This window comes from Triticum dicoccoides, chromosome 3B, assembly GCF_002162155.2.
Source record: "Triticum dicoccoides isolate Atlit2015 ecotype Zavitan chromosome 3B, WEW_v2.0, whole genome shotgun sequence".
Lineage (NCBI taxonomy): Eukaryota > Viridiplantae > Streptophyta > Magnoliopsida > Poales > Poaceae > Triticum > Triticum dicoccoides.
Window position 1 is genome coordinate 785,350,728 of NC_041385.1, and position 55,856 is coordinate 785,406,583.

Genomic DNA, 55,856 nt, shown 5'->3' on the forward strand with positions numbered 1-55,856 from the left:
GGAGGAGAGCGAAGCGGGGGCAGCTTTGGTGCCTAGAACTTAGAGTGTACCATTGTGCTCCTGGGGTAGTTGCTTCTTCTGTGCATGTACAGTTGTACACATAACACACGCGCGCACAATGTCTCCCTCCCTCTCTCTCCTATGAATGCATTGATACATACTAATGTTTCTGCGTCTTCTCGAAGAATAATATCCTGCAAAAGAAACATACCGTGTAATTGGTAAAAGTTCACAATACGTTTCAGTTCTCAGAAGATAATCATGCCCACTCATTTTTGTCTTGCATAAAGTACGGTTCAGTTCTCATTATTTACTAGATGGAGGCTATCTAGTGAGGCCGACCGTTAGCTAGACGATCTGGAAAGAAGAAAAATGTTGAATGATCTGTGTCATCATACGATTGACATATAGTTCATCATACGATTGACATATAGTATCTATGAGTTTGTGTTTCGTATTAGTGGTCTTCTATTTTTTTTATGTATTTTGTTTGATTTAAGATTTCTGATTTAGTTCGGTTGTTGTATTTAGTGTTGGCTACTCCGATCATGGAACGTGCTGATATTTTACTTAACCGACGAAAGCGGAGTTTGATAAGAGGATATCGGTCTGGGAGGAGAAAAGGTTCGGCTTCCATAATTTTTTTCCTTTTCATTTTATGGTTGTCTGCACATGTGGTTTCTATTGTTGTTATTATTGTTATTATTATAAATGCATTGATTGATGCTATTTAATATGTAGTGCGTGGAATGGAGCCTCCTATTCCAAAAGATTATATTCTTTTGCTTAAGTTAAAGGTATGGTTGTACCTGTTTTTAAATGCATAACCAAATGCAGCGGAATTTGGAAGATACACAGGAAAACTTTGGATAACTAAATTTCGGGGTACCGTAAAAGAGCTCCGGCTTAAATATCAGCAATTCCGCATAAGCAAATATCTACCTACAGAAGTGGCTTAAATATCTATCTACAGAACGGCTTAAATTAACAAACAAACAAAATTAGTTCAGCCAGACATGTAAAACTTGGGACTTATAGATTTTTATTCAGACCAACAATATAAATGAATAGTTTAAGTTGTCTCAAAGCTGCAAAATACAAACAACAGTTGTAGGGACCCGAAAGACAACAACTGATCGATGCTCCTACATGGGAAAAACACTCCCTTGTGAGTTCCCCAGTCCAACACCCAACTCTCGCTAACAAAGCAACTATAAATTTCAATCGCAGGTGGATATATAGTTCTTTTTTGTTCGATGGTAAAATCGGGGGTAGATAGATAGGAAATAGAGGGATATTTGTTTCACCATGGGAGCACTTGCCGCCAACGCGGTGGGCGGCCAATGGCCATGAAGGCAGCAGTGACGACACCGAGCATGCCAAACGCTAGAGCGCGACGGCAAAGGCGATCTCCTTGACCGGCATGCCAAACGGCCCGCCGCTGCCCAGCAGGTCGTCCTTATCAGTGAAGGAGAAGGCGTGTCCAATTACGCCATCCTTGATTCAGTTCACCAGGCATTTCTTCGCGACGGCATGTATCACAGTGAATGTATCCTCAGAGGCTGTAAGAGCATCGATTGGGCTACCATGGATCAAGGGAGGGAATCTTCGCGACAGAGGTAGAGAGTCCGATGAAAATATCTAGAAACCACCGTCCAACAAAAAATTGACCCACAACAAAATTAAGCGGCATGAGAAATCAACGCTACACGCGTCAACAACAGATAGCACATGCTGTAGATTTACCGATTAAAGCTGTGAAAAAAAGTCAAAGAAACCATAAAATTTAGACGGGTCTAGATTTAGGATATGTAGTATTTTATTTTTAGATTTGTGGGCACTCAGTTCTCAAAAGTGGCCGTGCAAACAAAAGCTGGGCTAAGCCCAGCCCAGCCCAGCTGAAATCAGACTTCCATTTCTTCTGTTCTGCCAAAAGACCTACGCTCCGAAGCCGCCGCCACCTACTACCACAACTCGCAGCCGCAGCCGGCGACCATGGCGGAGGAGGCCGCGGCAGAAGGAGCTACTCCTCTCCTCACCGGCCTCCCGGATGAGGTTGTCATCTGGGAGATTCTCGTCCGCCTCGACCCCAAATCCCTCCTCCGCTGCCGCGCCGTCCTCCGCGCCTGGCGCGGCGCCACCTCCACCCGCCGCTTCCTCCTCGCCAACCAACGCCCGCCAGCCCACCCTCCCCATTTTCTCCAGCGGCGGATGCCGTAACTTCCTCGCCTTTGACCACCGTGCCGCCCAGCTCCACACCGTCGCCCGGCACGAGGAGCCCTTCTTTCTGGAGGCTTCCTGCGATGGCATCCTCCTCTCCAGATCTTATTCTGGCCGCCGCCTCGCCGTCTACAACCCGGCCACGCGTTTGCATGCCTCCATCAGGTGTCCACCGTGGGGCTTCAACATCGTGGGGATGTACCCACACCGACCTACCGGCGAGTACCGGCTGCTGCTGACCAATTTCATGGCTCCTCAAAGCCAAACTGGATGCTATGTCCTTCCGCTTGGTTCAGACCAGCCACCGAGGTACATTGGGTGGCTGGAGATGGTGAAAGTGCTGTGCGTAGAGGTATCAGCCCTCATCCGTGATAGCCTGCATTGGTTCCTACTTGAGGATAGAAAACATGTATTGGTATTTGACACCACCACCGAGTCGTTCCGGCACATGCGTGCTCCAGTTGTTCCTGGCGGCAGTGACCCTGGCCTGTTTGAGATGGATAGCACGCTCGGCATTGATTGCCATAATGATGCCATGGAAATCGTCACTATATGGGTGTTGCAGGATTACGAAAGTGAGGTTTGGGACATAAAGTACCGAATCAAATTGCCGGTTGGTGAAATCAGGGACAAGTTTGGAGACGATGGTGAAAGCTGGGGTTTCGGTGTTGGTGTTGTTTCAGGGGGTGGTGACGTGCTCTTGCTGCTCAATTTTCGTGGGTGACTGCTTCAAGTTGACAGTGACGGCAAATTGATTGAAAGTTTTGATTGTGGTCATAGAGACCTGCGGATATATGAATATCGGCTCAAACAAAGTCTTGTCCAGCATACCTTCTTCTCGGCTCTAAAAAGTTATGCTGGTAGTGCCTCCCCTTTGATCTGATGGCAGTTGAGTGAGATGGTGCTTCTTTCTGCCTAGTTGTCATATCCTCATGATCTGCAATATCTATGGATTCGACCAAACTATGAGCCTACTGGACTCCTCTTTGCTTTGCTTTGCTTTGCATTGATGTATATAAGTTACTAACAAAAGCTCTGGCTGTAATGTGGTTGCATAAAATTTATTCTTGTCTTCATAACCTTCTGGGCTGAAGTGACTACTGTGTGCGTTGATGCTGAAATAAAAATGTCATTTTGCTCTGCTTTGGAAATATTTGCCTTTGAGCTGACCGATTTGGCTTTGCTTTATGTTAATTATCTAGTGGTCTTAGTGCTGAATTGTTGGCTTTCTATATTCCTCATGTGACTGTTTCTTGAATTGAGGAATTTATTTTACCTTTTCACCTAGTGGGTCTTCTTAATAGTCTATATTTAGGGGTTTTCCTGTTTCTATCTTTTGTTGAAGCTGACGATGAAACAGAGTCAAAAAAATATCACTTGTTGACTTGCAAACATCATCTGATTTTAGTAGAGCTTGGAATACTAGCAGTTCTATTAAATGGTTGCATCATAGTGAATGAAATATTCTGCCATAATTCATTTTTCTCCGTGAATCAATTGCATCTTGGTAGGTATAGGTCTTATGGAGACTTTAAGCTTGTCATTATAGAGAACTTAACATGGTTATAATTGTCTCTTTCCAGTGAGCTGTAATATTTTCTAGGATAGACTGATGCTGCAACCTGAAAATCTATGAATACCTTTTTGTGCCTCCTTGGTGACACCGTTTTTACATTGCATTGTCTGGAATAATCTCTTACTGTTTTACTTTTCCTGCTAAACATTTTGAGTATAAGTGCTTAATGTTTATGTTTAATATGAATATAAGTTGAGGAAACAAAATTTGTAGTAATAAGCACAAGAAAGGTCTGCTATTGTCATGCCCTGGTCCCATATTGTGTTCATGTCTCAAGGAGGACAGAACCAGGCCTGTTGTGTGACAACACAATTGGAGAAGTAAAGGTAAAGTTACTGATCATTTGCTTCCGAATTTTGAAATAAGGTGTAAAAGTACGTTCATTATCCAGATTAGTCGATCCAGTATGTGTGTTTGTCATATGAAACTGGAGACTGATTAAGGCTTTTCACTGTAAACTGTATTTGGTGCGCTTTGGTTGCACTAGAGCAAACTGAACGATTGTTGCCACGGGGCTGCAGGCATGTGCTTGTAGGCAGTGTGTATGCTGATGCTGACATGCTCTGTTTTCCCATGATTAGCATTATCCTTCAACTGAGATACATTTGTTGATTGGGTCATCCTTTGGAACAAAGCTTTTCAGAATGAACATGATCACGGAGATATAACCAATCACCTTAAACTCAAATGTGTCCTTGTAAGCTGAGGGTTCGGAGTATTAGTTGGAATATTGACCAGTGGGTGAGAGTAGTTGCAGGTTTTTCATGGAATGGCAGGTGAGTGCACAGCTACTAGTTACATTCATCTCTTTGAGGTCATTGTCTGCAGTCTTACCTTGAGATCATCGTTTACCAGTGGGTGATCATTGGCAGAATATTGTCTTACCTTATTTCAGTAGCTGAATGCAATTATCAGGATCGTACTCTACTTTGTAGCTGAATGCAATTAACACGAATTGATACAAGCCAGGTAAAAAAAAGCAGAATACTGCTGATCTGCTTATCAGCGTCTCCATCATCTGCATTGTCAGCTGGACAGGAACTCTCACGTTGTGAATCTGGCAGCAATATTCTGCCAAGGGATGAGTTACATTGGAAAAACACCGATTCATAGTTGGCACCGTTTAGCTATGGCGAACTAGCAAACCAAAAAAACACTTTTCACTATTATTCATTTCCCATTCTTTTGAGTAATTTTGAGATGTGAAATTCAAGCAGTGATATTTTAGGGTTTCACTGAATTTTGTGGAAGTTGCAGTTAATATCTACTGAACAGTGCAAAGATTCCACAATATCTTAGGGGTTTTGTCACCAAATATATATATATATATATATATATATATATATATATATATATATATATATATATATATCATACTTGTTTTTAATTATTGAGCCAACAATGTATATGGTGAATGCTGAGACAAAGCCCTTGCAAATAATCTTCAGTCGCCCACATTCTTTGTTAACCCTTTTCCAACATTAACTTGTGATGATAGTTTGCATTTGTTCCAGTGTTTCCACTTCCGGGCATTGCTCGATGGCTGTGCTGATACTGATAGTCTGCATGTTTCTGATAGATAAGAAACAGCACTGAAACTAATTGGTGCTCTGAACCGTTAAACCCTCTCTACATTTTCATCTGCAACTCAGCACATCACCAAAACTAACCGGTGCTTTGTAACGTTAAGCCCTCTACATTTTCATCTGTGACACTCATTTTCCTGCCTCATCTGTCATCACCTACCAATCTTTTAGTTGGAATTATATAGATGTTATATCGATTCTTAAGCATCGGAAATTTGAGTTTCGAAGCCATAGAACAGGAGCGCAGTAGGTCACACGAAGTAGTTGCCTCTCCTTGTTAGTTTCAGTTTCAAATTTGGGTCTTTGTTTGGTCACAAGATACATATGTCAGATTAATATCTACATCCTCATGTTGCTAACTGACTACTTCATGCAAATTCTGTGACCCGTTCGGACTGTAGTTATTTGTTGCTCATGCTTTAGGTGTTCATGAACATCAGCTTTAATTGACCACATTGATCTGAATTTAATTTTCTGTCTAATTTTGAGCAACATGAAATTGGTTCCTTAGTTCTCTTAGCAATGAAAGAAAGTTTGTTTGTTCAGAAAACACCCAAAAACTACAGAATCCAAATAACAGATGACAAATTTCTATTGTCTGCAGAATCACCGGGAAAACAATAAAAGCTTTGGCAAGAATCTTGAAAGAGCGTTCACCAACCTTAGATTTGATAACGATTCTAGTAAATGATCACCAACTAATCCAATTATAGCTAGCTAGAACTTGGTCCGGTAATGGCACGACGAGCTCTGTGCGCCGGGGCGCCGCACGCTGACAACGACGTCGCACACCGTGAGCACGACGGCGTGGTGCCTGAGCAGGCCGACCACCGTGACCGTCCCCGGCACGGTCGTCCGCACGGTGAGCGACACGTCCCCAGCGCTGCCGAACACGTTGCCGTACATTTGAGGTGCGTACCCGGCGAGACGGTCAGCGAGCACCGTGAGCCTGACGGTCACCACGTTGGTGCTTCCTGCGCTGATGCGTCCGGGCGGCACGTTCGCGTCCGCGGCAAGCGCACCGTGGTAGTAGACCTCAGCGCGGCCGGCGCCATGAGCGAAGGACGCGACGGGGCTGGGGTTGCGGATGGAGAGGACGACGTCGAGCGTCACGTTGAGGGAGAGTCCAGGGGAGAGAGACATGGAGGTGAGCCGGATCGTAGAGATGGTGGTGTTGGTCGGGTGCGGGCGGAGCGCCGTGATGGCCAGCACCACGACGGCCACAGCGAGGAGGAGTACGGCGAGGGAGACGAGGAAGCAGACGCGGAATCGGCGGCGTGACGCGGCGCTGCGGTGGTCACAGGCGGCAGTGGGCATGCTTGCTTGCTGGTTGCTCTCTTGACAAGAGGTGGTGCTAGCTACCAGTCTGATGTTGGAGTACCGGACTTGATCTGCTTGACCCGTTTTTGTACTACCTTTTTTTCCTCAATCTAGGTTTCTGAATGGGTCAGTCGGTTATTTCGGCCGCTGATTTCTGATTCTAGATTTGTGCTCCTTGATATTTTGTTCTGTTGTGACCGTTGTCGATTTCTTATTGTGCTAAAGCCCATTTCGTGTTACTCCCTCCGTTTAGGTGTATAAGTCACTTCACAAAAAATCAGGTATTCCCAAAAATCTTAGGCGCAATAAAGGATGACAATTTTACCCATAGGTACGGGTACCCGTGGATACCGTACCTGCATGGGTAGGATATGGGCACAATTTTATACCCATAAATAGTACTCATACCCTACCTGTTAAGTCATGGGTTGGGTATGGATATACCCCTGTACCCATGGACATACACATACCCAACCCATTTATACTACATGTTATTTGGTGAAGTGTGTCGTGAGCTTGTGAATATATATTGAAGTTGTCACCCAGTGTCAATCTGAACTGAGATAATTGTCATGTCTCACCTATCTGCTATTGAGTTGAGAAAAATGTTTTTTTCTTCAGATATGCTATCGATGATTGTAAAAATATCAAGAACTTGTGTACCATTTGATCTACCCGTTGGCTGCCCAATGGGTACAGGTACCGTCAGGTATGGGTATGGGTAGAGTTTCCAACCCATGGGTACGGGTATGGGTAGAATTTTGTACCCATTGACTACACAGGTATGGATATGGTATTGTTCTACCCCTCATACCCTACCCATTGTCATCCTTGCCAATACATTAAATTTCTTCCTCGTTTCCCTCTTAGTTTCGTACTAATGCCCACAAAAATCAGGAAGACGAGGCGCCCGCAAGGAAAGGACCACTGCATGCATCGTGGCTGGGTGTTGATTAGGCAAGAGATTGAAACGGTTTTGCATGCAATTATATACGCTGGCCTACATGGACAGCTCAAACGGCATCTAATAACTAGCGAATCAATTTTGATTTTCCTTCCGTTTAAAACAACACTGTGATTGGAAGTTTCCTGGTCGAGGGGCTCCTCCTCGTCCAATCTCCAACCACCTAGGTCGCACTGCTATTCCTAATATGACTTACACACCTAGACAAAGGGAGTACCTGTTTATAGACCAATAGTGCCTCAATATTTTATGTTTGTATGCATTTTTTGCATGAACTAAAAAAAATTGTATTTTTTTGCTTGTCTTTTTTTCTTTTTTTAGTTGGTTTTATGGGTATTTTTTTGAAGTTGGGCAAATGCAAAATGAATACATGTAAGTATAATACATGTATAAATTGTGCAAAAAGTATACTTATGTGATTATTTTTTACATATTGAAAAATTGCAAAGTTGTGTGTTATGGTTTCTATCTTAAAGGGTAATACCAATGTTACTAATTCATTCTATCTTAGGTAATTTATATTTTATTTTATTTTAGTTTTCTTTCATTTTCTTCCTTCTTTCATGGTAAAAGTTTGTCACTAATTCATTCTTACTTAGTAGTCTTTTTCTTCCAAATTTCCACTATGATATCCTTATTCTTGCATAGTATAAAATACTGCAATTTTCTGTATAAGTTATATGCAAATTGGGAATATGTTTTAATATTTATTTTCATTTTATTCCTTCCTAAAGGGTAATACCAATGTTACTAATTCATTCTTCCATGGAAAATTTAATTATTTCAACTTTGTTTTAGTATTTGTTTCATTTCCTTTTTTCTTTAAGGGCAATATATATAGCACTAATTCATTCTTTGTTGAACTTCTGTTTTGCGAAATTCTACTATTATATGTTTATTCTCGCATATCATAAAAAACGAAATTGCTGTCTAAATTGTGCAAAAATGTTGTCATTATTATATTTATTCATTTTCACTTTCTTTACTCTTAAAGAAAATGCTAACGCCACTAATTCATTCTTTTTCTTCTATTCTTCCTGAAGGGTGATACCAATGCCATGGAAAACTTCATTATTTTGATTTTAGTTTAGTTTTTCTTTTATTATTTTTTTCTTCCTGAAGGGTGTTACCAATGCCACTATTACATTTTTTATTTTGATATTTTGTTTTAGCTTTTGTTTCATTTTCTTTGTTCTTAAAGGGTAATACCAATGCCACTAATTTATTATTCCTTAAAGTACTATATTATTTTGATTTATAATTGTGTTTCCTTTGTAAGGGTAATACCAATGCCACTAATTCATTCCATTTTAGAAAACTTTTTTTTGTGTGAAATTCCACTACTATATGCTTATTCTTGTATATTATTCAAGAAATGCAATTTCTATGTAAATTGTGCTGCACAATTTGTCATTTATTTATATTTTATTTTAGTTTATATTTCATTTCCTTTCTTCTTTAATGGTAATACCAGTGCCACTAATTCATTCCTTTTTAGGAATTTGTTTTTGCAAAAATTCCATCATTATATGCTTATACTTGCATATTATATGTAAAAAAAATGGTGTAAATTATGTGCAATTTTTTGACTATTTTTTTGCTTGTTAAAGGCTAATACCAAGGCTCCTAATTCATTATTTCATAGAAAACTCTATTGTTTTGAATTTTCTTAAGTTCTTGTTTTATTAGTTTATATTTCATTTTGTTTCTTTTTAAGGGTAATACGAATGCCTAATTCATTCCTTCTTAGGAAACTTTTTTGTGAAAATTCCACTATGATATGCTTATTATTGCATATTACAAAAAGCGTGATTTTTATGTCAATTGTTTGCATGTTTTGTCAAAAAAAAATTATTTATTCTTAAAGAGTAAAATCAATACCACTAATCCATTATTTTTTGGAAAAAACTCCATTGCATTTAATTTATTTGGTTTTAGTTTCATTTCTTTCTTCTTTAAGGATAATTCCAATGCGACTAATTCTTATCTTCTTAGAAAACTTCTTTGTTTTCCAAAAAAAATCCTCTTACTATTTCATATTATAAAAATATAGAATTTATGTGTAAATTACCTGAACTTTTTCCATATTTTTCTTTTTTCACTTTAAAAGGTAATACCTATGCCACTAATTCATTCTTTCTTAGGAAACTTTATAATTTTTCTTTACTTTTTTTTTGTTCATTATTATCGTTATTGTCTTATATCCTACGAGGCTTCATGTCATTTTTGATATGTTTTAGACCAAGCCCAAGTATGTGATGGGCTTTTGTTTATGCATTGCATAGGGCCAGTGTTCGTCTAAAAAAGTCGACTGATAGCAAAAAAAAATTGTTTTAATGTATATCCTTATTTACACACATATCTTGGCCATCACCGAGGAGTAGATCCAACAAATCTTGGCCATTAAATCAGGTCAACAATGACATAGGTGGCTCCAGTGGTGAGCGCTCACATGTTTAGCATGCAGTTAACATCATACCAAATATCAATTCCAACACTAATCAAATAATTAACATGTAGATAATATTCTATCTAATATATGGGTGCAACTACATACGGATTTACTATTAAGGAAAAGTAATTGATACAAATAAAATCCTTTTTTTATCTCCCATGTGCTATGTTTCTCGCTCCAATTTTAATTTTACCCCTTTGTAGTTTTATGTTACGAAGAACAAAAAATATGGAGCTTTGTATATGCCTGTCATGTTGGAAATTTGTTTTTAGTCAAACTCAAGCAGTACAATCATAAATCCGAAGCCATGTAGCATCACCGAAGAGCTTGCATGCGTCTGCATGCAAGCATCACCTGTTAGCGACGGAGAATAGAAAGAAGAAGGCACTGATGTTTCATCTAAATGCATGGCGTGGTAGTGAAGGAGAATAAAGAGGGTGTGTTTGAAATGCATGCCAAAAGGTGGGCTAACCTGCTGCAGGGCAGGACCTCGCCGTAATCAAGCAGGATAAAAAAAGTGATTGACCCAAAATTAGTTTTCAATTGCTTGCTCGTTAGTTGGTCCCTTTTTTTCAGGGAGCCCACTTTTGCACTTAGTGCTGAAACATGGTATACAAGTAAATAGCAATATATAACTTCTTCATTTTTCATTAAAAGACAATTTTATTGATTCATAATGATATATCAAAAGGTACTTATATGAGGATACATATGTCAAAATACAACCATAAGCACTCTAAAAGACGGTGGTAAAAACAGTCAAACAAGACCAAGATAATACATAAGGCGAACGGGGAGGGGTCTCGATCCATAGACTACGCCACAACTTTAGGCTTGATCCTTGGATGGTGGTGATGTGGGGTTATTGATGGCTTGGTGTACTTTTTGCTAGGTCGCCATACGAAACGTTTTCTGGTCACCGATGGACTCTCTTTTAGGAGGTGGTGCTATTGTAGGGTAGCTCGGTCCCATAGAAATGCATAGAACAATAATAAGGGCTTTCGGTTTCCTCACCGGTGCACATGACGCTAGTTGATGTCTCGGCTGATGTCTTCCATGCTATGGAGATTTTCACGGTAGTGTTCATCACCTTTGAGAGTTGCAGATCACTTGCACACCGAGTAACTGATGCACCGGGTCCCTTCAAGTGCTTGTTGTCTTGTTCCCCATCTTGAGGATCTGAAGCCACCAAACTCCCGACAAATCCCCATTCTTGTCTTAATGAACACCTTCCAAACGACACCATATATCCCACAAATTACGGGTTGACATCTCTGTCGTGCTAGATTCTTTGCTCATTTTTGCAGAGCTGAGTGTAGATGATGTAAAACTCTGGCAACATGAACCGTGTGTAGATGATGTGAAACTCTGGCAACATGATCTGGGTGTTGAGCCTTTTTTGCTTGTTGTTGCTGAATACTAGTACTAGAAATACTTGAGGAAATTCCCAACTTGCAGGCTGCAGCAGATGGAAGGCCCCTTCCCATTGCTTGTGCATGATCTGGGGAGCTGTACCGATGGCTGCCAGACGCTGTTCAACATCTCCAACCAGGCGATGAACACTGCAGCCATCCATGAACTCAGGGACTACAGGTGCTTCGAGTCTCCACAGGGCTGGGTGCTCGAGAGCTCGACCCTGCTTCCCTGCACACGTTCCTGTGACATCCTCAGGACAACCAGAGGGTCAGCCTTCCATCCCCCAACCACGAATTTCCTAGGAGGTGCAAGTGCCTGCTCTCTGACAAGCCTAGCTCGACATCGTCTTGCACTGTTCTAGTCCTCGATCTTGACCAGCCTAATTTGTTGGCATGCCGAATCAGAGGAAGCCAATGTGACCCTTACAACTACGAGCTCACCATGTTCCTCACAGACGACAAGCCTCAGGAGATACATATGGCCAAACTTGAAAGGCATTGCTGCTGTGGGGGCAAGATCTACTACACATTCACGGGACACGCCCTCGGAGTAGTGGAGTTCAGCCTTGAGCTCAGCCTCACCAAGTTTGAAGTTGATATGGTTGACCTGCCCGACACCATGCGCCATTTTCTTCCACTTACTTGGTTGAATCATGTGGTGACCTCTTTATGGAGGTCGTTGTCTTTCTTGGACACAACAACATGCACAAAATTGACAAGGTCAACGTGTATAAGATGGATTTCTCAAGGCCAGAATGGTGCAAGGTGGGCAAGATTGGTGATAGGGTCTTCCTCTTGAGCAGAGACAGAATCGGAGCTTCCGACTTTGGAGCATCATTTTCGGCCAGTGAACATGGTTTGTCTAGCAACTGTATCTACTTTCTGAACAAACATCGTTGCCGAGGAGAATTACCTGCACGTTTTCAACCTGGAGAAAGGGGATGAAGAAGTGCAACGTCCTTTTAGACACAAAAATGGTTGCGCACTGCCACCGCCACGTCCACCAATGTGGTTGTTACCCACAAATGAATGACTTCGTATAGAGAAAAATCACCACTGTACTTTGTTTGTTTGTTTGGATACCTGCAATAAAGTGGTGCCTAGCACCTCAGTTCAAGGTTTTAGTGTACTCTCAGTTAGGGTGTTTAATATGTGTCATATTTGTTCTTATTGTCTTTGATCATTTATTGATGATGGAAACTATTATTAGAACTCTGAAGTGAGCTGGTGCTGGGGTTGGATAGAAATCTGAAGTTAAGCGTGCTTGGGCTGGAGTAGTGTGAGGATGGGTGACCTTTTGGGAAGTTTGACCATGGAGTGTGATTTGACGTGAGATTAAGCATATTGACCCGAGATTAAGAAAAAAATAAAAAAAATTGAAAAAAAATTGAAAATTTTTTGTTACTAATGGCGCACTCCTATGTGGTGCGCCATTACTAAGTGAGATAGTAATGGCGCACCTCTAGGCATACTAATGGTGCACTACAGGTGCGCCATTAGTATTTGGTATACTAATGGCGCACCAGTGGTGCGCCATTAGTAAAAAATACTAGTGGCGTGGTACTAGTGGCGCACCAGTAGTGGCGCACTAGTAGTGCGCCATTAGTAGGCAAAACTGGTGCACCACTAGTAGGCCTTTTCCTAGTAGTGCTACCTAGTTTTGTATGTCATCTCTGTCAAACTCGACTGAGATAAAAAGTTTTATGAACTGGCAGTAACCATACATCTCTTATTTTTACACAAGTAGTAGCCATACAACTTCATTTGAGAGAATCCACCATAAATACAGATCATGAGGTTCTTTGTTTAGTATCCCACCATCTAGACCACTTGGGCAAACCAGTAAACTTAATTTCTTTGTTTAGCATCCCACTATCTTGTCAAACACATATTAACGTAGCCTATGTAAGATAGTCTACATGTAGGAATATTGGTTCGGTTAGGTTGTTGGAGATAGATCTCTCTCTTCTGTAAACCATAGCCTTATATCTACCTTTCCTTGATCTTCAAGTTGTAATCTGAACAACCATGTATGCGCTATCCAGGGAGGTGCGCCCCTGTTATATAAACATGCAGCGCTTCCCTTCAACGAGGTAAGACACTTAAGCCAATCTTCACATGGTATACAGAGCCTCCCTCTTCCAATTCATCTAGCCTCCATCGCTTTACATCCATCCATGAGCTCGCCATGTCTTCCTCCACCAGCGCTCCTCTGGCCGTCCTCAATGGTCAGGTTACAGAGAAGCTCATTCGGACGAACTACATCCTCTGGCGCGCGCAAGTCATGCCATAGCGGATTGGGGCTGGTGTCTTCGGCTATGCCAAAGCAGCAATCAAAGAACCAGAGAAGTTCATCGTCGCCAAGGACAAAGACGGCAAGGAAGAAGCCTCACCGAACCCTCTTCATCAAGTCTGGGTGCGGGAAGATCAGCAGGTATTGGCATATTTGTTGGTTAATCTTTCCAGAGAAGTTCTTGTCCAGGTGACCAACATCCACAAGGCGCACGAACTCTGGACTGCGGTGGCAAACATGTTTTCCTCCCAGTCCAGATTGCGCGTGAACAACATCCGTGTCGCCCTCTCCAACGCAGAGAAGGGCACGCAGACTGTGGGCGCCTACTTCACCTACTTGCGCGGCCTCGCCGATGAACTAGAGGCCGTCGGCAAGCCTCTAGATGAGAATGAGGAGATCTCCTACATCATCGCCGGGCTGGGTATGGAGTACCAGCCACTGGTGTTGGCCCTCGACGCACACACCAAACCCGTTACGCTCGAGGATCTGTTCACTCAGATGATCAACTTTGATCAGCACGTGGCGATGTTCCAAGGCAGCAACAACACTGGGTTCAAGTCCTCTGCCCATGCCGCCATTTGTGGTGGCCGTGGTGGCTTCAGTCATCATGGTCCGCCGCGCGGCAAGAACAAGGGCAACAACAGTGGCAACTTCAACAACAGCAACGGTGGTGGTGCCTCTCGCACAGGTGCCGGCGGACGGCCCTCCTCCAACAACAACAGGGACCGCCGCTCCTCCTCCAAAAACCGTCCCGACGCCATCCGATGTCAGATCTGCGGGAAGCCGGGCCACTCTGCCAAAGATTGTTGGTACAGGTTCGAGGAAGATGATGGCGACTCCTCGCAGGACAAGAAGGTTGTTTGTGCTGCCGAAGCCTCATATGGAGTAGATACAAACTGGTAAGTGTACAGTGGTGGTACAAACCACATTACCGGTGAGTTGGAGAAAGTAACTATGCGGGAGAAGTGCCGTGGCCAATATCAGATTCATACCGCCAGTGGAGCAGGTATGAGGACTAAACATGTTGGTCATTCAGTTGTGAAAACCCCTTTCCGTCCAATTCAAGTTAGAAAATTTTTGCATGTCCCTAATGCCTCTAAAAATCTTATTTCCGTTCATCACATTGCTATTGATAATCATGTATTCCTTGAGTTTCACCCCTTTTTCTTTTTGATCAAGGATCAGGCAACGAAGAAGGTTTTGTACTGAGGTAGATGCGTTCGAGGGCTTTACCCATTGATTCCAGAGTTTAGAAGATCCAATAAGCAAGCATATGGTGTCACCAAACTCTCATCGACGAGGTGGCACGATAGACTAGGGCATGCATCTCTTTCTTTAGTTGAACGATTGCTTAGGAAGAATAAGCTCCCATATGTTGGAGAGCATGATGTTGAAACTATTTGTGATTCTTGTCAAAGGGCTAAAAGTCATCAACTACCTTATCCAATTTCCACTAGTATTTCTACCAAACCCTTACAACTCATATTTTCTGATGTGTGGGGTCCTGCTCCAAGTTCTGTTGGTAGACATACATACTATGTTAGTTTTATTGATGACTACGACAAATACTCTTGGATCTATCTTAAGAAACGATCCGATGTCTTTCAAGTATTTCAGAACTTCCAAGCACTCGTTGAACAAAAGTTTGATAACAAAATTGTTGATGTCCAATCTGTTGGGGAGGGGAATACCAAAAATTAAATTCCTTTTTCCAAGCCCTTGGTGTTTCTCATCAAGTGTCATGTCCACATGCCCATCAACAGAATGGGTCTGCTGAACACAAGCACATACACATTGTTGAGGTTGGCCTTGCTCTTTTAGCTGGCGCCTCCATGCCCCTCAAGTTTTGGGATGAAGCTTTTTTAGCTGTTGTCCACATCATCAACATGTTACCTAGTCAACTTATCAACAATGAAACACCAGTCGAAAGACTCCTTCATATAAAACCAGACGATACATCACTTCGCATCTTTGGTTGTGCATGTTGGCCAAACCTTCGGCCGTACAACCCTCGTAAACTCATGTTTCGATCAAAACAATGTCTCTTCCTAGGTTATAGCCCTGAGCATAAAGGTGTCAAATGCCTAGATGTTCCCACAGGACGCGTCTACATTTCTCGAGATGTCGTATTTGATGAAACTAAATTTCCCTTCGATGATCTACATCCCAATGTCGGCGCCCTACTTCGACAAGAAATCCTACTTTTACCTCCAAGTCTTGTTGGTACACGGGGAACACAACTGCAATGATCACATTACTAATCCTCCTAATGATCTACATGAGTTGTGTGCTGATGCTGGAAACAGATCTGAAAATGATAAAGAATCTGCCCAAACAGGGCAATATTTCATGTGTAGGGATCTAGGGAGGGAATGCGCCTCAGGATTGCCTCCTCGTTAGGGTAGCAGGCCATCCTCCTTGGGATCGTCACTGCCTGCAGCCGAGCGTGTCGTGGGCCACAGTGACCCGCACACTAGCGACCGCCCCAGCTGCTCTGGCTCGGTCACGCGGTGCGGTTCCACTCGCCCGGAACCCTCCGCCGAGCCGCTCCAATCACGCACCGATACATGGCGCTCTCCAAGTCGCTTCCTGAAATTGGTCCGCTGCTATACACGTCGCTTGCGTCAGCCGACCGGTGCGGGATCCCGCGAGCCGACAGACGAGGGGTCTGGGCCCCTGACGCAAACTACCGGCCCATGCTCCTGTGCAGATTCGCCTGCTCCTCGAGGCGGCACGATGCCTGGATCCTGTGTGCTGCCCCAGGCTGCTTTGTCACGACCAACAGCCGCAGAAAATCCTGATCCAGCAGCGCCTGCTACACCATCCGCCTCAGGATCACCCGGGGAAACTGCTGCAACTGCTGGTGCGAGTTCTTCAGGAACCTCGGCGGTTGCCACTACTACAGTAAATGCTACACCACCTCATACACATCTTCAAAAAGGGGTAATTTAGCTTGTCAATTATAACAAGCTTGTACTTAAGTTTGGTTTAGCATGTTCCATAGGTGAACCACAAACTCTTGAAGAGGCCCTTGGTGACACACTATGGAAGCAAGCTATGGATGAGGAATACAAGGCACTTCAGGAAAACAGGACCTGGCATCTAGTTCCCCCGCAGCAAGGTAAAAATCTCATTGACTGCAAGTGGGTCTTCAGAATCAAAAGAAGGTCTGATGGAACTATTGATCGCTATAAATCCAGACTTGTCACAAAAGGTTTCAAACAAAGATATGGCTTATATTATGAGGACACCTTTAGTCATGTTGTAAAAGTTGCAATCATTCACCTTGTTTTATCTATTGTTGTTTCCAGGGGATGGACTCTCAGACAGCTAGTTGTTCAGAACGTGTTTCTCCATGGTGTTTTGGAAGAGGAAGTGTATATGAATCAACCTCCTGGTTTTGAAAACAAGAATGTTCCCTCTCATGTGTGCAAGCTTGACAAAGCTTTGTATGGGCTCAAGCAAGCACCTAGGACATGGTACTCACAGCTTAGTCAGAAAATGCAATCACTTGACTTTGTTCCTTCCAAGTCTGATACATCCTTGTTCATCTACAATAAGTCAAACACATCCATATTTGTGCTTATCTATCTTGATGACATTATTGTTACCAGCTCATCTGATGATGCAGTGACAGGATTGTTGAAGGACTTGAGTGCAGAATTTGCACTTAAAGATTTAGGAGACTTGCATTTCTTTCTATGTATTGAAGTTAAGAAGCTTGGAGATGGTCTTCATCTCTCTCAAGAGAAATATGCCAATGATCTTGTAAAGAGAGTTAGATTACAAGGATGTAAGTCATCACCAACTCCTTTGTCTAGCAGAGAAAAAATATCTCTTGAGGGAGAACTCCTGAATCAGGAAGATAACACCAAATACAAAATTCTGGCAGGTGCACTTCAGTACTTGACCATCACAATACCAGATATCTCTTTCTGTTAATAAAGTATGTCAGTTTTTTCATGCACCCACTACAAGTCACTGGACTGCAGCAAAGCGTACAGTAAGATATGTGAAGGCCACTGTCAGTGTTGGTCTTAGCTTTAACAAGTCATCATCTACCCTTGTTAGTGCCTTCTCAGATTCTGATTGGGCAGGAGATATTTATGATAGACGCTCCACTGGTGTCTTTGCGATATTCTTTGGGCCTAATCTCATATTTTGATGTGCAAAGAAACAAGCTACAATGTCAAGGTCAAGAACAGAGGCAGAATACAAGGTACTGGCAAATGCAACAGCTGAAATAATCTGGGTACAGTCCATGCTAAAGGAACTTGGTGTAAAAAAGAGTAAAATTCCATGTCTTTGGTGTGACAATCGTGGTGCTACATATCTAGCAGCTAATCCAGTTTTCATGCAAGGACAAAACACATTGAAATAGATTTCCGCTTTGTTCGAGAAAGAGTTGCTAACAAAAGATTGGAGATCTATTTTGTTCATTCCAGAGACCAAGTTGCAGATTGGTTCACCAAGGCGTTACCTACAAAGAATTTCGAAGAGTTCAAGCGTAATCTCAACTTGACCAAGTTGTGATTAAGGGAGGGTGTCAAACACATTGTAACGTAGCCTATGTAACGTAGTCTACGTGTAGGAATATTGGTTCGGTTAGGTTGTTGGAGATAGATCTCTCTCTTTTGTAAACCGTAGCCTTATCTCTACCTTTCCTTGATCTTCAAGTTGTAATGTAAACAACCATGTATGCGCTATCCAGGGAGGTGCGCCCATGTTATATAAACACGCAACGCGTCCCTCCAACGAGGTAAGACGCTTAAGCCAATCTTCACATATCTATCTGAATAGAAAGACCACGTGAGAAAAGTAGTAAACTTAATTTCTATTCAGTCGATCCAATCAATGTTTAATGGATTATTTGTGAAGAAATAGAAAGTCAATGTCCAGATTATCAATATTAGGCTACCAAGATAAATTAGACTTGAGCAGATGAACAATCATCTTGCACACGCATTTGACAATGAGGCCCATTCGCTAGCCTCTTTGTCAACCTTGAATGGCAGTCCAACTAATGCAAATATGAAAGATCACACATTCAACAACTTCTTTTGAGTTCTTATAGGATTATTTTCTCTCACTATGTACTTAAATAAATTATGGAGGCCCCAAAATTTTTGGGGCCCTGCTTCGTCACCGACGTTGAACCTGCTCATCAATGGCCCCGAGTCCCGATACCTTAGGAAGGATTTATACTCCAGAGGCCCTCTACAGTAGGGCTATGGTAGCAACGGTGGGTGTGGCACAACAACAAGAGAAGGAAGATGCTCGAGGTGGCCTTCAGTGCAAGGAATTTTTTGCCGCGCGGGGAAAGCACACTGTGCAGAGGTGTAGAGGAGCGATGGAGAAATAATATTGCTATATTTTTTTCACTTGCACACATAATCATATTTAGGTACGACAATGGAGTGATTACCAATGGGTAGCTCCATTTTCATGGCCACCAACATCAAGAATCCACCATGTTGTTCGCACACTCACATGCAATGGAAAAAAAATTGCAACAGATATTTAACTGTCGAAATATGGGTAAAGAATCAGGCCAATAGTTCCATTATGCACTTGAAGTTTCTACAAATATGCTTAGCTAATCATACACTAAAAATCGATATTAAGATATTTGTTAGACCATATACTTTAGAGATATCTACCAATTAGTTTTAGTATTCAAAAAGTAAGGATGGAATTTTGTTACAAAATGTAGATTAAATTTTGCAAATCAGACTGTATTTTGAAATGGTATAATTATAAAGGTAAAATGAAGAACACAAAAATAATATAATAGATTAGGAATTTTTGTTATGTAGTTAATTATGTCAGATAAATAATACTAGAAAGTTATACTTGTTACCACTACAACAATTTTAAATAAGTTTTGAAAACATTAAATTTTAGTATAAAATAAATTTATTTCAACTTCCCCATGGGCTAAAATTGGTTTAGACGAGCCCTTTTATAATAATAAGATATTAACAAAAAAGTAAGATGAAATCGGGAGGATGTATGTTGTTAGAATTAATTAACTAATGTATTTAAGGGATAATCCGTTCTTGTAACTAGACGATACCCTGCACGTTGCTGCCGAATTGGTTGCAATATATTTTAGTGAGATTTGATTGTGTGAATATAACCAATAATTAGCCTTTCATGTCGCCGCCTAAGATTAGGCTGAGAGGTTTCAATTTTGTATATCATCTGTTTAGATATCACATAAGTTGTTACAATCTAGACCACATTTATATACAACACATTTACACATTTTCTCCATTAAATAACAACAAAATGAGTATTTTACAGCTGTCGATATTCTGTACATGCATATGTATAATTTGACATTCGCTAAATGCTCTTTCTGAATTACAATCAAAAAGCACCAAATATGAATAACAGGCATGTTACCTGAAGTTATCAAATAACAAAAAAAAACTGGTGTACCATGAGTTTTTTTCCCTTCAATTATTTTTTTCAATCCAAATGTTGCCATGATGGATGCCATATAAAACAAAACAAAATGCCGTCAGTAACTATTTTGGAAAAGGGAATTTCTCTTGTAAATATAACTTCCTTTTGGCTACCTGTCTATTATTGCTCCTTATATCTGCTATAATATAACACTGCAATACGGGTGCTATTACTCGAGTTCCTGTCAATAAAAAAGAGCCATCCTTATCTGAAAATTGCATAATCTAGTTGACAAACTAAGATAGGGGGAACTAACTCGCCCAATCATTGCAGAAATGTAATTGGATACATTAAGTAAAGACAGTGAAAACTAACTGAAATATTCTAACTACTACAAAAGAGAGCACATCTTTACGTTGTCTAGAATTCTAAATTTGTAGATGTAGACGTTCTGCCACACATCATCCGTCAATAGCAAGCTTGAACCAACCGTTTCAAATAAAAATGTAGAGCATAAAGCCATCGTTACTAAATTTATAAGAATATAAAATGGAAGTACATTGCCTCTGTCCAAACACACCTTTGTGTATCATGAGAAGGAACACAAATAAATTTTCAGATTATAAACTCACTGAAGAAGAAAGACCTATCGTCCGATCAGGTAGGCATACCATCGATGCCATGCTTGAGGGAGAAAAGACAGCAGCCGCAAGTAAAATAAAGTATGTTGTGCAGCTTGTACATTGGAGAAAGATAAACTAAGAATGCTAGTACATAGTTCAGCAGGCGAATAACTACAGCAGTGATAAATCAAGATGAGAAATAAATTAGTGGTCAACTGACCTAAGTAATCAGTGCACACAGATGTCAGAAACACATAATTAGCTCTGAAATAAAACCTCAAACAGAGAGACGTTGGGATTCTACTTTGATTCAATGTACGATCCAATCAGTCAACATGGGAACTACCAAACCTTGGTCCCTCACCTCAAATGAGCTCCTCCTCGTAGAGGTGTTCGACTGGTGTAGCAACCATCACGACATTGATGCGCCCATCCTGTAGCCGTTCATCAATGGAGGAATCAGGCATGATGAAAGAAATTATGTAAAGAAAAATTACTGAAAATTGATGGAAAGGTGCGATCTGAAGTCGTGCAAAAAAATCCAGACAAAGACCATTATTGAGATGCAAACTAATGTGTAAATTTCCAGCATCAAAGAAAAACTGGACGGAGGAAAAAAATTATATATGTGCCCAATGTAACTTTCGAGCTTCAATATGTGATGATTGGGATCTTCAACCTGTAAAAGAGGATGAATAGTAAGTTAGCAACAAAAATACTAAATATTGAGCAAAAGAAGACGCCCACATATGAGATCGCAATTGCCATGGTGATTGGCTCGATGACACACAGCTGAGGACACCGGTGGTGCTAAGAGAATTCGTGCAGGTGCCAAATATGGGACTTGGTGGCCATATGCGTATCAAGGAGGATAATATAAAGTGCCTCACGAGTCATTGGAGAAGAAGGAAAGCCATGCCGTTTGGCCATAGAAAGTAGTCAGTCGGTGTCTGCCACCAGTCATACGTGGTTAGCGACATGCCATTCTTCTGTGGTGCAGGTGGGCAGATCCGTAGGCACGGAGGCGGTGAGGCCGGTGGTGACGCGTGAGTAGTCCTGACTCATGTGATGCTCCTCTGTTCGGTGGACCCAAGCCCCAGCCTGGTTTTGCACCAGCGAGGTGACAAAGAAAGCCAGCTTGGGTCCAAATCACCGGCGATCAGGCTGATTCCGGTGGAATCGACCGGAACTATCGGGCCCCGCAGCAATGGAGATGCCTTGGCCAGAATAGAGACACAGACGGGAGGCGAGGACCAGGGCGCCGCAGCCTCCGTCTCGAAGATCGATGGCACCACACCAGCGAGGGGAACGTGCTAGAGATAATCAGGAGAGCCGAGGAGGCAAGCCGGACTAGCGTCGCTTCGGAGGAGAACTGATCGTCTCCCAGCCGCCGCGATCTGGTGTAGCCAGAGGAGAAAATTGGTGTTCCTTTTTCTTGGGGGGAGAGGGGTCGCGCAATTTGTTTTATTTTCGAAAGGGAGAGGGGGTTCGTGGAAACAGAGAGAGACCGTTGGTTTATGATCGGTTCGGTACATGGTAACGCACGCATATGCACGTTAGAGCTGCTGATGTGGCACCTGATGTGGATGGGCTGCATGTCAAGAGAAATATGGTAGTGAGGATGAACTATTTAAGTATTAAAGATAACCGCATGCAGTTGCCTTATAACAACCACTGTGTCGGTTCCCATCCCTAACTGCCATCTCTTCTTGAGTAGATATTTCCCCAAAGCGTTTGTTTTGCCTGTATAAATAACATCGTCATCTAATAAAGAGATACACTGGAATCATTTTACTTGATCTCTCGTTGTCTCTTGATTTAACTTTAACATGTTATCAGCACACTCTACAAACGAAAGTGGAGAGACCGCTGGTTTATGATCGGTTCGGTACATGGTAATGCACGCATATGCACGTTAGAGCTGCTGATGTGGCACCTGATGTGGATGGGCTGCATGTCAAAAGAAATATGGTAGTGGGGATGAACTATTTAGGTATTAAAGATAACCGCATGCAGTTGCCTTATAGCAACCACTGTGTCGGTTCCCATCCCTAACTGCCATCTCTTCTTCAGTAGATATTTCCCCAAAGCGTTTGTTTTGCCTGTATAAATAACATCGTCATCTAATAAAGATATACACTGGAATCATTTTACTTGATCTCTTGTTGTCTCTTGATTTAACTTTAACATGTTATCAACACACTCTACATTTGAGCTATTTCGAGATAGGTCTCGAGATCGAGAAGAACAGGAGGGGAAGAATATGCAAAAGGTGAGAAAAAAACATGGTTAGATTTCTGTCTCTGTTCCTTAGTTTGCTTTGGGATGGTGGCCATCGCAAGCGGCTCCTCCAAGCACACGGTTGTCGATGTCGATGCTGTCATGCTGCACTTATCGTTGCCGGCGCCCGAGCAAGCCCATGGCTTCGACGGATCGCCGCAAGATGCACTCCAGTGCGAGGCCCCAGCGGAGTCGTAGCACACAAGGAAGCTAATTTTAAGGCGCACACACCTTAAAGTCCATGCTGAATCACTCAAACTCCTTGAATGCATCAGGTTGAGGTAAGTGACTCATCCCAATGATCAACTATACTATTCGGGTATTCCATAGTTTTTAAAGACACATCTACATGATGGTCTCAAGTGTGTATTTATCCACACGAAGACAATTTGTTGATTATCCCCACCATCGATTTTAAGCAAATCAAATGGGCAACATTGCATAATTATCCTTCGTGCCTTTAATATGGCCCTAGGATAGAATTTTATCACTTTGTCGTTGGTGGAATATCATTTATCCAAAGAAGTAAGCTTGTTGCATTTATCTTTACTTTGGAATTGCAACTTACCAACTTTTGTGTTGGTGTCATGCAGTTTTACATGCTCATGACCAAACTGCATAATATTATTCCCATATTTCTTTGACACATGGAAATCTACCAAGTATTTCCCATCTGCGGTAATTCGGTTGCATATGAATATCACCACCCCAACATACACCATTGGCCCCTCAACGTATAGTTGGGATCTATGTGAGGAATAATTGTATTTCAGTCAGTACCTTAAGCCCCTCACACGGGGAGTTACTCATGGCCTGTATGTTGATTCAATGAGGAACATTTCCAGGCATTAGCAGGAGATTTCAAGTACCATAAAGAATGATAGGAAATTAGTGGAATGTTCAACACAGTTCTAGCTCAAATCCACGTACTCAAAGATCTGAACCATGCATTCAAAAGATTTGCAATACATTGCAAATAACCTGCCAGATTCATTTACTAATTATAAGGGTGCCACACAATCCTACAACCCTGCAAATACTATGCCTGAGAGAGCGAAGGTACCAATGAAATCCACTTCACTCCCCGTTCGAAGCAACATGGGGAGATGTATGCCAAAAGTACATCGGGATTCAGCTTCTCACAAGCAAGGATATCGAGGCCTCTGAATCAGTAAATGCAAGTCAACTTTACATTGACAGACACCTAATCGGTAGTATACACCCAGTGGATGGGAAACCTCCGCCAACTCAGTTCATAGTGCACACAATGATTGGGATATCGGAATACTCAACTCGGTCGCATTGGGAAATCACGGGCAGTCACCATGGGTAACGATATTTCCATCAACTATATATACATATATAGATTCTGGATAAACATATAACCAGAAGTCTACAATTGTCGACATACATTTCTCAACTAGATTGTAAAAACCTTCCAAATCATTCAGATTCAAAGACCATGGCCATAACAAAGTCTGAACAACACTCAGACTGAACTCAAGCAACGAGTATAATATAGGTAAAAATAATCTTGCTCAATAAAAGGAAGGTATTCACATAAGCAATACCTACAACAGTTTTATTCTGGAAATAGAATTGAGAACAACAATGTGGTGAAACATAGAGCAAGTATTGTAGCAGAAGGGTTCATGCAGATACCCAAATATTTTTCAGAGGTGGAATCTCTTTCTGATAACTTATACCGTTGGCAGTACAAAAACATCTATATATGGAGTTAATAGATGTAGTGATTACAAATCTATATGGGTCACTAGATTTAGATATAGATGGTTCTCAATGGAATCTCGCTTCTGAATCTAAATGCAAATCGCAACATACACTGTGTAAAAATCAATAAGTCACCATACGACTTATTGTTGTCAGTATATTTTGGAACAACAAACATAGTGAGTTCCTTATACACAAGGATTACTCCTACACAAATGGTTACCCATACATGTTATTTTGCTGCTTCTGTGCACCAAATCCTAGTTGCATATCGCACTGTACAAAATATATTGTACCAGAGTCAACACACATCTTGGTAAAACACATAATGCATAAACGTACTACTTATACGTTATTTAAGATCATGCATGCTTATGACAAGGACTATTGCAATAGTTACATCTGTGCAATTACATGGTTATAGCAGCAATTACATTTGTGCAACTATTGCAATAGTTACGTGAGCATGCATGCAACATTGTGTGGCACTGTGACCTCACATTCCACATGTTTTCAGCTACCAATCAAACAATCATCTTTCTTAATCTACGCTACCTCGCCTCTGCAAATTGGGCATGCGCTATTCAGTCGAAACCATTTCTTAATGCAGTGAGGGTGGTAGTAGTGCTTGCATTCGAGGAGTGTCAGGGGCTCGTCCCCGACGAAGTCCTCTAGACATATCTCACATTCCTGCATGTCAGGAGGAAGAGAACCTCACGCTCCTCACCTGTCATCGCCACTACCTCCCCAGTGCTAGCCGTTAGCCTTGATATGTTTTTTAAATTGCTTACCGCCTATGCCATGTGGTTGGTCAGTAGCAGAGCTTAGTAGTAGTCTGAGGGGGGGGGGGCATCGCCCCCCTCCCCCCGCGCTGTTCATATTTTCCATATTTAGCTTCCTCCCATCCCCCATGGAGATTCCTACCTAGCTCCGCCACTCAATGTGTCTGCTGAAGAGGAATGCATTCCCGTGTATATGGATATACATACACAAGTAAATATGAGATTTTATTTCTGTGCCCAGTGTGTGATCATCTAAATGGTGGAATTTGAGATGAAGGATTTGGGTAAAACCTCGAGAACCTTCACTCATACATTAAGGTACACCCTATTTTCTATATCCAAAATATATTGGAGTAATGATTATGGACAAGTCTTATCCATCTATAATTATCATGGTTGTTCAATCTCTAGACGAAGAGAAAGATCCATTAAATCCATGAGTTGATGGAAATGCGATATCGGGACACAAAGTTCCATATCCTGGTGCCATTGGACCCACCACACATAATTGGTTGGGGCTCAAGAATATCTTTCGATATATCCAATGCATCAAGCATATTGTCCCAATATTTCAGTTTCGGAGAAATATGGACACTAACATTATTGGATGCATCGATCAGATCCCTACCATGTTAGATTGTAGACAAGCTTTGTGTTCCTGCTAGGTGTGGTAGCCATCTCATGAGAGTCTCCGACACAGACCTTACGGCTACATCCACCAACCATTATCTTAAAGGATGCAAACAAGTTGCTTGTGTTGCCCGGATGCAAACATGTTACGTAATAAACAATATCGCTATATTGCATATCTTGCAAGTCAAATCATTCAACTGATTTGTTGACCAACTCTCTACCAACTTCTACGTTCCAGAAATATGTTCATGGAATTTATATGCGATGGCTTCGAAATTCGCAAGAATCATGGGGAGTATCTTCTTGAATTGTTCATGTTCAAAGCGTCATATTATACTCCTTTTACCTTCATGAGTTACTTCACAGGTTCTCATAACTGTTTTTAATGAGGCAATATCAACATGGGATCATATGTCAGCCTTTCTGTTTTACCCATCGGGGATTTTAGGAAAGTATATACGACATATTTTCTGTTCACTAAACTCTATGAGTTTTCTCGTATTGAGTTAAAAGAGACAATAAGCATTATATGTTGCATCATTTTCTCCTTATTTTCCCACTAGGTTTGAAGGAGTTTTAGCAACATATCAAACACTATACTCACTTTTTCCCAGAGGTTTTTTGGAGGAGTCTTTTTTCAAGATGACGATGACATTCTTAAGGCAAATATATACAAGGAGGAGTCTTTATCAAGATGGATTTTTTTTCAGAAATACAATCATTGATTAGGGGGAGTGTTAGGATTAATTAACTAATGTAATTAAGGGATAATCCATGCTTGTAACTAACCGTAGGATATTGCCTTATCGCAACCACCGCGTCGGTTCCCATCCCTAACTGCCATCTCTTCCTGAGTAGACGTCTCCCCAAAGCGTTTGTTCTGCCTGTATAAATAGCATCATCATCTATTTAAGAGATACACGGGAATCATTTTACTTCATCTCTCACTGTCTCTTGATTTTAAACTTAACAGATGCTACTCCCTCCGTTCGGAATTATTTGTCTCGGAAATGATGTATCTAGAACTAAAATACGTCTAGATACATCCATTTCCGCGACAAGTAATTCCGAACGGAGGGAGTACCTCCTAATGGACATGTGAAGCCCAATGTGGACGCTTCGTTTGATCAGGACCTTCTTATGGGGACAACTAGTGCAATTATTTGAGATGATAGGGGAAAATTCATAAATGCAGGGAATTGAAAAATTGACTTCTATTACGTGTGCTATCCGCTGAAGCTACTGCGTTGAGATATGGTCTTCGCCTAGCACAAACAATAGGTTTTAACAAAGTTACTGTCAATTCCAATAATCTTAAGGTTATCAGTACGATGAATGAAGAAGGACGATCTGCAGGTCCATCGGCTTCAATCTTTGATGATTGCTATCATATCCCGTGGAGCTTCTCTTATACCTCGTTTGTGCACAGTTCTAGGGAGGCTAATTCTGTTGCTCATGAATTAGCAAATTTGACTAACGGGCCGTCTTGTAATAGTGTTTTTTGTTGAGCCTCCTAGCGAGCTCATCCCTCACTTATTAAGTGATGTAAGGCTGGTTGAATCGTAAATAGAGAGAGAGAGAGGTATGCTTTCAAAAAAAAGTACTATTACAATATCACATAGCCTTACCTTTTGCATGTCGGTCTATAGCTAGCTGTCTAATCAATTGATTCCATGTCGCTTCTCCAATTAATTCCATCATCATGGAACCATTTTACGTATTAGCAATCGCTTCTCCTAGGTTTCTTCATCCTCTCCTCGTGCAAACCACACTCGTTTCACTTTTTTTCACATTTCACAACCTTCTTAAATAATCAATAAAGTGGCCGTATGCATCTTCCAGATGCAGAGGCCGGGGGTCATCCTCCTTTTCTAAAAAAAAAGTACTCCTACTTGAAACCATAGCCCTTGGGCCCGGCCATTCCAAATTGAGTTTCGGCTGGAGGAAGTTGCCCAGATTAATTGCTTCGATCATGTCTTCAAAATAACCGTGGCCATCACCCATGATCCATGGGTTGTTCGGGAATAGATCGACCGTATCGAACTCCCTCTAAACTAAGAAAATCAAGATTGTTGGTCTTGACAAAGAGTTCACCAACTATGTCCGTGGGGGTAGAGCAACATGCTGTTGTCCTTCAATCGTGCGTTGGAGATGATTGTTTGGTGTACCACATCATGCACTCATGAAACAGGTGAGCTCCACAAATTGGTTTCTCGTGAGGATATATATTCTTATGTGGAGTAGCGGTTGCCAAGGACAGAGATGTGATGCGACCATACAACCTTGATCTCTAAAGCAAAGGTTACCTACAGCGTCAGATTCCTATACCAATTGATATTTATAATAAATAAATATCATCCTTCTTCAGTGTGGTATCCCTTATCCTTTTACCCTTCAACATTGCCTCGAGAAATGTGCTAGCCAACTAACTACTATATGAAAGTTTATCTTCTTTGTTTCTCTCAGATGAAACAACATATGGACTTCAAACTTTGCAGATCAATAAAACTTTAGAACTACAATCTGTGAATTTTTTTCTGACTTTCTTGGGCTAGCATAAATATAAAAAATTAGATATTTTTTGAGTAAAAAATGTACATATTATTTTAAGTATTTATGTTCCACGAAAAATTATGATTTTCTCCTACATTGTTATAATGTTATTTTGTCCTGTAAAGTTTAAAGAGCATATGTTATTTTATTCGGAAAAAACAAAAAAGAGAAAAGTGCCTGCACAGATCGCGATGTAGAAAATAGGTGGCTACATAAGGGGTGCATTGTGCCTGGGTTCAACCACAACTTTCTTGCATTATCTTGTCTTGAGAGTAGCAGAACCATTGGACCCATGCACTCTCGACTTCCCAAGCTCTGGTGGTTGTTCCATTGGGGTTTTGCTCTAAGAAGGTAGAAGAGCTCATATGGATCGAGCACGACATTTGCAATCCTGGATGCAGCATACCAAGTAGATGCTTTACATATGTTTTTGTTAGTTGTTCCTATAGTGTGTCATCATAAGCGATCTCTCCAAATCCCAGCATCAATAGATCACAAAACGTCAATCCCGACATCAATAGAACACAAAACATCAATCCCGGGATCAATAGAACACAGCAAGTCAATCCCAGCATTAATAGTACACAAAACGTAAGGGGATCAACCAAAGCCAAACCAAAATGGGGTGAGTGGTTTAAGATGGATCGTGTGACTAACCATCTATTTGAATTAGCCCATCCAATTTAAAAACAAAGGCTCTACTATATAGAGGGCTATTTAGACTTCTTAACATTTGAAAACCACATTCTTCAAAAGTAAAACTTTTAAAAGCACATGTTATGACATACCCTTTATGATTACCGCAGTAGTCTACAATACTTCAAAGTATTGAGAAAAACCAAAGTATGTTTAACAAAAGCATAATATTTCAGTAGTGACCAATAGTTAATTTTTTTCCCAAACTTTTTCATGACTATTTGGATCATGTTTTGACGGTGGATGCAACGGTAGCACCAAACAAAGTATTACTAGTCTTACTTGTAGTATGGACTATGGAGTATATTTCTTGATGAATCTAGAGATGAGACATTCCAACGGTGGATCATTGCCTTCTCATAGCAAAGAAAAAAAGGACAAACTTTGATAAATGGAACGGACAAAGCACCACAACATTTGAATGTGTTAAGAGTATCACGATAGAGGTTCAATCAGTGTGGATAGACGGAGATCAAACCTCTTGTCCTTAACATGGACAAGTAAATTTACTAGCCGAGATGTCCAAAAGATTTCAATGTTCTACAGAATAAATTTCAATGTTCTACAGAATAAATTCAAGCTCGTAGACGAGTTATTGGACAATAAAATTACATCAATCGTTCAACAACATTTGGAACACATCATTGAGTATCCCAATTCACCTCACATGATAAGACCCCGCACGTTGGAAGCAACACCTGATACATTTTAATTTGAGCACATTTAAGATGACCACCTATGTGCTCGAAAGTATTAAAAAAGAAATACAAATTTGGATTATCACAAAAGTAAACATATTCTTGCATATATTATGCCAATGCACACTTTTTGGTATGACCTTGGAAACCACATACTGCTTGACGGACCAGAGCTACTATTTCCCGAGTCATAACGTGGAAAGCGAGCTAACGCACACCCTCGCTCCCCCACGCGCAAATTTTGGCAGGCCCATAGGCGGGGCTGGCCGCCCCTGTCTTTTGCTCCTTTTTTGTTTTTTCTTCATTAAAAAATGTTCAGGATTTCAAACAACATTCTATTTCTTTTTTTACAAAATACGAATATTAAAAAGTTTCAAAGTCTAAAAATGTATCAATTTTAAAAAACCACAAATTTAAAATTGATCCTAATTTAAAAATTCATGAGTTGAAAAATACACTAAGATTTCTAAACTGTTCATGGTTAAAATAATGTGATGAATTTTCATGAGTACGAAAAACATTCAGTAGTTATAAAAAGGTGCCAAATTTCATAAAAAATGATGAATTTTAAAATATGTACCCAAATTTAAAAAAACACCTATTCAATAAGATTTTCCCATTCATAATATGTTCACAAATTCCTGAAAAATTAATGAATTTAACAAAACGTTCAAAATAAATCCGAAAAACTGTTTATTGATTCAAAAAATATTCAAAAATTTCAAAATTTGTTCCCAATGTTTTTAGATGTTCGGCAATTCAAAAAAGTCATGAATAGAAAAATTTTGCATGAGTATGAAAAAATACTTCCGAATTTTAAAAAATGTTCAGAATTAGAAGTAATGTAAAAAATGTTCATGAGTAAAAACTATCCATAAATTAAGATGTTCCAAATTTCTACATTATTCACGAATTGAAAAACAATTAGTGAATTTCAAAAATGTTGCAATTTTTTAAAATAATGAATTTCAAGAAATACTCTCATGAATTCGAAAAAAAATCAAATTGCAAAAAAAGTCGTGAATTCAAAAAATCTTCGCAATTTTCAGAATTTTTTTCCAATATTTTAAATATGTTTGTTGATTCAAAAAATGTTCATGAATTCAAAAATATGCATGATTTCAAGAAATTTCCAAATTTTAAAAATGTTCGCGAATTTCAAAATTACTGCGAATTGTAAAATTTCTCGAACTTAGAAAAATAAAAAAAGAATATTTAGAAAAAAAGAAGGAAAAAAGAAACCTAAAAAAGAGATAAAACGAAAGACCAGATCACGAAATAGGTGGATAACCATAGAAAAACATACATGGAGAATATGTGTAAATATACTAGCATTTGGTGGCTATCCCCCGACCTGTGCATGGAATATGATTCCCGTTGACGGAATTTTGGACCTTGGGGTTGTGTAGATTTTGAATGTATAGTTTCTGATAATGCGTGGAGAATATGTGCAGTTCTGTGATAAGGTGTGAAAAGGTATGTTACATTTTTGAGCACATAAGCATCTTATCACATACAACAACACAACAATCAAACACTTAGGAAACGAATATTTGCACCTGCTAGTATATGTACTTCACTAGTTTCTACCATATTGTTGAAACCCAAGACCTTGAAGAAGCAGTGGCCGGTATTCAAAGACTTAGGATGTCCATCATTTGAACCCTGCAAGAAATACTTTAGATTGTTTACTTGGCGCATCAAAATATTTTGTGTCTTTCTCCACCTTTGCATAATATGGTTCTTATTTGCACTCTCCTTCGGTGGCCACAGACATTGCTGATGAATATTCATTACCAACAGTCGTAAGTAAGAGCAAAATAAATTTGTTGGTATCACATTATGAGTTTAATTAGTAAGTATAGATGGGCATGTAAATTTCTGACCTGATGTGACAGACGATGAAAACAAGTCCGAGAGGCACTGGTTGGGCAATTACATGCTGACGACACCTGTATCCTCTGAACAGCATACAGTGTTGTCAGTTTTCATATGCAACAGATATTTTGCCACAAATTGTGTCAGACCATTTGTGCAATAATGCTCAGAAATTCAACAAACAACAGGTTACAAAGAAAGTATAGTACAAAGGGGAGAAGAATACATGCCAGAGTAACAAAATATTGTGTCAGAATTTTTTTCATAAGCAAAGCCAAGGCAAAACTGTGGGGCATTGGGTACACATCTGATAGCTAACAGTAATTCCATTGCAGAAGATACAATCTAGAGTCAACCTGTTTATTGTACAAGCCAAGGCAAAACCAAGATAACAGAACAGAAGAGCAGAGAGAAAACAGGAACCCTTTCTTAGCAATGGAAACGATAGGCATCAATCATCCGGTTTATCGCCGCCTCATCTGAGCTGTTGTAAGGCCAGTTCAGAATCTTGGATGTTGATGGTGTAGCTCCAGAGAAGCTGGATGATCGTGGAAGGACGGTCTGCAACAAGGACAAACTGCTTGGCATGTTCACAAAATTGAGTGCTTGTTTACCGTCGCGTTGTTCTGATTTGGATTCTCAATCCTACTGCCAGTACAAATGGTCTACGACTTTCCTTTCTGAAATTTTCCATGCACAGGTTGGAAGCAGCTGCAGTGCCCCGCATACTTCAAGCACTTCAAGCGTGCAAGTGAATATCAGTCGCTCCTCACCATACAACAGCACAGCAAAACGAAACTGTTAATTAGGAAGAAAGACCTACTCAGGGTGCTTTCACTGCCACTGATTTGGGAATGCTTCCCTGTAGGTCATATCCTCAGTATTAGAAGCTTCTCTTATTGTTGCGTCCCTAGCACGACCATTTAGAAGCCTCCCTGCAATCCTATCTTTTGCAGTAACTTTATTCTTCAGCATTGATGATAGTGTAGGTTCCTTCGTCTTACCTCGACGTCGACCACGTCGGCCCAATGCTTCAGAAGGCTGGCCATATGCTGCCGCCGAGTGGGGCGTTGAAGCAATAGCCGCTTGCCGCAGAACATCTTCATTGTGCTGGAGGACTCTCGCACGTTGGGCTCTTTCCCGTGCTTTGTCGTCCATATCCCTTTTCCGAACATTCTTAATCGCTTGCATCGCCAGCTGATCCACTATAATTTTACTAAGATCAATGTCGCTGGTGTCATTATTTATGCTTGTCATCATTGAAGTAGAGGGCTCCTGACCCTCCTGTGTATATTCACTATCACTGCCTCCGTTTGTCTTAATTGGATTTCCTCCTGCCTCACCAATGTCTACTTTCTGCTCAAGCGGATCGCCTCCCGCGTCAGAACTGCCACCAATTTTGCCAATTGGATTTCCTCTTGCATCACGTGGGATGATGGGCCCATGAAAAGGGCATATCTTGAGATCCCTTCTCTGGCAAAGACCTCCTTTATTTAGAGGTGCATGACATGGTAGGATCTCAACTGGCTCTTCTTTATAAACAGAATGGTGAACATTTAACTCTGCAATCTTTGCTGCAGGTATAACAGCATCATTATCCATCCTCCCCCAATGGCTCTCGAGCTCAAGCCCCCTCTGGTTTACATGTGCATCTATATTTGAACCCCACCGGTCCAAGACAGAGCTCCATGATACCAAAGGGGCTTCAGCAAGGAGCTTTTTCCTCTCTGGATCCATCTCCTGAGATCTATTGCTGCCAATTGGCATGCCACGATTGCCTCCATTCACCATCCTCTTTCCCTTCCTATTGTCCTTGCTGGAACCTGCAACATCTACAGTGCTATCTGTTAGGAAAGCAACTTATATTCCCGTGAGGCCATAGGCCAATATATATAGATGTACATGTGTGGAAAATATGCAGGAAACTCCTTATACAACGGGATAAATACAAAGGGGTACATGACTTATATTGTAACTCTAACACCCTCCCTCAAACTCATGGTGGATGAACAACACTGAGTTTGGAGAGATAAAAGCCATGTTGTGCGTCTGGGCCTTCGTCAGGAAATCCGCCAACTATAACTCGGAAGGCACATACTGAAGAGCAATAACCTGATCCTGCACACCAGTGCGCACATAGAAAGCATCAACACCAATATGCTTGGTGAGCTCATGCTTCACAGGATCGCGCGCAATGATAATAGCACCTGTACTGTCAGATAATAGCAGAGTCGGTGTAGTGACAGAAACACCAAAATCCTGAAGTAACCACCGTAACCAAGTCACCTCTGCCGTCAAAAGAGCCATTGCTCGCAACTCAGCCTCTGCACTCGAACGAGAAACTGCAATCTGTTTCTTCGTGTTCCAGGCAATGAGAGAACCGCCAAGAAAAACACAGTAAGCAGAAAGTGAACGGCGATCGAAAGGATCACTAGCCCACGTAGCATCCGAATAGGCCTGAAGCTGTAAAGAACTGGAGTGAGGAAAGAATAGACGGTGAGAGATCGTGCCCCGAAGATATCGGAGAACACGAAGGAGATGACTATAGTGAACCGATGTGGGAGCAGAGACAAACTGACTCAGAATATGAACCGGATAAGAGATGTCCGGACGAGTGACAGCTAGATAGACAAGACTGCCAACGAGATGACGATAACGCGTCGGGTTAGGGAGAGGCTCACCATCAGTAGCACGGAGGTGAACATTGAGCTCCATAGGAGTCTCAACAATGCGCTCGTCGGTAAGAGCAGCTCGAGCAAGAAGATCCTGAATATACTTTTCCTGGGATATAAAAAAGCCATCAGAGGTAGAAGAGACTTCAATCCCAAGAAAGTAGCGAAGAGGTCCAAGATCAGACATAAGAAACTGCTCACTAAGACGGGCCTTTACAAAGGCAATATACTCGGGGTCATCCCCAGTGATGATCATGTCATCAACATAGAGAAGAAGAAGAGTCCGACCACGAGGAGAAAGGTGAATTAACAATGCTGGATCATGAGCACTTGCTGAAAAACCAGCGGCAGTGATCACAGAGGCAAAACGCTTGAACCAGGCGCGGGGGGCTTGCTTAAGGCCATAGAGAGAGCGACGAAGACGACATACCATGCCATCAGGAACGGAATACCAAGGTGGTGGATGCATGTACACCTCCTCACGCAGCTCACCATTAAGAAAGGCATTCTTAACATCAAGCTCAGATATAGACCAGTGGCGTGCAGAGGCAACGGCAAGAAGTGTACGAACAGTGGTAATATGGGCCACAGGAGCAAAAGTCTCGTCATAATCATGACCATGCTCCTGCTGAAAACCACGAGCCACAAGACGAGCTTTGTGACGCTCAAGAGAACCATCGGAGCGAGTCTTAACCTTGTAGACCCACTTACAAGTGATGGGACGGACTCCAGGAGGAAGAGAAACAAGATCCCAGGTACCAGTGCGTTCAAGAGCAGCAATCTCCTCTGCCATCGTAAACTGCCATTCAGGATGAACAACAGTCTGACGATAAGAAGTCGGCTCAAGAAGAGCAGCACTAGCGGTGGGAAATCCAAAGCGGTCAACAGGCGGACGAGGACGAGAACGCAAGCCATAAGTAGGCTGAGAGGAAGATGATGACTCATCCACAGAGGCATCCACAGGTCGTGAACGACGAGTGTAATGCTGAGGAAAAGATGGAACAATAGAAGGAGGAATCGCCAAGGTAGAATCGGGGATTGGCGGCGAAGAAGTCACCGGAGATGAAGGTGTAGAATCCGGTGACATGCTAGGCGAGGAGACCGGGAAAGAGGGTGGCTGCAAATCGACGAGAGGTGGAGAAGCAGAGGGAGTGGAACGAATAGGCATAGGCTCGACGGGGGTGATAGGTGAGTCAGGAAAAATGAGGAAAGAGATATCCTTCACTGAAAAAGTCGAGGAAGATGGGCATGGGTAGAAGGGACGAGACTCATCAAAAGTCACGTCTCGAGAGATACGCATCTGACGACCGATAGGATCCCAACAACGATAGCCCTTATGCTCATCACTATAGCCTAAGAAGACACACTCAACAGACTGAGCGGTAAGTTTGGTGCGTTCGCGAGGGGCAAAAAGAACATAGCAAACACAACCAAACAAGCGAAGCATTGAATAATCAGGAGAACCATCAAAAAGATGCTCGAAAGGAACACCACCCTGTAGAGCAGAGGAAGGCTGTATATTGATAAGATAGGTGGAAGTGGAGACAACCTCAGCCCAAAAGTGAGGCGGAAGAGAGGCGACGATCATCAATGCACGAGCCGTCTCAAGAAGGTGACGGAACTTGCGCTCAGCCACGCCATTCTGAGCATGAGCACCAGGACAAGAGAACTGAGCAAGAGTACCCTGCTCGGCAAGAACTCCACACAACATCTTGGAGATATACTCTCCATCAGAGTCAGCACAGAACACACGAATAGGCATAGAAAACTAAGTGTGAACCATGGCAGGAAAACACTTATAGATAGATAAGACCTCACTACGAGAAGACATAAAATGTATCCATGTGTGATGAGAGAAATCATCTATAAAGATAATATAGTAGCGATGACCTCCCTTCGAGGCAAAGGGAGCTGGACCGCAAACATCAGAGTGAACAAGGTCAAAAGGACGCTGAGACACAATCTCGCTATGAGGATAAGGTAACTGGATCTGTTTACCGAGGCGACAACCCTGGCAGTCTAAAGACACACCGCCGGTGACGCATCCAAGAAGACCGCGTCGAACTAAAGAGGAGAGACGAGAGCCACATAAATGACCAAGGCGATGATGCCACTGCTGAAAAGAGCTGGTAGACAAGGCAACAGAGGCGGAGAGACTGGCGATGGTAGCAGTGGAGGGAAGGTGAAGCCAGTCAAGCTCCTAGAGGCCCTGGGAGTCACGACGCCGGGGGCCAGCACCAAGAAGAGCACCAGTATGACTGTCTACAACAGAGCAAGAGTCGAAGTCGAGAATGACCCGACAACCAGAGTCAACAATCTGACCACCGGACATGAGCTGCATCGTTAGACGAGGAACATGAGCAACATCAGGAACATGAAAACATGAAGTGTTAAGAATGCCTCGGCCAGTAACCGGGAGAGAGGTACCATCAGCAGTAAGACCATGAACAGGAGAATCGAGAGGTCGAGTAGAGGACAGAGTGGATGAATCATGAGTCATATGAAAAGATGCTCCAGTATCGAGAATCCATTAAGATGTACCTGCGTGGGTAGAAGGTGGTCTCTCAATGCCAGAAGAGTCGGTAGCAGAACCAGCAGAACCTGTCGATGAATAACTAGAGGACACAACTAGCAGGCATCGAAGTCGTGTAATCTCCTGCTCAGTCAGGGGCTCAAGGGAAGAGGTCGACGGAGATGCACCCGAAAATGAAGAGCTGGAGGCAACCAGCAGGGCGCGAAGCCGCGCAATCTCCTAGTCAGTGAAGGACCCAGCAACACCAAATATGGAGCGGCCACCACCACCTGTGGAAGCCGCTAGAGGAGACGGTGTAGCATGACCACCACCATCCGAAGAGGCCGGTGAAGTAGACGAGGGCGCATGTAGACAAGCCCCAAGCGCCAGAGGAGGGCGCGTGTCGATGGAGTCAGATGCGCCAACACAGCCGGTGACAGACGCTAGAGGAGTCGGTGTAGAGCGACAATCACCATGTGCGAAAATCACAAGAGGAGTCGTAGAAGAGTGACCAGCACAGCCGACGGAAGACAGCCAGCAGAATCAGCCCAAAACAAGGACTCGATCCAAGCGCAGCCAGCCGATTACGTGGCCTGCAGAGCCGGGGAGGCGGATCTGGAGATGCACCTGAAGCAAAACAACGGCAAGAGATGATCCGTATGGAGCCGGTGAATTGGTAGCCGGCGTCAAGAATCAGGCGGCCGGTGGCGTAGATCTGTAGCTGGCGGGAGGACGTGAACGTTGGCGAGACCGCGCGGCTGGATCGCGGCTGCGGAAGGCAGCAGCGCCACGGACTACAAGAGGAGGATGCTGCAGACGAGCGTGAGCGTCGGCCAGAGAGAGGAGCACAACGCGAGCAATCGGCCGGAGAACAGCAGCGGTGGCCGACGCAACAATTGGATCGGAAAAGCACGAGTTGCGCGTGCGAAAAAAACCCCTAAAGCTCTAATACCATGTTAGGAAAGCAACTTATATTCCCATGAGGCCATAGGCCAATATATATAGATGTACAGGTGTGGAAAATATGCAGGAAACCCTTTATTCAACGGGATAAATATAAAGGGGTACATGACTTATATTATAACTCTAACACTATCAACTCTAGGAGGACTAGGAACTTAAATCTTTCCCTCCACCCAATCCTCTTCATCTTTCTCCTGAACATCCTTCTTCCTACGAACATTATCAAGATCGAGACCAAGCTCATTGCACTGGCCTCTTACAGCGCGTATTTCATTCTTAACATCGATGAATTCCTTCAACGAAGAATCTCTGAACCGGTTATCTGCAAGATTGACCCTGACAAGCACAGATATCAAATCCTGAATGGTGCTGAAATGCTTTGATACAAGGAGCCTGTACGCCTCCCTCAACGCATCGAAAACCGCCTCGTTTTCCTGAGTTTCAGGCACCCCATTGCCCGGCCATCAACGATGCTGTCCTGATACTCTGCATCGCCATTGAAGCAATCTCCTCATCATCATCGTCTGCATAACGCTCGAATTTCCATACTCAGCCCGGATGATGTCCAGCCTGTTGCGGATCTCTTGAATGGTGGACCGGATTTCAGCCTTGATGGATTCAATCGTCAACCGCAACTGTTCGACCTTGGCAGTCAAGATCTCCTGCGTGCGTGCCTCCCGTGCCGCACGGGCCTCGACAGCCGCGCGGAGACCGGGGAACTGGATGCGCACGGCCGACTTGAGGTAGTCGACCGCGAGACGGAGCTGGTGCTAGTGCACGCCAAAGAGGTGGTGCCAGCGCTCGAGCGCCTGGATGGCGGCCTTCCGGAGCGTGGCCGCGGAGGCGGCCGGCGGCGGGAGCTGCTCGTTGGTGCGGAAGCCGACGGCCAGCGGGACGAATCCGTCAAGCGAGTCGGCGAGGAGGGCGCGGAAAAGAGCTTGGAGCGCATGAAGAGCTTGTCGACGATGCTGAAGGCGAGGAGCCGCACCTGCGCACGCAGAAACAAAGGGGGAAATTTTAACATCAGCACGGCCGGTAGGGACCTAGGTGTGGGGGAACTGGAGATCCGGGGGGAGGGGCTTACGGACGTGGGAGTGGGGCTTGGCCATGAGGGAGAGGAGGAGGCAGAAGGCATCGCGAACGGCGCCGTGGGAGGCGTGCGCCGAGGACTTGATAGCGCGGGGTCGATGGAGGGGTCCGTGGTGGAGGTGGCGCGGTCGATGAGGGCCGCGATGGAGTAGTACGCCGCCGGGGTGGAGGGGAGGCGCTCGGACCCAGCTCCGACGGCGGCGGCCGGCGGGAAGCACACGGCATCGCGGCGGTTTGAGTTAATTGCACGTTGGTACCACACTTGCGCACCTACTCACGAATCAGTACCACTACTCATGCATGTCGCAGTTCAGTATCAACTCGGGGCCTAAGTGGTGCATAACGGGCTAAGGAGCGTATAAGCGCGTATTGACCGCGTATCCGACAGGTCGGGCCCACATGTCAGGTGACACGCTGGCCGAATCGGCGCGTGGACGGGTCGCTGACTCGGACGAGTCCGACCTAACGGGCTAGGTCGAACCGAGCCGCCGGTTCGAACCCTAACTCTCGTTCCCCTCTCCCTCTCCTCCCCATGCTCCCCTGTGTCAATGGCGATGGCGAATCTGGGCGACGGCGGTGTAGGCGGTGGCTCAAGAAGCGGTGGCGGTGTGGGCGGGTATGGACATCTTCCTGGCCTCGGGGCCGATGCGCACCCAGGATTGGCCGAGGGCGACGGCAACAGTTCGTCGTACTACTCAAGTGGCGAGGAAGAAATGGAGGAGGCCCCGCTGACCATGGAGCAGCGCCTGCGGATGACAGAGATCTGGGTCGCCAACCCTTTCACGAGCCATCACTGGACCCATGGATGTGGTGGGGTGCTGTAAGTCCTCCTCCCTCTCCTCTGTTCTTTCTTCCAATTTTGGGGTTAGGGTTAGTGTTAATGAAAATGTCCAAATTTGCTGGTACTTGTAGTGTGGAGGAGGCTATCTGGGATGTTAGGATTCACTTTGATGCCCTACATAATTTGGATAGGAAGATATGTAGTACTGATGTCATTTTTGTCAATCTGTATGCACTGTTGCATACACAAGGATTTACATTCTTTGATGAATTGTATCACATGGAGAACACATGCATAGGAGAGAAGAGAGAGCATGGCCTAGACTTGATTGACACAAACATTAAATTGCAGCAAATTAAGAAGCAGCACGAGCATACTTTAGTTTTGAATCTGTTAGTTAGAGCAACAGCCACTAACAGTGCTGCAATTCAGAGAAATGCTGAGCTACAGACCATTCTTTATGCACCACCAGTTGTGTATGATCTCAGTGAGCCAGCTGTGCTTGCTGTTGATGACCAAGGGGTTGTTTTTAATAGTCAGGGCAGTAGTAGTACCAATGTTGAAGCTAGTGGTTTTTGCACACAAGAGAGCAAAAATCTAGGTAAACAAAATCTGAAATCTGTGATGGGGGATGAAGTTTTGTTGGAGGAGGGATATTACAGTAGTGATAATTCAGAAGGGGCATATGGCAGTGACAACTACTTGGAGAAGTACATGATTTCTCAAGACACAGAGATAATAGATGGAAAGAGACAAGCAGATGAGGAACAACTAGGAGATGATCAGGATGAATATTCAGATGATGAGTCAGAAGAGGAGGAACAACTGCATTATGAGGGTGACACTGAGGTTGAGGATCTGTTTGAGAGGGAGGAGGAAGAGAGTGGGGATGAAGAGAGGGAGGAGAGCTTGAATGTGGAGTTAGCACAACAGTTGCAGGTAGAACCTTCAAAGAAGAGACAGAAGCTGCCAATTAGGAGGTGCCCCACCACTAGAACACATTCTAGTTTTTAAAGGAGGTGAAGGAAGATTTCATTCCTTCATCAGATGAAGAAGAAACTGGTTGGCTGATGGATAGTGAAGATGATGGGCATGAGCCACTGAAATTTGTCCTAAAGAAAAGCAAGAAGAGTAGGGCACAGAAAAGAAAACCTAGGATATGGTTCAATGAAAAAATGGAGCACCCACACCTGCAATTATGTAAGTACATGTGCTTCACAAATCAGCAGCGATTCAGAGATGCTCTGTTGAGCTTGCATATTTCACAGGCAAGAGATTTCAGATATCATAGAAACTCTGACCAAAGGATCATTGCAAGTTGCAGAAATGAGCACTGTCGGTTCCACATTGTTGCTGCTGTGATCAAAGGTGAAAAGACTTTTGCTATAAAAAAATGAACCTGGAGAACACTTTCCCTACCACTACAGAGTCTTCCAGGGCTAGTGCAAAGTGGCTTGCAAAGACATATGAGTCATTGTTCAGGACTGATCCAACCACTAGCATACAAACTCTGATTGATGCCTGCAATGAGAAGTATGGTGTTGAGGTTCCTAAGCACATGGCCTATAGGGCGAAAAACTTAGCTATGGAAGCTGTCTTAGGAGAGCACAAGAAGCAGTATCCCAGGTTAAGGGACTATGCAGCAACCATCATGCAGACAAACCCTGGAAGTAGGGTTGTAGTTCCAACTCTAGTTCCTAAAGCAACAAAAAATACCACATCCAGGGCCAAGGTTTCATGCAATGTTTTCTGCTTAAATGGAGCAAGGGAGGGATTTCTCAATGGATGCAGACCTTTCATTGGTTAGTTAGTTGTTTCTTTGCTTTAGTTTCATTGCTATGTACATGATTACACCTTTGCTGTAGTTTCTTTGCTATGTACTGACTTAATTGGTTCTTTTTTTTGAAAAATAGATGTTGATGGATGCTTTATTAAGCTGACCACAGGTGCACAGATCCTTGCTGCCACTGGCAGAGATGGCAATAACAAAATTTATCCAATTGCATTTGCCATTGTTGGTCAAGAGGATACAACATATTGGTGCTGGTTTCTACACCAACTCAAGATATGTCTAGGAGAAGTTGGACACTTTGGTCCTTATACTATCATGTCAGATAGACAGAAGGTAAGTACTTAGTTTGCTGTGTGATTTCAGTAGCATAGTTTGTTGGTTTTTTTTCAACTATATCTGTAGTCAGTAGCTTAGTTTGTTGTTGTAATTTCAACAGGGGCTACTCAATGCAGTGAATAGAGTATTTCCAAACTGCCACCAAAGATATTGTCTTAGACACTTATATGCAAATTTCCAGAATGCTGGTTTTAGGGGGGAAGATCTAAAGAAATGCATGGATAATGCCAGTTATGCTTACAATGAATATAAGTTTAATATTGCTATGAATGATTTGAGAAATGAGTGTGTGGACGCTTGGATCTGGCTTAATGCAATTCCTAAGAAAACATGGGCAAGGCATGCTTTTGACACTAACTAGAAGACAGATTTGGTTGTTAACAACCTATCTGAGGTGTTCAACAAGTATATCCTTGATTTTAGGAAAAAACCTATTAGGACTATGGTTGATGGTATTAAGGACAAGAAAATGGTGGGGTGGCATGAGAAGAGAGAGAGAGAGAGAGAGAGAGGAAAGACAGCTTTCTAGTAGATCACACCACACTATGCTAAGAATCTAGAGCTGGAAAAGGAGAGGGCTAGATACTGCAAACCCATTCAAGCTAGTGTTAATTTATGGCAAGTGACCAGTGGGCAGCGAACAAACCCTGTGAACTTGGATAATCATAATGGTACCTCAGTGGCCTACCATGCAACCATGCAATTTCAGAAGTTAACAAGGCCAAGAGGTTTCCAGAAGCTTTGTTTGTAAATTCTTCAGAAAACCATTTTATGTGGCAGCATATGAACCTATGATCTTTCCTGTTCCTGGTGAACATGACTGGATAAGGACACCTGGACCAGACATAGAGCCACCAGAATTTCATGTTAGGAGAGGAAGAAAGCAAGAGAAGAGGATCAAGGGCAAGTTTGAAGTGCCAAAGCCAAAGGACAGCGGTAGAATGGCCACAATAACATGCTCTAACTGTGGTCTCCAAGGCCATAGATACACCAAATACCTGAAAAAATTGAAACCAGATTTGGCTATGAGGAAAAACAAGCATGCGGTAATACCAAATCTCACTTCTTTTGTATTAGTTGACTAGTACATTTGTTAATATTTTAATGTTGTCTGCTAATACCAATCTCACTTCTTTTTGCAAGACCAAGAGGTCACAGCAGCAACCTACACCTGCAAGATCACAGCCCCCACCCGCAAGATCACAGCAGCAGCCTCCACCTGCAAGATCCCAGCCCGCACCAAGATCACAGCCTCCACCTGCAAGGACTGGTGCAAGATTTGGAGTAAGGTCTGGTGCAAGGACTGGTGCAAGATCTGGAGCAAGGTCTAGTGCAAGTTCACAGCGATCAACTAGTGGTGCAAGGCCATTCACTGCCCCAAGATATGCAACTCCTTCTACATCTTCTGCCCCAAGAAGTCACACTGGTTGGATGACCTGGTTTGATCCTAGTGGTAACAGATGAGTGTAATGAGTTATTGTTTCTCAAAACCATGGTACTGATAAATGTTTTGTGCCCTGAACCATCGCATGGTTGGATGCTTACGTTTGATTGTACTGAACCAACAAGTCAAACTGGTTGGATGATTATGTTTGAGTGTACTGAATTGCTATCAACTATCTTAGTGTTATGGGCAATGTTATGCTATCAATTTGGTGATTACTGTTATTAGCAATGTTAAGGTTTCATTATGAGATTTCATGATTAGTGTTATTGGCAATGTTAAGGTTTGATTATGAGATTTGATGATTAGTGTTATTGGCAATGTTAAGGTTCTCGACGTCGACGGAGCCTAAATGTCACGCCCAATATGTGATACTATCCTAAAGAGACACGAAGGTCCCACCAAGGATAGAACCGCATATTGATACGCTTTTGCAAGGTGGATATCATTACATCAACATTACATAATAGATGGGGATATATACAAAAGGCATACAATGCCACATGAATACAACATCACAATACATAAGAGCAACATCCGACTACGGATGAACACAAACAGAAACTCAAATGACATCCACCCTAATAGCCCAGGCTGCCGACCTGGAAGCTATCCCCTGATCGAAGAAGAAGCAGAAGACGAACTCCAAAGTAAGCAAGCATCGCTCTCGCGTCATGATCATCGCAAAACCTGTACCTGCAATTGTTTTTGTAGTAATCTGTGAGCCACGAGGACTCAGCAATCCCATTACCATGGGTATCAAGACTAGCAAAGCTTAATGGGAGAGAAAGGGGTAAAATGGTGAGGTTGCAGCAGCGACTACGCATGATATGGTGGCTAACATACGCAAATGAGAGTGAGAAGAGAAACAACGGAACGGTCGTGAAGCTAGCAATGATCAAGAGGTGATCCTGAACTCCTACTTACGTCAAACATAACCCAAAACCGTGTTCACTTCCCGGACTCCTCCAAAAAGAGACCATCACGGCTACACACGCGGTTGATGCGTTTTAATTCGTATCTGGTGTCAAGTTATCTACAACCGGACATTGACAAATTCCCATCTGCCACATAACCGCGGGCACGGCTCTCGAAAGTTTATACCCTGCAGGGGTGTCCCAACTGAGCCCATGATAAGCTCTCACGATCAACGAGGGATATTCCTTCTCCCAGGAAGACCCGATCAGTCTCGGAATCCCGGTTACAAGACATTTCAACAATGGTAAAAGAAGACCAGCAAAGCCGCCCGATGCACCGACAATCCCGATAGGAGCTGCACATATCTCGTTCTCAGGGCAACACCGGATGAGACATCCTATGAGTAAAACCAGACCTCGAGTTTCCCCGAGGTGGCCCCACAGTCTACTCGGTTCAAACCAGCACTTACAGAAGCACTGGCCCGGGGGGCTAAAATAAAGATGACCCTCGAGAGAGCGACTCCCAAGGGAAATGTAGGTGGTGGTGAGGCAAATGGTAAAACCAAGGTTGGGCCTTGCTGGAGGAGTTTCATTCAAAAAGAACTGTCAAGGGGGTCCCATAAATCACCCGACCGCGTTAGGGACGCAAAATCCGGGAACATAATACCAATATGATGGAAACTAGGGCGGCAAGAGTGGAACAAAACACCAGGCATAAGGCCGAGCCTTCCACCCTTTACCAAGTATATAGATGCATTAATAATATAAGAGATATTGTGATATCCCAACATAATCCTGTCCACCATGGAGCAATCTTCATCTTCACCTGCAACTAGCAATGCTGTAAGAGGGGCTGAGCAAAAGCGGTAACATAGCCAAGCAACGGTTTGCTGGGAAGGGTGAAAAGGTTAGAGGCTGACATGGCAATTTGGGAGGCTTGAAGCGCAAAAGATAGTTAGCGCAGCAAAGCGATAGGACGAAGCAACTAGCATAGCAATGATAGTAATGAGATCCAAGGTGACGGTCATCTTGCCTGAAATCCCGTTAGTAAGAAGAACGAGTCCATGAAGTAGACAAACAAACGTAGTCGAACGGATCCTCACAACTCCGGAACGAAACCGAAGCTAACGAGAGAAGCAACCCAGAAAGAAGCAAACAACATGGTAAACAACCATCACATAAGCATGGCATGATGCACAAGCAAGTATGATGCATGTCCGGTTTAATGAGGCATAGCATGGCAAAGTGCAACAAGCAATACTACAAGTTAAGTGGAGCTCAATATGCAATAAGGTGCATATTGACAAAACACCACATTGACATATTTCGTTTAATCTCGTTTAAGCTACCAAACGATATTAAATTTTGTCAAACATGGCAAGAGGTGAAGCATAATTAAACTACCTATCTAGGCAAGTTTAAATGAGGTCGGAACAACAAACAACAATTCCGGAAAATCCCCATATGCAAATTATGAATTTGATACTATTCTGCCCTATATACAGTTTTAATGTTGTTAAACAGCAAAATAAAGTGCAGCAAGTTAATCTATGCATTTTTTTCATCCCATTTACATATAAAGTTTATTTAAAACCGAGCTACGGTTATTTAGTTATGAAATAAATCATTTTAACATGGCATTTGTGCAAATTATTACAAACAACAATTTTAAACATTTTTAACAGGGATGAATGTTGCATATTGTGAAACTAGATACAATTCTAAGCATTTTACATATATAGTTTGTCCAATTTGGATGCATGCATATTTAGTTATAAACAATACAAAACAGTGGCATTTTCTGTAAATATGCATGCACTGGAAAATGGTAAAATACACAGACTGGAAAAGAAATGCACGGGCCGGATTGCAGCAACCTGGAGTGGCCCAGGAGGACTTGGCCCGGGTGAGCGCTGAGTGTGTGTGTGCATAGCAATAAGGGGAAAACAGAGCAAAAATATGGGGCGCCTGGGACTCGATCCCGAGACCCCTCGGATGGATAATGGCTGCGCCAACCACTAGGCTAGCTACGTGCCGGTGATGGGACGGGAGATCAGCGGGAAGATGAAGCATATGGTCAACGCGACCAGGACCCAAACTGAAGCGTCCGCACGGGGAGTCGCCGGCGACGGGAGCCAACAGCAACAGCAGTTGTGGTTTCAGAGGACCGGCGGGGGTGCGGAATCCTTCTAGGGAGGCTGTGGGAATGGGGTATGGATGCGTGCGTGCGGAGCAGCTGCGGGAGATTGGCTCGAGCACGAGGCCGTGCTCGTCTCGGGCGTCGGCAAGCAAGTGTGGCAGAGACTGGGCGAGCTCGGGCATGCAAGCAGGGGTACAACAGTGGTTGCAAAGATTTTCCGGCCATCAAATCAAGCCGGCTGCCGACGTGGAGGCTCTCGATGCGCTTCGTATAATGGGAGGATGAAGCTCCTGTGGAGATGGGCTGGCAGTGCGCTGTGGGCTGCAGTGAACAGGTAAGATAGGTGGGTTTCACTGGGCTGCTCTTCCTTTGTCCCTCATTTCTTTTCTTTAATTCTTCAGACAGAATAACAAGAGCAGAAATGCACAGGAACATCTGGAAGGAAGTAGATTGAGGCAGAGGTAGATCTGAGATCCTGGATTTATGAACAATTTGAATAAAATTATTTGGACATTTTTAGAGATATAAAAATAATTCAAGTTTGAATTAAATTCAAACTTGAGCCATTTTTAAACCCAACCAAAACATATTCATATGAGCCGAAAATTGGCAGAGAGGGTGTAGGCAATGAGCAGGATTTATAGGAAAAGAATGAACATTTATGGAGGACATAAAATGGCACTAGCAAAAATGAAAGGAATAGGAAGGAAGAAGGAGATGTTGATGCATGGGTAGATTTGAGAGACATAGCAAGGGGTTTGGTCACATGCAACATGCATAGAGCAAGACAACATCATGAAGAATGTGATGCACATGGTGATTATGATGAAATGCAAAATGACAAAAGGCACAAAGCAATGTAAACAATGATGATCATGAAGCAAGAAGCAAATATGACAAGGCACTCAACATGATCATGGGAACAAACATAGAGAAAAGAAATATGCAAAACAACTATGACAATGCCACACACAAAAAACACACGGCAACAACTAAAATAAATGGAAGGCAACTGGAGCATCAGACTTGGGGCGTCACAACACTCCTCCACTAAGAAAAGATCTCGTCCCAAGATCTTAGAAACGAGACGGAAGAAAAGAGGATGAGGTGAGCAAGAGCTCAAGAGGGAAGATGAACAAAGGTCGAGGGCACTCGATAGAAAAGAGGAACGGCGAATAAGACGAGAATCGAAAGCTCAAGGAATAAGATAGACTCTGAAACCACTCCGGTTAGAACAAGATAGGAAAGCAATAAGAATGGAAGAATTTAGGCAGCATTCCGACTGAAAAACAAAGGGAAACTTGATAGGATGAAAAGAACTTGAAGAGATGACACAGCACTCTGGTTAAATGGATAAGCATGAAAAGAACACGATCCTCACAATTCGAGATGATGAGTGAAGAGAGGAACATCACCATGCCTCCGGAAGAAAGAATAGAAAATAGATCATTGGAATAACAGAATGGAGTAGAAAATGCCAACTTCTGCCACAAATGAGCTTGGAAAGCACCCTTCCAAGAAGGTTATAACGGAGTTGTTGGAAAACCAACAACGAAAAGAATAAGCTTGTAGTGGGCTTATGGAAACATCTCAACACTTGAGGTGAAATTTTGCCACTAACGAAATTTTTTGCTTGTTTGAGATCAAAGAAGAGATGAAAACTTCTTCCACCAAGAGGATAAAATCAAGCTTGGGTCATGCATAATCACCACAAATAGCAACAACCCTTAAGGAAAGGCTTTAGGTGAAATCTGACACAAGATAACTCCAACGAAGAAGTTGATTGGTCAAAAAGATCTCTTGAACGAAGAGAAAATGATGGATTTAAAATACCTCATTCTTGACAACATATGAATCATGAAACATGAAGGAAATTGTCAAGAGTGACATATCACCATCTCAAAAGATAAGGTAGGAATACTTGCACTTCGGATGCAAGATGAAGAATGCTTGAACTCCTCAAAACAAAACATGTATTGGGCACCATGTTTATTTTAGAGTATAGCTTGGCGGGTCATAACTTCGAGAGAAATCTTGAAGAACAATTGAAGAATGAAAAGAATCCTTGACGAACCACCATGTAGAGCCTCCATGAAGAACTCCGGTAATAAAAGGATGATAGAAAGAAAGAGAAGTTGAAAACACAAGGTTAAGCCTTGCAATGATTTAGATGGAGCTTCGCGACGAGATAATGCAGAAAACTTGGAACTCCAGAAAAGAAATGATGAAACACTAGAACCGAGAATTACTTCATCATGAACAATCTCCGTAAGAAAATAATTGAATCACCTCGAGGAAATAAGAATAATATTTATTGTATGCTTATCCTTCATCAAATTAAATTGATGACAAGCAATGGATTTGGCATACTACTTATTCCCGTAGAAAGGATTAAGAGAGATATAGCGCAAACTTGAGAAGGTATGATGGAACCACCGGTGGAATTTGGAAACAACGAATGAATTAATATGATAACGAAGGAAGTGAAATCTTGAACGAACCACTATAAGAATTGAAAAGGAGAGTTGCAAGGCACAATTCACCGGGAAGAATTGGAAAACGAATGAAGATACTTGAGAGGATTTAGATACATGAGAACGAAGAGGCCATGAACTGATTAGGGTTATTTGAATGATGCATCGGTAAGATTTGAAGAACGATAGCTACAGCTAAGAATGAAGAATTATGACCTGATGGCCTTCGGAGGAAAGAAATGGAAACAACTCATGAAATGCTCATGGTAAGAAAAGAATTGTCACAATCAAAACAATTATGAGGATAGCATGAAGCTAGAACCATGAGTATTCAAGAGAATGGACCAAGATTTAGAGGAAACACTTCTTCGGTCTTCACGTGTTGAGAATGATGACGAGAACCACCAAAAATGTTGAGGCATTTCGGATCAAAGAAGAATAGAAATGATGAAGCAACGATGAAAATATTTGAAAGCGATCTTGGAGAAGGAATATGACTGATGAGAATTCATTCTTACGACAAACTTCGAAAAGAATTTGGGAATGGCTCTGGGAAAATTAGAAGAGTCAGTTAAGATCCTGGGAAAAAACCTGTGGGTTAGGGCCCACTCAAGAGAAACACCGTTGAAATGATTTAAAGAGATATTGCACCGGTTGAATTCAATGGCTTGAATGAGATAACAACCTTGAAATATCTTGAACGGATTAAGAATGGAAACACAAATCTTCTGAGATATCTTCAACACTCTGGAACAAATGAATAGCAAGAGGTGAGTGATTGAGAGGTGCACCGGCATGAGAAAGCATTCGACACGAGGAAAGGAATATGATCAACACTAAAAGCTTGAATTGGATCCACCGGAGAAGAAAAGTGAACAAAGAAAAATAAAATTGAAACTCCTGACCATCTTCATGATAATCACCGGGTAAGAACATTGATTGAAAAGAATGAAGAGACATCACATGAATAAAATGGATACTTGATTAAGAAGTTGGATTCCTTGAAGGAAAAGGGTTGGGAGGGAGGGAAAAACAAAGGCAACTTGGGACGGATGGAAGAAACACCATTGAGAAAACTTATAATTGATCTTGCGGATGGGGAGAATGATGGGATCATCTCGAAGAGAAACGCACCGGTTGGAAATAGAATTAAGATGGCAATCTCGATGATCAAGAAGGATTAGTATCCCCATAGGAATATGAGAACACCGGTTAGGAAAGGTATGGATTCAAGACTTGACATCGAAGCAACTCGAATACCACAAATAAAACAAAACAAAGGATTTGGCTTGCAGAATAAGCCGGAACAAATACATATGATAAAGATTTACCCAATCCCATATCATGCATCCGTTGGAAAGATATTCTAGGAGCTACTTGAATTCCCACCTATAAACTCCCGAAACTTTCTGGTTATGCAATTAGGTGTTGGGGATACAGGGGAAGCAATATATCTCACCCAAACTAACAATCCCTACATCCAGTTGTATCCATCCGTCAACACATAACCAAGAAACCTTCGGAAATCGTGTACCTCAACCTTCGAAAAGCATCCGTTATACGAGCTATGGCAATACTCCCGAACTCCCCAGTACTGGTGGCATCGAGGTTATCTCACCAACAACTGCATAAAAGAGATTTTCGATGTCGGCAAAACTCAGGTATTCCAGAAGTACAACGATAAAATTGTGACGACAACACCTCGGAGCTCAACTCCCCGGGACACTGCCACAACCCCTAAATGTCAGGAGGCACCAAGAACAATGTTCTCGTCACAAGACTATTAGAACGATTCCAAGATACCCACGTGATCCTAAAAAAATTTGTGAAAAATTGATGAGAGGAAAGACAAAACATCTACGTCGAGAGTCCTCACCGGAGCGACGAAGGGGGCTGTGGAGTAAAAAGAATCCTACTCTCCGATATATATAATCCTAAGACTCAAAATAGTTTTCTTCTAGAATCAACAACGGCCAACAATCAAGGGGGGCTCCTATGGTCGGTCGAGGCTCTGATACCAACTTGTCACGCCCAATATGCGATACTATCCTAAAGAGACATGAAGGTCCCACCAAGGATAGAACCGCATATTGATACGCTTTTGCAAGGTGGATATCATTACATCAACATTACATAATAGATGGGGATACATACAAAAGGCATACAATGCCACATGAATACAACATCGCAATACATAAGAGCAACATCCGACTACGGATGAACACAAATAGAAACTCAAACGACATCCACCCTGCTAGCCCAGGCTGCCGACCTGGAACCTATCCCCTGATCGAAGAAGAAGCAGAAGACGAACTCCAAAGTAAGCAAACATCGCTCTCGCGTCATAATCATCGCAAAACCTGTACTTGCAACTGTTGTTGTAGTAATCTGTGAGCCACGAGGACTCAGCAATCCCATTACCATGGGTATCAAGACTAGCAAAGCTTAATGGGAGAGAAAGGGGTAAAGTGGTGAGGTTGCAGCAGTGACTAAGCATGATATGGTGGCTAACATACGCAAATGAGAGTGAGAAGAGAAACATCGGAATGGTCATGAAGCTAGCAATGATCAAGAGGTGATCCTGAACTCCTACTTACGTCAAACATAACCCAAAACCATGTTCACTTCCCGGACTCCGCCGAAAAGAGACCATAACGGCTACACACGCGGTTGATGCGTTTTAATTCGTATCTAGTGTCAAGTTATCTAAAACCGGACATTAACAAATTCCCATCTGCCACATAACTGTGGGCAAGGCTCTCAAAAGTTTATACCCTGCAGGGGTGTCCCAACTTAGCCCATGATAAGCTCTCGCAATCAACGAAGGATATTCCTTCTCCCAAGAAGACCCGATCAGTCTCGGAATCCCGGTTACAAGACATTTCGACAATGGTAAAAGAAGACCAGCAAAGCCGCCCGATGCGTCGACAATCCCGATAGGAGCTGCATATATCTCGTTCTCAGGGCAACACCGGATGAGACATCCTACGAGTAAAACCAGACCTCGAGTTTCCCCGAGGTGGCCCCGCAGTCTACTCGGTTCAGACCAGCACTTAGAGAAGCACTGGCCCGGGGGGCTAAAATAAAGATGACCCTCGAGAGAGCGACTCCCAAGGGAAATGTAGGTGGTGGTGAGGCAAATGGTAAAACCAAGGTTGGGCCTTGCTGGAGGAGTTTTATTCAAAGCGAACTGTCAAGGGGGTCCCATAAATCACCCGACCGCGTTAGGGACACAAAATCCGGGAACATAATACCGATATGACGAAACTAGGGCGGCAAGAGTCGAACAAAACGCCAGGCATAAGGCTGAGCCTTCCACCCTTTACCAAGTATATAGATGCATTAATAATATAAGAGATATTGTGATATCCCAACATAAACTTGTGCACCATGGAGCAATCTTCATCTTCACCTGCAACTAGCAATGCTATAAGAGGGGCTGAGCAAAAGCGGTAACATAGCCAAGCAATGATTTGCTGGGAAGGGTGAAAAGGTTAGGGGCTGACATGGCAATTTGGGAGGCTTGAAGCGCAAAAGATAGGTAGCGCAGCAAAGCGATAGGACGAAGCAACTAGCATAGCAATTACAGTAATGAGATCCAAGGTGACGGTCATCTTGCCTGAAATCCCGCTAGTAACAAGAACGAGTCCATGAAGTAGACGAACAAACGTAGTCGAACGGATCCTCACAACTCCAGAACGAAACCGAAGCTAACGAGAGAAGCAACCCGGAAAGAAGCAAACAACATGGTAAACAACCATCACATAAGCATGGCATGATGCACAAGCAAGTATGATGCATGTCCGGTTTAATGAGGCATGGCATGGCAAGGTGCAACAAGCAATACTACAAGTTAAGTGGAGCTCAATATGCAACAAGTTGCATATTGACAAAACACCCCATTGACATATTTAGTTTAATCTCATTTAAGCTACCAAACGATATTAAATGTTGTTAAACATGGCGAGAGGTGAAGCATAATTAAACTACCTATCTAGGCAAGTTTAAATGAGGCCGAAACAACAAACAACAATTCCGGAAAATCCTCATATGCAAATTATGAATTTGGTACTGTTCTGCCCTATATACAATTTTAATGTTGTTAAACAGCAAAATAAATTGCATCAAGTTATTCTATGCATTTTTTCACCCCATTTACATATAAAATTTATTTAAAACCGAGCTACGGTTATTTAGTTATGAAATAAATCATTTTAACATGGCATTTGTGCAAATTATTACAAACAACAATTTTAAACATTTTTAACAGGGATGAAAGTTGCATATTGTGAAACTAGATACAACTCTAAGCATTTTACATATATAGTTTGTCCAATCTGGATGCATGCATTTTTAGTTATAAACAATACAAAACAGTGGCATTTTCGGTAAATATGCATGCACTGGAAAATGCTAAAATACACAGACTGGAAAAAAATGCACGGGCCAGATTGCAGCAACCTGCAGCGGCCCAGGAGGACTTGGCCCAGGTGAGCGCTGAGTGTGTCTAAGCATTTTACATATATAGTTTGTCCAATCTGGATGCATGCATTTTTAGTTATAAACAATACAAAACAGTGGCATTTTCGGTAAATATGCATGCACTGGAAAATGCTAAAATACACAGACTGGAAAAATATGCACGGGCCAGATTGCAGCAACCTGCAGCGGCCCAGGAGGACTTGGCCCAGGTGAGCGCTGAGTGTGTGTGCATAGAAATAAGGGGTAAACAGAGCAAAAATATGGGGCGCCTGGGACTCGATCCCCAGACCCCTCGGATGGATAGTGGCTGCTCCAACCACTAGGCTAGCTACGTGCTAGTGATGCGATGGGAGATCAGCGGGAAGATGAAGCATATGGTCAACGCGACCAGGACCCAAACTGAAGCGTCCGCACGGGGACTCGCCGGCGACGGGAGCCAACAGCAACAACTGCTGTGGTTTCAGAGGACCGGCGGGGGTGCGGAATCCTTCTAGGGAGGCTGCGGGAATGGGGTATGGATGCGTGCGTGCGGAGCAGCTGCGGGAGATTGGCTCGAGCACGAGGCCGTGCTCGTCTCGGGCGTCGGCAAGCAAGTGCGGCAGAGACTGGGCGAGCTCGGGCATGCAAGCAGGGGTACAACAGAGGTTGCAAAGATTTTCGGTGATCAAGGCCTCGGATATGCACAGAACGCCTACTTCGTGGACATAATCAACAAGAGGACAAAGACCGGGAGGAGCATGAGCTCACCACGGGTTTTGGCGACGTCGTGGTTGAACTAGACGCAGTGGAGATGGCGGGAAGCGCGCTGAGCGGCGGCGGAGACTTGGCGGGGCTTCGGGTCCATGAAGCAGAGGAAGCAGGGGAAGAAGACGTCAAGGAGGAGGTCGATCCGTGGCTCGAATGGGCGCTTGCGAGGTCGAGAAGAAGGAGACGCGGGCGTCGCTCCCAGAGGAAGAAGACGACGGCGTCGAGCTTGATCGCCCCGGAGTAGAGCTCGAGCATGGCGTTGGCGACGGCTATGGCGTGGAGTTGCTTACCTTGCGGCGGCTAGACGAGGAGGAGGGACGAATGGAAACAGGAGAGACCCTAGGGCACCGGGGCATGATTTATAGGAGGTAGGGAGGCTGTTCCGGCCGTTAAATCAAGGCGGCTGCCGACGTGGAGGCTCTCGATGCGCTTCGTACAGTGGGAGGACGAAGCTCCTATGGAGATGGGCTGGCAGTGCGTTGTGGGCTGCAGTGAACAGGTAAGATAGGTGGGCTTCACTGGGCTGCTCTTCCTTTGTCCCTCATTTCTTTTCTTTAATTCTTCAGATAGAATAACAAGAGAAGAAATGCACAGGGAATCTGGAAGGAAGTAGATTGAGGCAAAGATAGATATGAGATCCTGGATTTATGAACAATTTGAATAAAATTATTTGGACATTTTTAGAGATATAAAAATAATTCAAGTTTGAATTAAATTCAAACTTGAGCCATTTTTAAACCCAACCAAAACATATTCATATGAGCCGAAAATTGGCAGAGAGGGTGTAGGCAATGAGCAGGATTTATAGGAAAAGAATGAACATTTATGGAGGACAGAAAATGGCACTAGCAAAAATGAAAGGAATAGGAAGGAAGAAGGAGGTGTTGATGCATGGGTAGATTTGAGAGACATAGCAAGGGGTTTGGTCACATGCAACATGCATAGAGCAAGACAAAATCATAAAGAATGCGATGCACATGGTGATTATGATGAAATGCAAAATGACAAAAGGCACAAAGCAATGTAAACACTGATGATCATGAAGCAAGAAGCAAATATGACAATGCACTCAACATGATCATGGCAACAAACATAGAGAAAAGAAATATGCAAAACAACCAAGACAACGCCACACACAAAAAACACACGACAACAACTAAAATAAATGGAAGGCAACTGGAGCATCAGACATGGGGCGTCACACTAAATGCCTAACCACTTTGGTTTAGGGGGTTCTCGACATTGACGGAGCCTAAATGCCTAATCACTTTGGTTCAGGGGGTTCTCGACGTCGACAGAGCCTAATTGCCTAACCACTTTGGTTTAGGGGGTTCTCGCGTCGACGGAGCCTAAATGCCAAACCACTTTGGTTTAGGGGGTTCTCGACGTCGAC

At 42.9% G+C, this 55,856-nt stretch overlaps 2 pseudogenes; one reads left to right on the forward strand and one right to left on the reverse strand.

The window, feature by feature from the left end:
- Positions 1–1,995: 1,995 nt before the first annotated feature.
- LOC119282815 lies at positions 1,996–3,103 on the forward strand (annotated as a pseudogene).
- A 29,228-nt stretch (positions 3,104–32,331) lies between these two features.
- Positions 32,332–39,575, reverse strand: LOC119282234 (annotated as a pseudogene).
- Positions 39,576–55,856: the final 16,281 nt, after the last annotated feature.